The following is a 65,218-nucleotide window of genomic DNA, read 5'->3' as shown; positions in this document are numbered from 1 at the left end:
AAGATGTTCAAAGTTAATGCAGTCTATACAAGTATAGTAAGAGAAAATCCAGAAGAGAACATGTTAGTCTGCAACAGCAAGATAACAAAGTGTAAGGGTACTATAAGGGCCTACAATTTAGACCAGCCCCATAATCTTCCACTTATTAGGGTTATAGCAATTCCTAAAGTAATACAGTTCATACCTACAGTCACATACAAACCTAGCAGTACAGTTGCACCTCAGAGATATGAAAATGCAATCTGTAAGAGTTCCAGATGAATTCCTGCAACATGGACAGAAAAGAAGACAAGGTGGAGTGACCACAGGTCAGCGGTAAAGCACATGCAGAGTACTCTGAGCACAGTCCCTAAAAAGATCTGGGCAAAAAAAACCCCGCGTCAGATCTTTGAGAGAGAGTGTGACAGTGAGCGAATCAGAGCAAAGGGAGCTTGTGTGTGACAAGGGAGCTTGTGTGTAAGGGTGGCTTCCTATTTTCAGAAAGAAATTTGCTCTGGTCTGTAAAGAGTAACAACAGCAGCAGAAGTCCAGAAGCAGACTTTAAGGGTTATCCCTTATGTAGTTATGTAATTACTGAGCGTTTCAAGTCCATGAGACCGTCTTCCAAGTAATTGTGCATAGTACCGGGCTGCTTACTCACGTATATGTCTGGGGCACACTACAGAGAAAGTCAGTCCACCAATCCCCCAGAAAGCAGCCTCCCCGCCTTCTAGACACCCTCCTCCCGCCCGCTCCCAGGTCACGACCTCTGCCTCGCGGGGGGGGGGTAAGGATAAATCTCTTCCCGCTCGAACCCGCGTTTGAATCGCTGAGGCCCGCCCAGAAGTCCGTCTCTGAACGGCCAATCAGAAGGCGGGAGACGCCGGCTCCTGCCCGGAGCTGGCTTCCAATTGGTCAGAAGGAAAGGGGGGGTGGAGAGAGCTTGGCTGGTTATAATGTATCCAACTTGAGAGCGTAGATTAAAATAAAAAACAACAAATTGCGTCCAGGCACGTGGGGGCGGGGCCGAGCGAAGGGCTGGCTCTGCCTGTTAGGCTGCTGTTTAGTAGGTGGGGCGGGGTTAGGGTGGCTCAGTGCGTGCCGGCTGCTGCCTTGGACCGACCGGTGGCCGGCCTGCCGCTCTCCTTGGCTTGCCACGGCTCAGCGCAATCCCGCCCCCGGTGAGCCGAGCCCCCGACGGCATCGCCCTTGGCTCGGCATTCCAACAGCATCTACAGAGAGCTGTCCTGCCGCCTCTCGACAGATCCTCTTGGGTCTGTACGACCCTCCCCGGGGCAGAGGCGACCTGGGAGCAAGAGGGCAATCTACGCCGCAGAGAGGAGGAGGAGGAGGCGGTGTCGGCGACGACTAGGGTTGGCCGTGGGGCCGGCCAGCTGCTGTCCCGCTTGAGAAGTGCTGGGAATCGAGGTGGTGCAGTGGGAGCAGAGGTAAGCAACGAAATCGAGACCTCCTCGCCGTGGGAAACGAAGAAGAAGGGATCTTGGGAAGGCCGCCGCCATCGGCTGGGTAAAAGGACCGTGCCCCCGGCGGGCTTGTTGACAAGCGCCGGTTTTCTGTGGTGGTGGGGATTGCATTGGAAAGGGGGTATCGCAGGTTCTGCAGAGTGCGTTCTCCTCGCCACTGAGGTAGTGGCCGCCTTTAAACAGGATTTGAAGGCAAGTCACAGGGTGGGAGGCAGGGCTTCTAAGGGAGCTCGAGTCCCAGAGCCTCTCCCTACAAACGAAGGCTGGCGGCGGCTGATGTTCAGACAAGGGAGAACGCTGCGACGGCAGCAGCAACATAGGGATCCCTTCTCTGTTGGACGTCGACCGGCCGGCCTTGCCCTCGCTCGCCATCGCTCGCTTTTCTTCCCTTCAGATATCGGCGCGGGCATGCAGCCGGGGAGTGCCGGAGACCAGCTAACCGGGGCTGCCGCCCGGGGAGATATATCCGAAGTGCGGCGCCTTCTGCATCAGGAGCTGGTAGATCCTAACTCGCACAACCGCTTTGGCAAGACTGCGCTGCAGGTAGGCGAGGCAGCCCCTAAGTATCTTCTGCCTAGTTTCTCTTTTCCCTTGGCCTAGTCCTGGAGCCCACCTTCCTTCTCGCCCCCTATTAAGTCAGAGGGTCTAGAATATTAAGCTTCCCTGAAAAGATGAGAGCATCTTTGAATGATTGCAGAGAAGGTACCCCTATCACTGAGTAGCCTTGGCCCCCACTCCCAGGTATCTTAAGTTCTGGGTAGAAGGCTCTCTAGGCCAAAGGGCATGGCTTCTGCACAGGGTTGAGTCCCAGCACCTTTCTTGTTAGAAATTAGCCTCTTTGGCCACCCCATTCCTTGTCCAAAACTCACTGCTCCTTTGGCTCCTGGCAGCAGCTGTCCCTGTCATTTGGGGCCACACAACCCTCCTCTTTCCCTCTCCTCCATACCATCTTTCCACCTGTGTAGAGAAGCTCACCCAAAGCAGAGGAGCAAACAGCTGCTTTTTGTAAACAATTAGGCAGGCATAGAGCAAACAGGCTGTCCTCTTCCTGCTGGGGCCCAGCTAAGCAGGGTCAGTCAAGGGGCACAGAGCAGCGTGATTGCAACTAACTTGGAGGAAAGAAAGGAGAGGCCAACCCTGCCTTGGCTGTGTGACTACTGCCAGGCCCTGTCAGAGCTGAAGAAGTAAAAGTCAACCCCTTCACCCACTGAAATTTAGCCCTTTCTTGGTTGCCTAACAACTGTGTCCATACCAATTTCCACAATAGATTAAATAAAAACTACATGTAAGGTGCAAAATCAAAGAACTGGGGAATACGTGTTGTTCTGACTAGTACTCACAAACGTGATTATTTCCACTGGACTGTGCCTTGTCTGCTACTTTCTCTAAGCAGAGAATGGGTTTCAGTATTGCCTGTCTATCCTGCCACATGGTAGTTAGACTGTGAATGTCCCCTGCCTCATCCTCCTCTGATCTCTCATCTTTTCCCCCAGGTAATGATGTTTGGTAATGTCTTGGTGGCACAGGAGCTGCTGAAGCAAGGTGCTAACCCTAATATCCAGGATGAGTCAGGCACAGCGCCTGCCCACGACGCTGCCCGCACTGGCTTCCTTGACACCCTGAAAATCTTGGTGGAACACGGCACTGATGTCAATGTACCTGATGCTTCCGGCTCGCTGCCCCTCCACATTGCCATTAGGGAAGGTCACACTGAGGTGGTACACTTCCTGGTATCTCAGTCCAAGCTGCACCACCAAGACTCTGATGGGCGGACACCGCTGGAGCTAGCACAGTATCTGGGGCTTACACACATCCAGGGCATCCTTGAGAAGCACCTCTCTGCCCCAGCTTAACCAAAGGAGGCGGCCACCTTCCCCTGGCAAAGAGAGATGGATCAGCGCTGAGCCAGCTCCTCTCTGTATACTTAGGCCTCCTTCTCCAAAGACTCTCCCTTCATTCCCAGGGCCCTGGAACAAAGGCAGCTCCTCCTGCCCTACCTCAGTGTGTGTTTAATTATCTTTGCTGTTGTTGTTATTTATATGTATTTTATGAGTTCTCTTCTGTGTTTCTGATCTTCTCCTAATCCTGCCAGATCCCTGGGCTCCAAATGGCCCTTGTGCCATCCTACACTCAGCTTTGGCCAGTGTGCCTTAACTGTCTCTAATTACCATTTCCCACTTCTTGCCTTGGGCAGCTCCCAGCCACTGATGTAAGTATTTTCTGACAGCCTTCAGATGGGATGGGGTGTTTCTGATGCAAAGAGTATCCATGAAAGCATTGCTAGGCTGGGGCCTTTGCTTCTCCCCTCTTCCTCTCCCCCCCCCATACACAAGGAATCCCACCCTTTTGGGGAAACACTTGGTATTTTGCCTTCAGGGACATCTCTCTGTAACCCTTTTTTTCTCCATCTTTTTCTGTGGAGGGTTATATTGTAATTCTCCAGTGGGTTGCACTTATTTCTTTATGTGCCAGGAAAGCATGTCAAGGTGCATGAGCTGGTTACTCCAGCATCAGCAATAAAAGAACAAGGTGTTGGGGAAGGAAGGTAGCTCTGAACAGAAGATTTTGCTATGAGTAGTATTCCTTTTTCAGTGTTTGGCCCAACTTCCTTTGCCGAGTATGGGATCCAGCATCTAACTGCACAAGTTTCTATTCCCAAAAAGATCCCCATCCACCCTGCAATCTCTCCCTAATTTCTGTATGGTCTTCTCAGGGGATCTTATGGTCCCTTAACTATTAGTAACTTTCAACATCAGCCTTTTAATAGTTACCTTCTGTTATCTATGACTAAAATGTTTAAGGTTTGTTTTGGCAGCTTGTTCCCTGTAATAAATTTGTGGATCTGAGCTGTGTATATAGTAGATTTTAAAGTAGGGGAAATTTATTCTATTTATTGTGATTTACAAGGATTTGTTTTATGGAATGATTAATTTAATTATTAAAAACATTAAATCCATTTGTGACTTGTGATCCTGGGAAACTTTTTCCTGAGAGTGAAGACCTCCCCACTGAAAAATACTGATGTTGGTTGTGGGGCTATTGCTGAGCACTTGAACTCCAAAATCCTTTGAGCCAGGACCTGGCTAAGAACTGGGATAGGAAGGGCTTGCAGCATACCACAGCCCTACATTTAAATGCAAGGCCTCACTAACTTTTTCCTGAGCTGAAGGTCTGTTTGCATCAGGGCTGTGGAGTATGTATGCCAGACCTTCGACTCAGACTCCTCTATTTTTCTACTGTCCGACTCCAGCTCTGACTCCGACTCCTTCATAAATGGCAAATGTATATTAACTAGTAATAACACATTTACTGTAGTAAAATGGTAGCACAAGGCATTTCATCACCACCACGTGTATCCAGAGCTTGGAAAAGTTACTTTTTTGAACTACAACTCCCACGAGCCCAGTCCCTGGGGCTGATGAGAGTTGTAGTTTAAAAAAGTAACTTTTCCAAGCTCTGGATTCACGTGGTGGTGATGAAATGCCTTGTGCTACCATTTTACTACAGTAAATGTGTTATTACTAGTTAATATACATTTGCCATTTATGAAGGAGTCAGAGTTGGTACATTTCTACTGACTCCAACTCCACCCAAAATTGCTCCTGACTCCGACTCCACAGCCCTGGTTTGCATGCTGCATTTTTTGCCACAGGAACTGTCTCAAATGCTATAGGATTAACTCGTCCTGTGTAGGATTCATATGAACACTTACTAAAAATGTGGAATTCCAAACTGCTGCTAGGTTTATAATTCTTCATAATGGCATATGATCCTGTGTTAATAGGAAAGTAGTTTGCTCCTGGACAGAGCTTAATGGCTATGGGCCCTGGCAGCAGGCAATTGAGGCTCCTTAATTATTTCCTCCTTACGGTTGCATCTCCCTCTTCCTCCAAAGAGCCCAGGAGAGCATTCATGGCATGATACACTCTTTTCCTTCCTAACAACCCTGTGAGAAGGTTATGCTGAAAGTGAGTCCACCAAAGTCACTAAGCAGGGACTTGGAGGGTGTGAACTATTATGTAGCAGTCTATTTTGTGTTGTCTTTTTTCAACAGAGTAGTTAAAATAAATCTAAAATGCAAATAGGTCAAAACAGGCCAATGGAATGGGCTTTGCTTTCCTTCTTTTGCCTTCTGCCAGCTGCAGACTGGCTGGGCCCTGAAAACTGTAAGAAATATCAGTTAGCTTTTTCTCATTTTCTTCTAGGAACGATGGAAACATTTGGAAGGTAGGAGGCGATGAAGTGTACTAGGGTGGGGAACCTTTTTCAGCCTGAGGGCCACATTCCCTTATGGGCAACCTTTCAGGACCTGCATGTGGGTGGGTGGGCCAGAGGCAAAAAGTGGACAGGACAATGGATGTGACTTCTACCTTTGTACAGTAGGGTACATTCCAGCCAAGCAAAATGTAGAGGCTTCTACACACACACCACTCCAGGTAAGCAAGAGACATTATTCCAATTCAAGGACACGTTACAGCCAGGCAAAAGGACTGGAAGAGGGCACAGAGCAGAGTCAGTGAGGGGTGTTGCCAGGTGAGAATCCTGAGGGCCAGGCAGAAAGGCTTGGAGGGCTGCATTTGGCTCCCCAGACCTGAGGTTCCTTACCTCTTGAGTAGAACCTCAGTAAACCAGTAAGTTAGGGTTTCTTCATAACTTCTGAAATTTTGACTATCATTTAAATAGCCCCCTCTGCATAAGCAACACATTTCAGGCTGTTTCATCATCAGTTACTTGCTGACTCTCTTGAGTCACTTTAGTTAAGAAACAGAATCATAGAATAGTAGAGTTGGAAGGGGCCTATAAGGCCATCAAGTCCAACCCCCTGCTCAATGCAGGAATCCAAATCAAAGCATTCCCAACAGATGACTGTCCAGCTGCCTCTTGAATGCCTCCAGTGTTGGAGAGCCCACTACCTCTCAGGGCTGTGGAGTCGGAGTCGGGAGCAATTTTGGGTGGAGTCGGAGTCGGTAGAAATGTACAGACTCCAGCTTCAAAATAAATTTTGATTGACAATTTTTTTTAAATATACATTCAAAATATCAAAGAAGCTTCCCATGAAGTCAGCTGTATTTGAATATTTTACCATAACTCAAGATGGAAAACATTTTGTGTGTCAGTGTATGACACAGGACCCAGATGAAGACAAATGCTGTGATGCCAAGATCAGCGCATATTCAGGCAGTGATAAAAATGCTCCTACGAGAGCTTCCAATTTAAAAAGTCATTTACAGCGCTTTCCAGGGCTGTGAAGTTGGAAGCAGTTTTGGGTGGAGTAGGAGTTGGACAGTGGAAAAATAGAGGAGTTGGAGTCGAAGGTTTGGCGTACCGACTCCACAGCCCTGCTACCACTCTAGGTAATTGGTTCCATTGTATGGCTCTAACAGGAAGTTTTTCCTGATGTCAAGTCGAAATCTGGCTTCCTGCAACTTGAGCCCATTATTCCGTGTCCTGCACTCTGGGATGACCGAGATCCCAGCCCTCCTCTATGTGACAACTTTTCATGTACTTGAAGGTGACCAGTGCAACTTCATTCGCTGAATTATTCCTTCTGTTCACACAGCTACTCAACTTGGTGTTGATATGAGTTGAGGTTAGTTCCTGATGTTGTGTTTCACTAATTCCCCCCCCCCATGTGAACATGTACAGAAACCATAGACTGGACCAAGCTCAGGAGGCAGTTATCAAGGAAAATTAAATGTTAAATGAGACCTAAAACACAGCAGTGTCTTCCGCAGGGGGTCACTAAAGAAGCAAAGTTGTTACTATTGAACTTACTGTGGCAAAATGGGAAAAGAAATGGCAAGAAAGGCTTTGATGTACCTAACGGTAGAGTCAGGCTGATAGTTGCAAGAATTTCTTGATTCCTATACCCTGTCTCTGTGAAACAAAGGGGCTGGGTTAAAAAGTGAAAACTGCACTGGGTACCACCCAATTTCAGATTTGCTTCAGAGAGTATTGTAGCCGGCCTAGAAGCCCTCATTTCTCTATAATGGCAGTCCCTGGTCAGCATCTTGTGCAAATCTGGAAGGGGGAATTATGTTTCCCCACCTCTCACTGCTTGCTTCTCAGCTGCTTATCATAATGGTTGCTCACAGTTGTTCACGGAAGTCATACAAACAATTTCCTGTTTTCCCCTAATGGTTGGGAGGGAGGGGGAGACTTTACCCTTTCAATCTGTTCTACTTGTTTCATGTGTCTTAGTTCTGCTGCAGTGCTGAGACACCAGAAACAGTACTGTGAGAGAGGCTTTGTGTTGGGTAGGCAGCAGAGAAAGGAACCTGCCAGGTTGAACTTTATCGCCCAGAGTAATGTCCCAGCTGCTGGGTGTGGCACCCAGTGATATAGGGAAGGAAGGAAGCCAAGCATTTGGTAACACCAGTTGTCTGCCTTTTTGTCAAGCGGAGGTGGGGGGGGGGAGCGCTGGGTGGAACCCCAGACGTGAGCAAAGAGGAGGTAGCAGGAACTTTAAAAATGAAAGCACAAACAGCTGAGCTTGTTTTGCAACTTCAGAGCGTTTGACTCTCTGCCAAGTGCCCAGCATCTGCCAGGAAACCACCAGCAGCTGAAAGTGGGGATTACCAGCAATGAACATTGCCAAGCAGAAAAGCCACTGCTTCTTGTCTAATAGTTAGTTGATGTCCTGACTGCCCTACTGATAAACACTGGACTTGGCCAGAGTTCTAGTCTGTTCATCCATATGCTCTTCAGGTATGCAGTCAGGTTCATGTAATACAGATTAGATAACCTTTTCAAGATAATATCTTGCACCATTACTTCAGAGTAAGCCCCACTGAGCAAACAGTACCTTCCCACAAAAAAAATGCAAGCACTTTTATTGGTTCATTAAAAAAAAATTAAAAGCAACAATAGCTTGTATCTTTTATTGGAACCAAAATTGCATTCCTGTGCAAACTTACATGGATGTAATTTCCACTGAAGTAAGTCAGATTTACTAATTAGTAAACATGCACATTTTGCTACAAACATCACAAAATAGTGAGCAATCTCTGGAGTTCATCAAAACTTTTCAGGCTTGAAGCAAAAAAGAAGGAGGAAATTTTAATAATGCCTAGCAACTCCCCCCTCCCCCGTTTTTATTTTTTGCCTGGAAAAGAGCACTAATATACCATGTGTGTGGGTGAGAAGGTTTTTTAAGTGTTCCACCTCTGACAGGCTTGCTCTGGAGCCTATTAATCTCAGCAGACCAGCTGAGGAAGGAAGAGGCCAAACGATTTTACTTGTAGACCTTAATAGCTGTTTTGTTAGTCGCACTACATAAGATTTTCTGCACATCCGTATGTTAATATAATCGGCAACTAAGGATAGTATTTCATGTATCCGACGAAGGAGATTCTAGTCTAGCAATGCTTATGCCATAATTTAAGTGCCTGAAGCCTTCCTGTCGTTTTAACCAGTATAGTTAAGCAGGCCCACAGCCAGTTTAAAAGTTCCGGAGGGGGACCAAAAAAGAAGGAATATTCTGTAATAAAATTAATTATTTATTTCTTGTAAAAATATTAGGGGCAGAAAACTTTTAGGGGCGGGCGGCTATGGGCCTGTAGTTTCCCCACGGATTCCGTGGGGTGTACTTCTGGCTGGAAATATCGGTATAAATACAGCGCGATGCTACCTAGAACCTGCAACGGATTGACTCCTTGGTAGGACTGTCAAGAAGCATCAGTGTTTCCCAACCTTTTTTATTTTTTTGTTGCTGGACTACAGTTCCCTCCCATAATTCCTGATCATTGACCATGCTGGCTGGGGCTGATGGGAGCTGTAGTCCAGCAACAAAAAGATAAAAAGGTTTGGGAAGATGGGGGAAGAGAAGAATACGTATTTAAGCCGTACCCCCTCACTATCACGTGACGATTGACCCGGAAGTGAATCGTACCCACGTGAGGGAAGACAGAGAGGTGAAATCAATGCCTGCGCAGCAAGAACTGCGGATCAACGCGGCATTTGCTGCACGTTACGGACGGTACCGGCGGCGTGAGGAGCTGCAACGGCGTGAGTAGTGGAGAGAGTGACATGGCTCTGTCCTGTTCCGAGAGGCAGCTGAACTGAGGAGCCTCACTTTTTGTGATGCTAGTAATGGCTTGCCTTGTTTCTTCTTTTTCCTCTACAGTGCAAGATCGTTATGGAGATGCGGATGAAGATGAGGAGTCGAGTTCGGAATCGGAGTCAGGTGAGGAAAAGGAGGTGAGTCAGAGTTGGAATTTTGTTTTTGTTCTGAGTTGTGGGCTGACAGGGGAGTCCTGGTTCAATCTAATAGGTGAAGAAAAGCGTTTCTCGGTGTGCGTGTTGACTGTCGGATCCTCACCTGGAGGTAGCTATAGGTGTTTCCCATATATGTGATGTTAAGAGACAGTGGTTCATATGTAGCAAGATAGCGTTTCGCCTGTTTATTTGTGTGTTACTACATTGCCATAGTAGGCTGAAGCCTCAGCAGTCCCAGTTACTTTCTGGAGATAAGAGATCTTTGCTGACTGTGGATGTTTAGTTGGTTAGAAGGAGGCTTGGTGTTTTGTGTTTTTTTGTTCTTCCCTCTTGCCTAACAAGAATGCCAAATCCAATTTTACCTGCTTACTGTACCTTTGAGAGGGGGGTACTTACTGGAAAAGGCATGAAGATGTCTTGAATAACTATACTATTTCCCCCCCCCCAAGTTTCCTCCTAACTTGATCTCTTTTCTTGTGGCAGAAACTTGACTCGAAACTGGATCGTGCTTTTTACAACACACTGGCCTTGCTGAAAACCAAGGACCCCCAGATTTATCAGAAGGATGCCACATTTTACAGTGAAGAAGGTAACTGCAGCTCCTGTTAATGAATTTTTTACTTGAGGGCAACTGTTCCTGTTTGTGATACGAATGATTTTTAAGAAGATTATCTGTTCTTGGGAGGGTTCTGCCGGCAACTCCTTTTTCCTGGAATTGTTTGTTGGTCATCTATGATTGCTCTGTCCTCAGATTCTTCCTCAGACAGTGAGGGTGAGAAGCCACCCTCAAAGAAGAAAGAAAACCCCATGTTTCTGAAGGACTATGAGAGGAAGGTCATCCTGGAGAAGGCAGGGTAAGGCGTGAAAAATCAGGTTGTCTGCCATGTTAAACTCCCTACAGGTATCGCTTAACAATGTTCACTTAATAGCCATACTTAGGGTGAATTTATGTGATCTTTTCCATAATTTTTTCGCATCAACTTCCAACACACATATACATCTAACTCAGGATAGGACTTTGTGCATCTGATGAAGTGGACATTAATTCATGGAAGTTCATAACATCTGTAATTCATGTGTTAAGGCTATAAAGGTTCCACAAGACTTTGTTGATCTTAACACCTGTCTCTCTAAGATCATATTTCATTATTTCATAAGAGAGGTTAACTAAATTAAGTCATAGTAAATCAATGATGCTGTTCTTTGTGCAAACATGCTGTCAAGTATGTTAACTAAATTGGCCATATTTGTATACTTGAACTTAATTTGTGTGTTGTTTGACCATAGGTGTTCTTGTGTAGCATTTGGAATTTGTTGGTAGGGGAAAATAACGTTGAGGATCAGGGAAAAGTGTATACCAGACATTTATTCCACTTTAAACAGTCGCTTCACCCAAAGGATCCTGGGAAGAGTAGTTTGTGAAGATAGCTCAGAGTTCTTGGGAGACTCCTGTTCTCACAGAGCTACAACTGTCGGTTTGGTTTAACAATCAATCCCTCTTCCCAGAGCACTCTAGCAATTGTAGCTCTGTGAGCAGAATAGGGGTATCCTACAATTCTCAGCACCTTTCACAAACTATACTTCCCAGGGTTGTTTGGTGGAAACCATGACTACTTACTGGAATAAATGTCTGGTGTGAATGTGGTCTAGATATGTTGAAGGTGTTCCACTGAGTATGGGCATCTTAGCCTGTGAGTCATGAGAAAATCCACAGCTTATTTGTTGTTTTAAAGGCCCGTATTTTCAGTGCAACAGTGTCAAGAAAATATGAACTTGTGATATTCTACATTCTATTCTATGATTGAGGCTGCCAAGCTTCTGTAGGTTTGTTTAATGAATTTCTAGCTCACCTTTTTAGGGCATATGTTCTCTCAAGTCAGGTTTCAACAAATCAGTACGGTACAACATTAAAATTTCAGCATTTAAAATAGCAGTAAAAATAATTAACGTTGAAACAACAGTAGTAGATAAAACAGGTCTTAAATACAACAAACATGAAATACCTGAATACAGAAAAAGTCTTTAGGAATTTCTAAAGGCCAACTGAGAGAAGGCCACATTGATTTCCTTGGGAGAGCATTTCAGGGATATGGGGCCACCAAAGGGAAGATAATTGATTAGAACATTTCTGTTCCACCATTGTAGTCTAAATGCATTACTAGGGTTGCAAATTCATAAGAAACAGTGCAAAACAGTTAAAAGGCAGAGAGGGTCCCTCTGCTGTAGATTTTAGCATTTTTTGCCACGGTATTACTACAGCATCTGTTATTCAAGGAAATTGGGAATTGCTTATCTTCCAAGAAAAACATTTCATAAACTGGAAGGCTATCAGCATTCTGAAAGGATAGCTGTCTGCCAGGATCCTTTTGGTAGTTCAAATTTTCCTTTATAAAGGGTGCCATATGTATATTTCCCCACTTAGTTCTACACGTGTTGATATTTGCATTATGTTTCTGTGCACTTGGAAGTGCAGGTAATACTGAGTATGGCTCAACATTGTGTTTTGTTGGCATGCTGTGCTTATGGAAAGCTGAACTAAAACACAGGAAGGAGAGGAATGTTCCAAGATCATCTTCTGTAGTGCAACTCAGGGGGCAGGTGATACTTCCTGAAATTGCTAATATCTTCTTTGTCACTACTCGCATGGTAATGGCCAGACTGGGCCCAGGTTCTTGATAGTCTAAAGCAGACCTGAACTCTGAGACGGGCAACTTGAAAGACGTGGCAAAGTTACACGACACAGAGTGCAATTCAACATGACAACACTCCCCCTTTGGGGGAATGTCTGGGTCCTGGCTCACTGGACCAGCCAAAATGTGTAGACCTTTGCATTTCACCCAGAGCCATTTCTCCTAACAACTGTGCAGCACTCTTGTACTTTCAGCAAGACCATCCCATACTTTTCTCCCTCGGGTCATGTCCAGGGGAGGCTCCAGTCAGACGGAACAGCAGCCCTCCCTCTGTGCAAGGAAGTAGCTTAGCTATAGCTGCTATTCTTAGTATTTGCAATGCTGTAATTGGAGCTGAATTAATTTGATCTCACTTCTCTTCAGACGTTTCTCCTGTTGAGTGTCCAATAGTCTCTCAATACATCTCTGTATTTGACATCAAATGATGTTTTGATTTCAATATTTGAGGGTGATTGACATTGAAATGTCAAGTATTTGTAGACATTTATCTACATACCTCCCCATCTATCTTCACCACTGTAGCGAGTCCAGATTTTCTTATTTGTGCTTCGTCTCTATGGTGGCCTGGACTGGACAGAGTAGAAAGGCCCTACTATCTGGCAAATGCTTAGTAGGTTCACACCAGTCCAGCCTATAAAGTGAGTGCAAGCGCACCCTGTCTCTCTAGAATCTCCCAGTGTGGGCCTGATTGTGAGCACTTTGCCACATGTGAGATGACTGTGTTAGAGGTTCAGAAAAATGAGATAAAACTGTGGGTGTGGGTGTTTTCTCCACATACAAGTTTCCAGGGGAAGGGTAGAAGGATGGATCTGTCAACTCAGTAACTTTCTTTTTTTCTACAGTAAATATGAGGATGAAGAAAATGAGAGAGGAGAAACAATTAAAAATCAGAAGGTGAGGCTGAGAATCTGTGTGGATTTTGGGCAAGGGATCCCATCTGAGCTGGTCTTGGTGTGGGCTCCCTTCTACAGTTGTCGGTGAACTGCATTGTTTCATGGGAATTCTTGACTCATATGGCACACGGCATTAATCATCTCACTTTTGTCTTGTCCCCCGCCTGCTGCAATTTCCAAGAGTTATGTAGAAGAACAGAAGCAGCTTAAGGAGAGGTGAGCCAAGAACTGGGATGTTGAGGGTGGGGTAACTAGGAGGCAGACCTGGCAACATAATAAGTTTGTGGTCATTATCCCCCCCCCCAAAGTATTCCTCTTTTTGCAGTGATTAATTTCTAAAAAGGTGCACAAGGGATCCGCCCTTCCTGGAAGGCTTCCTCCCAAACACTACACTATGGTTATATACTGTGGTTATATAATGGGGAGAAAAATATACTCTGCGCATGCTTAGCAGCCCCTCTCTTTTTTTTACTTCAAAGTTCCCTGTACTGAGCATTGGAAATAGATTCTGAGGCCAAGACCTGGTTCCAAAGTAAGCCCACATTTTTCCCTTCTGAGCTGGGCTTTTTCTAAACACTTACAGCTGGAGTATCTCTGCAGGGTTTCCCCCGAGCACAGTGTGGTGGGCTGTCAGGGAAGCTTATGATACTGCTACACTGGCCCTGGTTTGTCATAGTCTTTGGGCCCTGTTCCATGTAGTGCTTTTTACCCTTTAAGCTTACAAGACCCCTAGCCTTGAATGAGTGCTTCTAAATCTCCCTTTGACCCCCCCCACAGCTTCCAGAAGTTTGTGGCCGACAGTGATGAAGATGAGGGTGAATGTGGCAGCTTGTCCTTCCTGCAGAAACGGACCAAAAGTAAAGAGGAGAAGGTGTGTGTGTGAGGAAGTGTTGAGTTCCAAGCTCTTTTAGTGCTCTTTCATCAAGCCAGGCGGGGCTCTCATGCATCTCTTCGGGTGGGTGGGCATCCTATCTTCTCTTCACAGTTCTCCAGATTACCTGGAGCCCAAGAGGTCTCTTGAGGTATCATGCTTGGAGATGGCATGTAATATAACTGCTTCCTTCCTGATAATGTGTGGTAGATGTTGTTATGCCTTAAGGTGGCCTTGGCAGTGCCTGGTTTTTGATGTCTTGAGTAAGTAAGGACAAATTCTATGTTACGGGGGCAGGAGATGAGGGACCTGAAGATGGGTATAAATATTTTAGTAATCACTTAACTTTGACATTTATTTTAATATTCAACTCAAGGTGCCTACCATTAGTCAGGGTCAGGGTGGTGTATGACATCTCTGTTCTCCCCTCAGGAGCACGAGGAGACAGACTACATCAGCTGGTTGAAAGGTCAAGAGATGCCACAAGCAGAGCAGGCGCTTCAGGACCTGGTAAGTAATGGGCTGGGGAACCACCTTTTGTGGATGACTCTGGCCATCAGCAAGGCAGTGGCAGGTGGCCAAATTTGCCTCTGTATGACCACTATTTGGTTCATGGCTTCTTCCTAATGAATTAAGACATAATTTTCTTAAAACCTCGGCAAGTTATGGCAACTCCCAGAAGTATGTGAGGCCTGCATAGTCTCTCCTAGGAAAGTCAGTGTGTTGGTCTGCGGTTTTCATTTGGGAACAGCAAGTAAGCCAAGGAAAGGGACCTGACCATTTACTGTCTCTTATCATGGCCCTTGGGCTGATCTAATTGCTGACCATTCCAGTAAAGTAACAGAGTGGAATTGCACATCTTGATGCAGAACGTTTCATGTCATGTTGACTCCCGAGTACTGCTAAATCCACATCTTGAGAGGTTCTCTGTTAGCCTGAGGTTAGGATGACACTTTTCTAAATAAGCAAATGTTTCTTCATGTTGGCGCCGGATAGAATGTGTCCATCTCTCCTATCTAAGTCTGTTAGGATGAAATTATAATTCAGGGTATTTTCTGCATCATTCCAGAAACCAACTTTGGGTGTAAACTTGATGCTGATCCTTGCTCATATCTTGAGTGTGGTGAATTTATTTCAGACTTCATCTGTTTCCCCAGGCGCCCCTTAGAGAATACTGGAATGATCCAAAACTGGATGAGGGTGAGCGGTTCTTGCGGGATTACATCTTAAACAGGCGATACAAAGAGGCAGATGATGGAAGGGAGGAAGAGGAGGAGGAGGAAGGGTGAGTGCTGACGGATGGATTTTTGAGGTACTTAAAGACTGAGTAAAACTTTCCCTGGTGGCTCTTTCCCCATCTACTGGTGGTGTGTCTTCCTGGACAAGAATTTATACAAGATCACTTAATGGAAGCAGGCCCTCCCTTAGCATGTGCGGGGCCCGGGGCAAAAGCATAGTTGCCCCCCCCCATGAGCACCACTTTAGTATTTTCTGTTTTTATCTCGATTTGCATACATTATAAATATCTAAAATAATAAATTATAGATAGATCTACGAAATTAAAATGAAATTATCACAACGTAAACAAAAAATGAATTAAGAAAAAAGGAGATGCAGTGGTACTTATGTTTTAGTTGTTGACACTCAAATGAACTAGCGGCACAATTATAATCAAATTCATGCCTCTGTTGTCTCGGCACTATTTTTTTTCTTAACGTGAACAGTACTAGTATAGTCATCTAGATACACTATTTTCATGCTACACTACAATTTTAAAATTGATGTATGACTGAGCCAGCTACCACCACCCAGGGCTCCATTTATTGATGTGAAGAAATCTTGCGTTTTCTAAAACCATAACAAACATTGAATTTACTTTAAAAACTGATACACTACTTACCAGATTACTGATAAATGCTGCTTACCAGATTCTCAAAACATCTAAGCCTATGGTTCAATGTTGCTTACCAGATTCTCAAAACATCTAAGTATTTTGAAATGGTATGAGTATTTACATGAAACACTGAAGTCAGTGGGGAATGAGCAAGAAATTCTGAGAACCAAGATTATCTTTAAAAGCTTGCTAAGTGCGTAGGCTTCCAAAATAAAAATGGCAGTAAACCAAAAATACTAAATTTGTATTGCATGCAGTGGATAATAACTACTTTCAACAACTCCCTGCATAACAGAATGGCAACTCTAGATGCATGTGCATTCTGTGGCTGTTACCTCCTAGGGGATATACCGTATATGAACAAGAAAAATAAAATAGACTTCAGGCTTGTGAGTTGAGTTCTACTAGGTTTTTTATGAGAGGAAGGGCTCATTTTAAAACACTAAATATAGGGGAGCAATGTATAGTTTAGAGCTATACAGGCGGGCCCCACTTATACGGCAGGTTCCGTTCTGGACTCCCGCCATAAAGCGGAAATCGCCGAAAAGCAGAACCCCATTGAGTATAATGGGGCGCGTTGCACAAAAATGCCGCAAAAGTGGCAAAATCAGCTTTAAAACGGGGAATGAAAGCCGCCGCATTAGTGGAACGCCGGGAAGTGAAGCCCTACTGTACACGCTCTTGATAGGAGAGGTTTCCTCGCTCCGTCATTTTCTAATGCAAAGCAGGCTTTCAGCATAGAGCTACGAAAAAGGCTAGAGTGGCAGATGTCAGTTTCAGCGTCCACAGAGAACCACGGCTGCGATCAACTTACAATTGAATACGGGCAGTTCAGGCTGTGCGGCTCATAGAGACAAGGATCAGAAAGTGCCGCTCACGATTTGACGCCCAAGGACAGCAATGCCACCTCCCTGGCCGCCTCTTTTGCACTACCTCACAGGATTCCTGCGCTCGCCCGCCTGCACGCCCGCCTGCACGCCCGCCTGCACGCCCGCCTGCACGCCCGCCTGCACGCCCGCCTGCACGCCCGCCTGCACGCCCGCCTGCACGCCCGCCTGCACGCCCGCCTGCACGCCCGCCTGCACGCCCGCCTGCACGCCCGCCTGCACGCCCGCCTGCACGCCCGCCTGCACGCCCGCCTGCACGCCCGCCTGCACGCCCGCCTGCACGCCCGCCTGCACGCCCGCTTTCTGATTCTCATCAGCATAGATGGAACTATGGCAAAAGAGGAGCTGTGTTGGCACGCTTGCCTGCATGAACTTGTGGGATATAAAACCTGTCAGATTCATTGGTAGAGGAGCAAGATTTGCTACTGCAGCTGTTTTTGGTTTTGTGCTTAGTTTTGGTCTTATTAAAAATAGAGTTCATATCATTTGTATATAAGACCAGTCATGAAGAGAAAGAGAATGATCACTTAAGTATAAGTAAGTATTTCAGAAGGAATGGAACTTTCAGCCCTCAATTTTTGTGGCAATAAATCTTTCCAAAAAGATCTCTGAGGATCTAGCAGCACTGTATCACCTCACTGCCTGTTTACAAATGTACTTTATAGCTGGCTGAAAACTGTAGTCCTGGAGCAAGGCTGTACCCACTCCTTATTAACTAACAGGATAACAACATCACGGGTTTGTTCCTCTAGCTACTGCTGTTAAACTGTACCCACACTGTCTTTCCTGTGTTTCTCACTATATCTGCTGTCACTTCACAGGCTGCAAAATCTTGATTTGATGCAGCAGGCCTTTAAAGATTAACAGGTTGTAGTTTTCTCACCTTAAAGGCCAGACAAGCTGTTTGGGTCATTAACGAGAGCAGATTATGAAAAAATATATCAGTGATGTCATAATCATGAAAGCCAGCAGGATGCATTTTCAGTTTTTCTAGTTTCCAGCCAGACTTTAAATTACGTCCAGGCTAACAACATAGTTACTTGTCCCATCATATTGTATCCATATCTGCAGTCTTCCCAGAGACTTTGCTTTAGCTCCTGTTGGTTGCACAAGAGAATGTATGGCTGTTGTGAGCAATTGGAGCCTGTTTTTGTGGGGTTATTGTCGGGGCAAGGACACAGGCTGAATGCAGATGGTACGGCCTCTGTCTCACTTTATTGTTGCAAGCTACTCTTGGAGATATTTGTCAGACAAATGGGATTTAAATATAATGCATTCTCTAGAAAATTATCAGGCCACAATTTTGATAAGATCACCATTGGAACTAGCACGTAGTCCAGGGATTGTGCTTGGATAGCGATGGAATTTCTTGGTCCACTTGCAGTTATGTGGTAGAAATAGAGTGACGTTCAGTACAGATTCCCATCTTTTAGAAAACGGGAATCCATTTGTGTGTTCTTGGTGTATGTTATAGACGCTGGGCTGTATTCAGCTAAGAGCTACCCATGAAATTAATGAACCTAAGTTAATCATGTCTAACTTCAATGGGTCTGCTCTGACTAGGTCAAACATTGACTATCACCCACTCTTTCCCTCTTGTGCTGGCTCTCTACAGGGTACCTGGGGCACAGCTGGCTGTGTCAGATTCATCTGATGAGGGCGAACTGTTCTTAAAGAAGCAAGAGGATTTCGAGCGCAAGTACAACTTCCGCTTTGAAGAACCTGAGGCCCAGTTGGTAAGAGCAATATTCTCTGCCCATGTGGGACTAGGAAGTTGGGTCCTCTATACTGGAATGACTCTGGGGCCGTTCTAGTATGAGTGCTGAGGAGAAATGTCTGGGCAAGATCTTGTGAGGAGACTAGGATTCTGAAGGGAATACCCTGGGGCTCTCCTCTCCCACGTTATCTGAAAAATGTGAAGTTGAAGGGGTGTCCTGTTCTTTTCTCCTACGGTACCACCAGGTGAAAACATATCCTCGTATCATTACAACTTCAGTGCGCCGGAAGGATGAGCGCCGGAAGGAGAAGCGCCAGGAGATTCATGAGCGCAAGAGGAAAGTGAGTTCCTTCTGGATATGAATAGAGGAGGGTCAGCTACATTGGCTTTTGCCTTGTATAGAACTGGGTGCCAGGTTGACCAGACAATAGCTTATCCCATAATACTGTGCTTTGTCCATTTTAAAAGGAGAGGGAACAAAAGCAGGAGGAGCTGAAGCAGCTGAAGAACCTGAAACGCCGGGAGATTCTGGAACGGTTGGAGAAGCTGTGTGAGATGACTGGTAGCGCAGCCAGCACCTTCCAAGAAGGGGACCTGGAAGGGGACTTTGACCCCACCCAGCATGACCAGCTCATGGCGGTGAGCACACATTCTGCACCACCGCTCAGGCCTCTGTCTGGCAGCCAGGTTCAAACTCCAAAATACTGGGGAAGTACAGTTGTTAAGGTCACATGTCATTTAGGCAATAATTGATATGGTGTGGTTTCCTATGCTGTCATCAATTCCAGCTTTGCCACTATCTTGGCATTCAATGGCTGTCAATGGCAGAGGGGTGCACCTGTGAAATGCCGTTGGGATCCTTCCCACAGGGCACTTGATGACAGAATGGCCCTACTGGTCAGGAGGGTATAGTCCAGCTAGAGAAGAAGCTTTTACTCAGTGCTTAACTTCTCTTGCCTAGTTCCTAATTGGTGGTTGTCTGTAGTTGGGTTGCCTGGTCTCAGTGCCCATCTGTCTCTTCCAGCATTTTAACATTCTTGGAAAGACCTTGTGCTCCCAAGGTGTGTTAAGGATGATATTCCATTGCTGAGAAGTTAGGCACATGTTGCGCTTTGCCCGAATGGGGTGTGTTTTGGTCCAAGTCTCACATTAGTCCCTTAAGAGGGCCTTTCCTTGATTGTCTCAGTGTGTTTTTTATCCTGAGCAGCAGCTAACTCTGGAAGTCTTACACTTCTCTGTTTCCTACAGAAATTCTTTGGGGATGAGTATTATGGAGTTGGTGAGGAAGAGAAACCACAATTTGATACAGAGGAAGGAATTGATGGTATGTTGAGATGCCTTAGAACAAGGGCAAGCTGGCAGCCATGTGAAAGGGGATATGAGTGTTTGAAGTGAGCATTAGAGCCCCTGACTCTAGAACAGCCTTCACCAGCCTGGTCCTGTGGGCTAATGGGAGTTGTACTCCAAAACATGGTGTACGAAACACCACATGGAGGTTGGGAAAGGCTGCTGCAGATTGGCACTAGCTTAGATGGATTTTTAAAAGGCAGTTTCATTTTTCTCAGTAAATATTGGTCACCATAGCTAAACAACTGGGAAATGCAGCAAAATGTTGCCATGTATTCTTAACCCCTAATTGCAGTCCTTCTGTTCAGGATTCCTGGCCACCGTGCTGTTCTCCTGCAGGTCACATTCACTGTACAAAATAATCCATTTTGACTTGATCCAGCAAAGTTCTTGTTAGTCTTCTGACCTCTCATCCTAGTAGATGGAAGACCTTTTGCCATACCTGGGAATGTTTTTGGCCAAGAGAATTGTCAGTGAAGAAAACATGGCTGGGGGGCATGGAAGAGGAAGCCAATCAAAGCACAGGAGTAAAGCCTGAAGTTTTTTGCAGAAGCTGCCTGTGCAGTCTGAATCCAGCTTGAAACTTCTTATTAAAATGAGAGTTAAGCTCCAGAAATCCTTAGGACATGTCCCTTTTTTCTTGCTTAAAGTTAGCTTCATGCCTTAGAAACCAGTGTGCCAAACAGGGGAACTCTGTTTATCCTAACTTTGGATGAGGGATTCTGAATCATTACTGAATGTCTCTTCCTGGGCTGAGTGAGCTTCAGAAAGCTAGACCAAAGGAACCATTACTTAGAAAACATAAAATGATTTATTTGTCTCCATCCCTAATCTAGATGAATGGAATTGGGACAAGTGGACAGGAAAGGATGGTTCTGAAGCAGAAGCTGAGATGGGGCTGCAGCAGGAGGAAGAGTATCAGCCACACTGCGAGGATCCTGACTTTGTGGTATATCTGGTTGTTTTCTTAACCAGGTGTCCCAGCTCTGGTAGTGGGTCTCTTGCCCCACTGTCACTCTTGCATTGTAGCCCTGGATTGGCAGAAACTGATGCTTGTGACAGCGAGGGTAAATATTCGGTGAAGTAAAGCTATAGTCTCTGGCCAGGCCTATGTCCAATGTGTGACCAGAATACCTCTCTGTGGATCTGAGGAGACTTTGCAGAAACGGTGACACCTAAAGGCATAAAGGATGGGGATGGGGGGGTGAGGCTGAAACTGTGGGAAAGGGGCAGGCTTTGTGCAGCTGCCATCATAACTTTTCATGAGGTGTCAGCAGGCTTTGCTGCCAAGTCTTCTTTTGGATGCAGCAATTGCATCCAGACTTTCTTCCACGTGAGCTGGAGATGTCTTAATGAAGAGAGATGAAACCTGAATTTCTCAGGAGCCTTTTGCAGACAAAGTGAGCCTTACTAGCATCCAACAGTAGTATACTCAAAGGGTGAAGTTGGCATTCTATATGCTAAAACAGATTGAGGACAAGAGATGCCCATGGGGGACCAGTGAGCCATGGACAGCAGCTCCTTGTTGGATGTCTGAAGAATTGGGACCAGGAGAGCAGGGAGGTTTTCTCTCCTCTCCTACCTGGCTTTGTTGTAGTCACATGAAATGACACTTATTTCTCCTGTCTGCACCCCTCCACCCCTTCAGATGGATGCAGATTATGATCCCTCTCAGCAGCCCGGCCCATCAAGAAAGAAGCGGAAGCTGGAGGTCCCCCTTCTAGGCAAGAAGAAGCGCAGGTCACATTTTGCAGAGGCCATCAGTCAGGAAAAAAAACCCTTTGACCCTGGTAAGGATGTCAGATGGGCTGGCATTTGGTGGCATCTTTTACCCAGAGAACTTTTCCCAGGTCAGGTGTTAATTGTATTTGATAATTGTTGGAGCTCCCCCGCCCTCCCGCTCCCTCCCCCGCCCTCCCGCTCCCTCCCCGATAGAGATTTCAGTGACAAATGGGACAGTTCTGACTGTGCATCCGCATCCAACAAGATGTAGTAGAGCCCGTATCAGCCCGTATTAAGAATGAAGGCGTGATGGTGTTGATACCTGTGTCCCTTCAGTACCCCAAATTCAAGCCAGCCCCATTGCTCTCCCTGTGGCCCAAGTGAGCTTCCTCATGCCATCTCCTGAGCATTAGAGCTCTTACCCAGCTGTACCGAAATGCACAAAAACTCTCAGACTTCAAGCAGCTTGGCTTTTGCTCTCAGAGGGAGCCCACCTCAACTACAGTCCCTTTCATGGTGTTTTGGGAAAGGATGACCATGTGCACGGAAGAGAACAGCCCAAAGCTGATAAGCCCAACTTGCTTTCCCATATTAACTATGCAGTGCTTGGTGCCCAGTTATGACAAATATAATAAACTACTTTACGTTAAAGGTGACTAGTGTAAAGTGTAGAAGAAGTTACCGCAACAATAAAACTAATCTTGGGCTTCTTGGTTTTGCATTATACACTTCAGCTAAAGGTACAAGCATAACTTAAAACACCTTAGTATGGGGCAGAAGTTGCTTTTATTTGTAACACCTGCATTGCACCTGAGCTAAGGTGTGGTTCCTCTAACGTTTTTAAAGTTAACCATTTTGGGGCATCAGATATATCTGGAGTACCTGTTACCGCACCACCTTGGAGGCGTGGTGAACCATCCTTTCATTTATCCCATAGAAAATGCTGCATAAAAATGGTACATGTCACAAAACATCAAGGGAAACTGAAGCTGCAACTGTAAAAAGGCTTCTACTCCACCTTTGCCCAAGCAGACATAGCAATTCTTTATCAAGCATGAAGCAGGTAGACTAGTCCCTTGCACTTTTGCTCAGTTAGTAAGGTGTTGGGAGTTAGATTGTGAGGAGCTTGGGTGTAAATCTCTGCTTGGTCACAGAACATGGTTCTGTCACTATCTTGCAGCCTGACCTAGTTCATAGGGTTATTGTAATGAAGGAGGGGGAGAGGACACCATGTAAGCTGCTGCAAGGTTGTTGGAGGAATGGCAGAACAAAAATGAAGGAATCTCCTCTTTCCTGTTGTGTCCGGATAACCTGGACTTGTTTTTCCAAATGTGGACACTTATAGATGGCGGCTTAGAGAGCAGTCATGTTTGACTGCCTTGGGCTTTGGACCCACCTTTAGCCCCAGCCAGCCTGTTTCTTTCACCGTGTCTTTGTTGCTCCTCTTTCTTTGTATCTCTTTCTCGATTTTTCCTTCTCTCTCCTGAAGTCAAGGTGTGGCCCACCAATGAACGGTGGCATTATGCACAGCCCCTGCCTCCCATGAGCGGCACTACAGCTGGTCCATTGGTTGTATTCACTGGGTCCAGCATCCTTCTGGCTGTTCCCTGCTCTTCCCGCCCCTTCCTCGTCTGTTGTCATATTCTTTAGTGCAATTTGCCATGATACTCTGGGCCGCTTCCTTGCCCCTTTTGGCAGCCACCATTGACGAGGTGGGGGAAGCTCATTGCATGATAGCCCCAGCTCACATTGGGAGTTGTACTTAAAAATACAGCTGTATCTATGGTATATGTGTGAAATTCACGAGGATGATTCTTTCTGTAGTGAATATGAAATCTGCCAGTTCTTGTACTGAACTTGTGGGAGTTAACTTTCCATGCTACCCTCACTTGAGGCTGTTCTGGGAATCAGTCCCCTGTGAGGTGGGGTAGGGTGGATGGATTATCTCTCTGCTACTTCTTCCCACCTCCCAGCTTGTCCTTTTTGCTGCGCATCTGGCCAGGAAGATCCTTGAGGAACCAGGGTAGTCCCTTGGCCAGAGGGAAGTGAGTTTTGCTATGGGCTCAGCTCCTGGCCTTGGGTAAGTCCCTGTTTCCTCTTCTCTTTAGCTGTGAACAAGAGAGTGAGAGCTTCAGGGGTCAAATTGTGTGGGCAGGATGTGGTCAGCTCAAGAGCTGGACCTATTTCAGCTTCCACTTAAGGTGAAAGTCTCCTTTTTCTTGTTGTTTGCAGAGACAAAGACATTTGAGCAGTACCTGGATGAGTTCTACCAGCTGGACTATGAGGATCTGATAGAGGACCTACCCTGCCGTTTCAAGTACCATACTGTAATCCCCTGCAGTTATGGGCTCTCGACCAAGGAGGTAGGTAACCTTTCCCTGCTGGAGAGCTGGGGTGGATATTTCTGGAGGATGGAGTGCCAGTTGGTGCAACGTTTACATAAGGAACCAGTGGTTCTTCCTTCTCTAGATTCTGGCAGCTGATGACAAGGAGCTGAACCGCTGGTGTTCTTTGCGGAAAACCTGCATGTACAGGTAAGGGGCAGGAAGATGCTCCTGGGCTCCTGGGAGGAAGGGTGGGATATCCATTAAATAAATAAATACTTGCAGTGGCTACGTTGGGAACTGGCCACAGCTTGGAATAAAATTGGGGGCCTTGCTGTGTCAAGGTGGAATGTGGCATGGGAACTGGGACTCCTGGGATCCAGCACAATTTTGTTTGCACTGAGCGTTGGGACTCACGCTCTAGGTTTTTCAAAGAATTCAAGATTCTTTGGCAATTGATAGTGGGCAGAGGGGCCTGCAAGTGTTGGAATGGGGGGGGGGTGTCCGAGCCATGGAGCAGCACACTGCAACTCTAACTTTAGGCAAAGAGAAGTCTTTTCAAGCCCGTTTTTTGGTTCTGAGCCTGCATTAGGTACTGCCCATTACTTGCCATGGTATTGTCTACAACAATATGGATTACCAACCAGTATAGTAGGCTTTTTTTGAATGTTTCATTTTTCAAAATGAAAACAGGATGGTTAGGTTCAGGCTGCTTCTCATGTGGGGAGCCCAACCTCTTGTATTTTTGTGAAATTGTTTCTTAAGGGTATAATGGTAGGACAGTTGTTCACTCTCTCCATTTGGGGTAATGATGTTTTCTGGGTTTTGTGTCACGGTACTTCAAGAGCTAGGCTTCATGTGTCCCCTTGGTTCTTCTTCCTCTTCCACCCCAAAAACTGAGTGATGTTGGAGTGGGAGGTGGGGAGAGGGTACGTCATGTGTGGCATCTGACCAGAGTATCCTCCATGCAGGTCAGAAAAGGAGGAGCTGCAGGACAAGGCAGCCTACGAGCAGAAAGGCCAAAATGCTTGGAAGAAGAAACACATTCTCAAATCCCTTCAGGCAGAGTATGCATTCCGGGAGTTGGTGGGCTGTTTGGGAATAAGTCTAGCAGTCTGGGCAGCGTTTTGGAGGCCTCAAAATCTTTGGCTCAGGGTCTCGAATGAATCCCAAAGGAATCTCATTTAATTATCTGGAATAAACCATAACCCTGCACCACCATTACACTGCTGCTCAAATCTTTATTAACCTTGTCAGCTAGCCTGCCTGCTTATATTCCGCTGGCAGAGAGCAAGCGCCCCAGGGCATCAGTGCCTTTTGTTGAATGGTGTATGTAAAGCAATCTGGGAGACTCAAGTGAGTCAAAAGCAAATGGTATAGTGGGAGTTAATTGAAGACAAAAAGCCAATTAGAAGTATTTGGAGAGGGTTGTTCCTGAATCCAGATAGGATGATGAGATGAGCACCCTGCCATCTGGAGCAGTATTCTCTCTTCACTTGAACCACACTCAGGAATACTTGAGTCTCCCTCGGCTCCTCCTGCTTGGCTACTAATGCCATCTTGCTTGCCACTTCTGGCCCTCTTTTATGCAGCTACTGGATCTAATCCACTTGCCCTTTAATAGTTCTAGAGAGGGACTTGAAGGCCCTTGGCATGGAAGGAAGTAATGAAGTTTGTTCTTCCCTGTCCTCTGAAATTTGACTTCTGGTTCTGAGCTGAAATTCTTGGGTGTTCTCTCCATTCTTTTTCATTCCTCTTTCACTCTGCAGTGTGATAGTAACCCCACAAGATCTGCATTATATTTATTTAACTGCCTTTTCTCCTTTCAGGGTGGAAGAGGTAGAAGATGCAAAGAAACCTTCAGGCAAGAAAGGAAAGAACAGAGAGAAGGCAACATGTCAGGGCCTGCCTTCTAAAGAGCTGCACCTGCCCAGAACTGGATGCGAGGAGGAAGGGCTGCTGCTTCGCAAGGGAGACACCAGAATGAAACAAGTTCCAACCATCAGCAAGGAACTGGAGATTGCTTCCCCAGAGGGCCTTATTTCTGCCCACGCCAGTGTCCAGAGACCAAAGAAGAGAAGCAGGAAGGGGCTGGTTCTGGGCACCAAGGTGCGGGTGGGGGGCTTGGAGTTCAGCCGCCAGCGGCTCCAAGCCTACGGCCTCAATCCCAAGCGTCTGCACTATCGCCAACTGCTCCGTGAGAAAAGGCGGAGGAAGCCTAAGGAGGGCTCCAGACAGACTCAGCAGGGCCGGGCAAGCCAAGCCTCTTGTCTTCAGAGCAACCCTACTTTGACACCATCTCCTTCCGTGGAGGTGTGATCTGTTTGATTGCTAGAAGTGATGGTGGGGCTCTAGCCTGGTTCCTACGCCCCAAAGCTCAGTGCCTCTGGGCTCCGCAGTGGGATGATCAGGTTGATTTGTTTTGTAGAATGATTCAAATACACACTGTATTGAATCCCTTTGTTCCTCTTCACTTTTTGTGTTGGTTTGAGTGCATGTTGCTTTTCTGCTATGCCTTTAAGCCTGGGCCCATTACGGTGGCTGCTTCCACATCACTTCTTGTTTGCTCACTCCTTACACAGCATCCAGACAGAATTGTTGTCATCTCATTGCATTCCACTGTTTTCTGTGCTGGCCTCCCATGGCTTTTCCAGACTTGATTCGCAATAAAGTGCATTTGTAGCGCCAGCCATGTCCTGCGTGGATTGGCAAGATGCTTATTGAAGCTTCCCAGGGCTCCTGTGACTCTCTATTTCTTGCTTAGATGTCCTCCTCCTTTGACTGCTTCCCGATGAACATGGGTAGGTGATTAGTGGGGAATTGCTCGTCTACCCCTTATCAGTTATCAGTGTCCATGTCTGCAGGGGTGGGGGACGCTTCCTTTTTTTTTTACCTTTTTTATAAATGGCACTCTTTTAAAGATAAAATAAAAAGTGAGAGGAAATTGGTCATGAAAACCGACACCCCGGCTGAAGAAACTGATACTGGCACTGAGGCAATTGAGAGGCTGCCACAAATTAGCCACCTGTGCTCATTGGGAAGCAATAACACAGTTGTTATTAACACCATTGAGGCTTATTGGAGAGTTAAAATTACAGAAGGCTCTTGGTCATGAGGGAATGGCAGTACTGGATGATATGCTGCCTTAGATACCATTGTGGAGCCTTTATTTTAATTATGCTTCCATCTCATGATAGAAAATAAATCCCTTGACTGTGCTAAAGGGAAGCAAGCAGTATTACTGGGGGTCAATATGGTTCTGGGGTAATGCAGACTGACAAAATGCTTTCATGCTAGCATTGCAGCCTTCCTGAGCGGAACCTCTATGCTTTGCACTGCCTCCTTGGGCATGCAAGTATATACTCTCTCCCTTTCTTTTACATAGTTGGTGCTCAGCTGTATCCAATTGCAAGTTGCAAGCGACTGTTCACTATATAGTCCTGCAAGCAGAAGAGGCAGGCTTTTATAGCTTATTCCAAAATCGTTCAAAGAGGCTGTGCTCAAAATAAGATGCATATAGGTTGGCTTTGTGAAGGAAGTGGGCGAGGGGAGAGTTAGATCCTCTGCCCTGCACTTCTAGACACTGGAGCATTTGCCTGTGCATTTGCACACACACACAGCTGCAAAAGAAAGGGTGCAATCCAAATTCTGTTCAACCTCTTGTTACCTGGACTGCATGAAATTGCAGGAGGTGAGAGATCCCCACCCATTTCCTAACAGATAATAGGAGGCAGGCCTATCCTGCTGGCTTCTTTAGCGTTGTGACCTTGAGGGAACTTGTTAAGGTAGCTTGATGCTGGCATTAAAAATTGCCTTTGGATCTGTAATCCTGAAGTGGGTGTATTGCTTTGTGATCTAAAGTGTGCCCATCTCCACAGTGGAAGGCCAGTGTAGAGTGCAGGGAAGGACATGCCATGTAGATGGTACCAGTGTTACCTAAACATGGACCTCTTTGCTTCTTGCAATTCCATGGGCAGCATATGATATCAGAGGTCTGCCTTCCATTTCTTTCTCCTGACCACATTCTTAAGCTATGTGTTAGGCCACTAGTCTTTGTAACATCTGTGCAGTTGGAAATGTGTAGAGTGAATGACTGATCAGCTTCTGAAAAGTGTTTAGAATAACATCTCCCATCCTCCCAGGTAGTTGGTCATGCTGGCTAGGGTTGATGGGAGCTGAGTTCAGCGACATCTGGAGGGCCACATGTTCCCTGCCCCTGGTTTAGAGAATCTCACCACTACAGTAATTTCTAACTCTTGCAGACCTGCAGGATGACTTGCTGGACCCATCTCTCTAGGAGTGGAGTCTTGTTCCTGGAACTGCCCTATGTGCCTTCCAGATACTGTCACTTGTAACCTTTCCCACCTGCAAAGACTTCTTTGCCATCCTGCTGCTGTTTCCCCCTTGCAATTCACTCTGCATTTTATCCAAAACTTTGGGACAAACTGATGGATTTAGTGAATAGGTTTTGGGTACTGCTTATTACAAGTCAGGCAAACAGTAGAATACCATAGCTGCTTATGAAAGAGGGTCAGACCAGTGTCTTTTCCTCTGCATTTTGGTTCCCCTGCTTGAAAAGCCTCAGTCCCTTGTGTCCAACAGCTGCTCTCTTGAGGCCATGAGACTGGTGCTTCAGATCTTCCATCTGCTTGTTTGGCTACTGTATCTCATAATAGTCTGGAAGTTCTGAGCTGCGTTAGGGAGGTGAGATGAGGTAAGACATCCACTGCCAAAGTGCCACCCAGTGAAAAGCTTGACTTAGGAACTGAGCTGTGGCGGGGGGGGAGCATCTACCTCAGGCTCCCACGTTCCAAAGCAGGTGTTGCCCCAGCTAACTGCTGCTCTGAAGATGAATTGCTTCTGCCCTTCAGCTGCTATCTGGAAGCACCGCTCCTTGCTCCTGGGTGCCATCTTACTACTTTTGCTGCTGCTGCTCAGACAGCTGGGCAAACAGTGAGTATTGACTGGGGGAGAAGCTTTGCAGAGAGAACCTTGTCTTAGTACCAGGGTGATCCCAACTTTATAAGGCCACTACTCAACTTGATTTCAGAAAGCCGGGTGCATAGCCAATGTAAGAGAGAGGTGTCTTTGAGCAGGTGCAGAGAGCCAGCCTCTCTCTAGAATAACTGCAGGCAATGCCCTTGAATCTGGGCCCAGAGGGAAGAGTTACCAGCCTACAAGGAACATCTTCCATCTTGGGTTAGAAATTAAGACCTAGATAGAACTTGGTTTCTGTATTGAGGTCTCACCCTTTGTAGCTGGCCACTTTGCAAAGCTGCCTTTCAGTTTTGGGTTTGTTGGTTTAATTTTTTATATGCTGGCTTAGTTACAGGCTTGCTGTGCAGGATCTGGTACTCTGTACCTTTTCATTCTTTTTAAGTGTCCAGATAGTCTATTTCTGGTGCATGTGGAAAGCAGAGGGTTGTTGGGCCCATAGGGACGTAAAATGCTCTTCTTAGGGGGCATAGCCAAGGTATCCAGTATTTCTATGCTATCCTTCACTCACATCTTCCTTGAGCAATATTGTTCCTATTCAAAAAGTCCCAAAATAGTGAAAGAAAGGTGTGGCTGGCAGCTACCATAATGAGTGTGACAAGTCTTGTGCTGTCTGTGCTGCTTTCTCTGTGCCTGGATAGAACCACATGAGGCAATATTGGAAGTTCAGGGATCACAGGTAGCTTCCCCTCTGAGCCCCTATTATTATTATCTTTATTTATACCCTGCCCTTTTTCCAGACTGGAACTCAAGGCAGCTTCCAGATAAAAGTAAATACATTCTTTAGAGACATTGTTTTGTTCATTCCCCATACCTCAGAAGTTACTAGAAAACTATTTGGGGTTGTGTGTATTTAGCTCCATATCTATCCCTGGACTTAAAATTTCTGCCTACGGAGGAGAACAGTAAAAGCTTGCTGCCAGGAGCAATTTCTTCATGTAAAGTTACTTCCTGATTTGCCCAGCTTGTAGCCACCTAGTAGATCAGTGGTGGGAAACAGGTGGTCTTCAAGGTATTGTTGGACTCTAACTGCCATTGGCCCCAGCCAGCATGGCCAAGGGGCAGGGATGCTGGGAGTTGTCCAGCAATATTTGGAAGGCCCACAGGCTTCCCATACCCACGTAACCCTTCTGCCTTAGTTTTCCTTAACCAAGAAGTTAGATTTGTTATTTAACATATACAAACGATATAAAGGTGCCATTAAAGAGCAAAGTGTTTCCAGCTTACTATGTGCTCTCTATGACATAAGTGATAGGTGTGTTTAGTCATACGGGATCCAACAAAATGGAGCAATTAGAAATAAAATTGCCCCTGACTGACGGCCCCTTATAAGAGAACAGATATGGCTGTTGTGGGAAAACCTGTCTTCACCTGAAACCAACAGGACAAAGTGATCTAGGAAGGCAGCATGAGAGTGAAGGGCCCTTGAGAGGTCTCAGGTGAGTTACCTATCAAAGGACAAAATTAAAGCTCCTCCCTATTTGAACATGCTAATTGCTGCCGCAACTCTGGCCAGCACCACTATTTGCAGGCAGGCAGAGAAATGGAGGCAGGAGAGAGAGAAATCCACCTGCCAGGAAATTAAAGCCCAATACATATATAATAAAGTTAAACATGTGGTTCATGCAAGCCCATAGGCAAAATCTAAATAGGAGCAAACTTGGGGGCTGGGCCTGAGGCAGGCAAGTGCAAATGGGGAGAGAAAAGAAAAAAGTTAATGCAAAGGGAGGAGGGCAAAGTTAGGGGGAGGAAAGACGCGCTAAGCTGTGGGGGGGCGGTTTGGTGGGTCAAAAGAAGGCAGCAAATAGGAAGAGGCGGGGCATGGGAAAGAGTGAAGAGGAACCGCCCCTTGGGATGAGGGGGCAGAGGGGGGGTGGAGTAAAGTGGGCTGTATGTCTGGTCTAGGCATTTTCTTCTCTCTCCCTCCCTCCTCCGAATGACCTGTGGTAGCAACGGCAACGAGATCCCAAAACAAACGCACGTGGTCTCACTCCTTTCCTTCCCCTTACTCCTCCGCCTGTCCCCTTACACTCAAAGGAGGGGGGAAAGGAGCAGAGGGCGAGCCCGAGGGTGGGACCCTCTTCAGCCACGGCAGCTTCTGTCTCGCTCTTTCTGAGGCTCCCCTCCTTCCGTCTCCCTTACACACCCCCGTCATCACCCCCTGCAGCTTGTTCTGGTAACAGCCTGTGTGGGGTTTCAGGAAAATGCACGGGGAGAGGGAAGTGTGCTGCTGCGGCGGCGGCGTGCCTCTTGTGCATTGCTGGAGTCTGGTGCGAAGGGATTGTGAGGAGGCCAACGCCCCCCCCCCCGCTCCTACTCACACCTTTGCCACGGAGTACATGTTCCTGCCATGCCTGCATTCTCTTGGTGGTGCAGCTGCCACCGCCAGTTCACGCAGCGTGCAAAGGCCGGGGCTACCCTTCTCCACAGGGGGTTAAGGAGCTGGGACCCAGGAAGAGCAATCACCAGCTGCTGACCGGGGGTCAAGTGAGGAGCCGGGAATGAAGCTTGCTTGCACCTGCTCAGTTTTTCAGTTGGCTTGAAGCCTTTTGAAATAATAATAATTTAAAAAGTTCTCTTGATTGTTGACCCACCCAGAGATGACTTCTCAACCCCACAGGTTGGGGACCACTGAACTAGTGCACTAGTGCATTAGCTAGCTGGCTATTCTGAAACACATATGTGTGGGTTTGCACCACCATCTACATCATGTGTAGAGGAGGGCTTCCAAACTCTTTGTTGCTTGCATTCACCACTTTGAACCCATGAGAAGGCCCCATACATCACTAATCTCTTAGTATAGGAAAAGTGATACCAATCTCAGTGTGGGAGTAAATATCCATTGGTGATCCCTTAAGTAATTTACACTAAAGTTGATGATGCCAGGCACACTCAGAAATATCACCATTGGCCTGAAAGCAGAGGTCTGTGCCTGAACTTTGACTGGGTGGGCAAAAGAGAAGGGCCTATGGTCTGGCTGGCAGTATTAACTGGGCTATCTTAAAGCTAGAAAGAAGATTCACTAATAGGCAAAAAAACTTGCGGTTTAAGAATGCACCTATTGCCAACAGGTATTTCAAAAAGCAGGGAAATTGGGCAGCTATAGTGAATGCACCAGCAGAGCAGGAGACCTGACCTCTCTGAGATATTGGACTGCCCTACAAATTTGTCAAAATGCAAACACAATTTGGGTTGGTCTTTCACAGTCCCATCCACTTCCTGTGTAGCTTGGAAGAATTTGGTAACGTGTGCCTCTGAGTATGATTTAAACTAAACTGTCCCTGGCCACACCCACACTAGACCTTTATTTCACTTTAGACAGTCATGGCTTCTCCCAAAGAATCCTGGGAAGTGTAGTTAGTGAAGGGTGCTGAGAGTTGCTAGGAGATGCCCTATTCCCCTCACAGAGCTACAATCCACAGAAGAGGGACTGACTTTGGCCACTAGATGGTTGACGTTCGACCTGTCCTAGATGGGGTTACACTCCCCCTAAAGGAACAGGTACGTAGTTTGGGGGTCTTATTAGATCCGCTCCTGTCACTTGAGGCTCAGGTAGCCTCGGTGGCACGGAATGCATTCTACCAGCTCCGGCTGGTAGCCCAACTACGACCCTATCTGAGCAAGGAGCATCTTGCCTCAGTTATCCATGCTATGGTAACCTCTAGATTGGACTACTGTAATGCACTCTACGTGGGGCTACCTATGAAGACGGTTCGGAAACTTCAGCTAGTGCAAAATGCTGCGGCCAGAGTTCTCACTGGGACAAAGAAATTTGACCATATAACACCTGTCCTGGCGCAGCTGCACTGGCTACCAATATGTTTCCGGGCCAGATTCAAAGTGTTGGTTCTTACCTATAAAGCCCTAAACGGCATCGGACCGCAATACCTGATGGAGCGCCTCTCTCGCTATGTACCTACCCGTTCACTACGCTCGACGTCGAAGGCCCTTCTCCGGGTCCCAACCCATAAAGAGGCCCGGAGATCAACAACTAGATCTAGGGCCTTCTCGGTGGTGGCCCCCGAACTATGGAATGCCCTCCCAGACGAGATACACCTGGCACCTTCTCTGTTATCTTTTCGGCGCCAGGTAAAAACTTACCTTTTCGCCCAGGCTTTTTAAATTTTGTAAATTTTTAAATATTTTAATTTAACATTCTAAACTTAATATGATCTTAATTTATAAATCTCAATGGCAATTTTATTAATGTTTTATAATTGTACTATATATATATATATTTTTCCACACTTGCTCATATTTTAATTGTGATTTTATTTGTTGTACACCGCCCTGAGAGCTTTCTGCTATAGGGCGGTCTAGAAATTTAAAAAATAAAATAAATAAATAAATAGAGCTCTCTCAGGGGAATAAGAGTCTTCTAACAACTCTCAGCACCCTTCACAAACTACACTTTCCAGGATTCTTTGAGAGAAGCTATGATGGTTTAAAATAGAGCAAATATCAGGCATGGGTGTGGCCACCAGATTAGCCAAGCGAAACAGCTGTGGGTCTGGCTTTTAGAATACTGACAGTTGGTTCTTACTGACCATGCCAGACGTTATAATAGACTTCAATGCTAAATTTCTTAAATTAATTAAGAATCAGCCAGGCATTTTTTAAACGTTTAAACTGCAGAAGAGTATGGGGCAAGGTCAGTAACAGGATTACAGGTACTCTTTGAACATGGCTGAATTTTAATAAATTTCAACAGGTTATGAGAACAAAAAAATCCAAAATGTCTGGGTTTTTTTCTCTCTGTTTTGTGTATCACCATGAAAATGTAGAGGGTTGTTAAGCAAGCCTTTCTGAGTTAAGGACTATAAGTTTTGCAAGGGTTTGTTTTGAAATGAGCTCATGGGAAGCATCAGAATGGTATGGGGGGTATTTTCAATTTAACATTGTGGAATGCAAAGAATCCATGCTGACTATAGTATATTCTTGTGGCTGTATAATATTTGCTTATTCTGCTAGCAGCAACTTATGTGTACCTTTCTGACCGCAAGAGGGAAGTATGGGCAACTGATGTTATTGTTGCTAGAAAAATATTGTATTCTAGTTTATCAAAAGTTTAATTTATATTTTCTATTAAAAGGGAAACACGAGGTGGGAAGAGGGATTTGACTCTGGAGTAGAACTTGTAAAGTGAGTAGATATGTTAGGTATGTGTGAGCCAGCCATTACTCTGTACAGAATTTATATTTTCCTATATCATGCTGGAATAGATAATCTAGTAAAATGTGCTAACAGAAGCTCTGTAGTTGATTATAGATTTTGAACACTTTGATAGGCTAAAAACCTTTAAATTATCTGCCTCTCAGTGGGAAGCCCTGGATGGAAAGGCTACAACCTGCTTCAAGTTTTATATGTGGAAAAAGACAAACCAAAAGTGTGTGTGGTGAACTTTTTTTTTTTTTTTGCATACTGCTTTTTTCTCAACAAATAAAAAGTGACTGACTGCATTTGTTGTTTTACTATTTGCATGTTTTGGGTGTCAGAATAGAAATGAAGCAGAACAGGATCTTTCCCAATAAGATATTACAAAGTTGTAATTGCGTGGGGGGGTGGGGAATCAAAGGCCCATGATGCATACTAGGGATTAGTTTGTGAACTTTTAGCACAGCCTCTTACTCAGGCATTTCCCACAAACTAGCAGATCTTTCACACATGATGTTAATTGTCTAGAAGCCTAAACTATTTTCTCTCTAACCCCATCATGACCCTGGCATCTCTAATATGTATAAAAATGCACTTGGACATTCAGGCATCACTGATTAAGCTGGTATGAAATTGTCCCTTAGTAAGTGTGCTTTGCTGCCTCACAAGCAGCCTCCCAGGCACTGATCCGATGTATATCTTTGAAGTGATTACACAAATGATTACAAAGTATTCTCCACAATAAGTTCCACCACCCCAAGCTGTGCAAAGTAACTGCTTTTGTGGCCTCTTGCAGAGAAGTACGGTGGATCAGCCCTGGGGATGAGCTATTGAGCCTGCAAAGGAAGAGCACTCCCACCGGCTTGGCATGAGCTAGGAAATATGCCCTTGGAAGAGTAGGGAGGCCTCAATGTTGTCTTTCTGAAGACCCACAAAACAGGCAGTAGTACAGTGCAAAACATCCTCTTCCGGGCTGGTGAGCGGCGCAACCTGAGTGTGGTCTTCCCACTCTACTCCTACCAGTTTGCTTACCCAGCTTGCTTATCCAGGGTCTTTGTGGAGGCGCTCCCAGCTGCGGCTGCTCATTTCAACCTGCTCTGTAGCCACAGAGGCTGGCTGTTGGAGAAATACGGGCCACCATGCCCTCACACAGCATCTTCATCACCATTTTGCATCACCCAGTGCAGACTTTTCAATCTGTCTTCCACTACTACCACAACGTGGTGGCTGGTTTCAGGCACTGGCCAACCACTCCAGGCCGCTGCTTTCCTCGAAGGGTCAACTCAGTGCTATGATGCTAAGGATGTAGGCAGTGGGCTGGCCAAAAACCCCGTGGTGTTTGATCTGGCCCTGAATGCAAGCCACGAAGCCCCTGAGCAGCCAATGGGTCAGGGAGCTGGAAGGGCTTAATCAGACTTTTCAGCTGGTGGTGATTGCAGAGTATTTTGATGAGTCACTGCTCCTGGCATGGGATCGGTTAGGGCTAGACATGGAAGAACTGGTGTATGTCAGGCTAAATGTCCATCACAAAGATGGGGAGGTTCTGCCTAAGGGGCTGGCGCAGCATAAGGTTGAACATTATGGCTACAGGCGCATGAAGAGTTAGATGCTGTCTGAGCTCTGCTGAGGGAGACTGGGGCCAGATGCCTGGCAGGGAAGCCTGTGGGATCGGAGGAAATGGCTGATGAGCTACAACCTTGGCAGACAGGTAGTACCACCATTCTGGGCTACATCCTCAAGGAGAACCTTACTTATGCTCAGTACAGTGGCTGCTTTCAGATGGTCTTACTGGAACTGCAGTACCATGCTTACCTTTATTACAGACAACAGGGAAAGGACATAGTGGCATTCCTGGCTATTACATTGGGGGATCATTTGTTTATTTATTTATTACATTTATATACCGCCCCATAGCCAAAGCTCTCTAGGCGGTTTACGTGAGCTCAATCCTGCTCTCTTCTAGACACCTCCACCACTTGTGCTCAGCCAACTTACCCATTTATTTGTTGGCAAAAGAATGTGAAAGATTATCCCAAATAAAACCAATTAACATACTCCATTTCAGTCTAGGGCCCTGCCAGCATTTGGGATGAAAACTGCTTCGGTTACCGTTTGACAGCATACCCTGAATGAAAGACAAGGAAAGCATCATTGTTTGTTCTAGTTTCGAGTCATGTTTGCTACTATCAAGCATGGTATCCTTCCACCCCCATCCCTGCTGTGGGGGAAGGTTTCATGCAGAAGGTAGCGTCCCGTAGGAATTGTCCTGTTAAGTTTCTATCCCTACTTGAAGCTAGTGGTAGAAATCCCTTGCTACATGCAAAGCAGCAGTTTGTATGGAAATAAAATTCTTGAACTACCAGTCACCTTTCTTCTGTGTATGTGGATGTGGCCAATTTTCTAGCTCCCATATGTGGAGTGAGATTTGTGAAAATGCAGAGGCTAAGCTCTTTCTTACATTTATGGTGGGATTGTAATAAAGTGCGACAATTCTGGAGTGATTTTTCAAATTGCTAGTAAAGTTCTTAAAGCTACAACTATCCCAGATACGGCCTTGCCACTTCTTTTCTTTAAAGGGGGTTCCATTGTTCCTAAAACTCAGATGTCTCTCCTGTCCAGATTCCTACTTGCAGTAAGGCTTGAAATTGCCAAAAATTAGCAATGGTCAGAACATTTATCAATAAAAAAATGGTTTACCAGACTTTGGCAACTTGCACTAGATGAAAAATTAAGCTGGGGGGGGGGAAGACATCCTCCAATAAATTTACTCCAGTGTATCCCTTTTTTTAAATCCCATTTTATGTTAAGCTATCTAAGATGGGGCAGAAGCGAGGCCACCCTCATCATTAACTTCCTTTTGGTGGGATGTGTACCCTGCTTTTTAATTCTATTATTCTGCTTTCTGGTATTCTTTCTATTTTACATATAAAGCTTTTGCTGCTGAATGTACTCTTTTTGTATTTTATATAGAATGACATGTTTATTGTACTTTAATTGTTGTTTTACTTGTTTGTTGTTACATTTACTAGAAATCTCAATAAAACACTATTCACAATATATATGTATAAATAGGCAGAAGTTAAATGCTTAATAAAATAAAGACTTGTTAAAAATAAAGAAAATGCCGAGGCTAAATTTGCTGTAGGTTCAGGAACAAAATACAGTACCTGGTTAGTGTTGTTTTCAGTCAGTAGAAGTTTGCAGTGATGTAGCAAATGTCAAGAGTTAACACACCATTCCCATTTTATAAATCATATCTACAATGGGGGGCTGATGTATGGGTGGGGGAAGGGACTGAAGTTGCTTAAGGGTAATTAGCAAATTCATGGTTGAGATTAAGTTAGACCCCACATCCTTCCACTCACTCTTACAACATCCCCCATACTAGAAACAATGTAACTCTTATAAGGGGGGGATAGTGTCCCTCCAGACATTGTTGGACTCCCCCCCACATGCTGCCTAGAGTAAGAGGGAGTCGGGAGTCCAACAACAGCTGTACAAATTGTATTTAAAGCAGCATATGAGGCACACTGACATAGCCATCTGCCATCTCTAGCTAAGAACGCTTTAACTTAGATTCTCTAGTAAGCACTAGGAAAGGTTATCTTGTTCATCAACACAGGTTAACTAGAAAAATCTGAAGCTCTAAGGCAGGGGTGGGGAACCTGTGGCCCTTCAGAGGTTGCTGAATAATAACTCCCATCAAGCAATGGCCAGGAATGATGGCACTTGTAGTTAGCAACCTCTGGAAGGCCAAAGGTTCCCCATACTTGTTCCAACATTTAAGAAGAGAATAATGAAAGTCACCCAGTCTACATAATGGCTCACCCACATTCCAGTCTGTGATGTACTGTGTTTAGCTAGCTCAGTTGTGGCAGTTTCCTTCATCTCTTTGCCTTCCCAAGCCTAGTTTGAAAAGGAAAGGATCATTATGACAACTCCAAAGGGATTGGTTTGCCAACCTGCGGGATTTTCCAAGGACAATCAAGTGTATTCAGGAAGATGGGCAAAGTTTCCTGGTAAGGGCTCCACTTCCATGAATGGCAGTTCAGAGTACAGCAAGTAGCATAGAGGGGCAGGCATTTTTGCCTGGTAGGCTTTAACCACAAACTGTAACCACCCTAAAATGGGGATGAGTAACCACAGAACTTTTTTCTTTCATACGTGGTATGGCTCATAAGCTGCTTTGTAGGCATTTCTGCCTTGGCCATGGTCTTCCGTAGGTTGGCTTTTTAAGGGAGGGGGTGCTGTTTGCAGGCTTCCCATAGGCACCTAGTTGGCCACTACAAGAACAAGATGCTGGCCTAGATGCCCTTTGGTCTGAACCAGCAAGGTTTTTTGTTTGTAAATGAGGTCCTGATTAGTAGTAGGACCCTCTCAGCTGAATGTTTTTATGAAAAGGCCCCAGGCAGCTACACAGTAAGACTATACCTCTTTGGAGCTTTTATTAAATGAAACAAATCTGAAGGAGTGTTGCATTGCCTCTGAAGGGGAAAAGTCTGGGTTGCCAACACAGTCATCCACACAGCACACTTGGCTGATCACAAACAAACCTGAGTTAAGAAAAGCAGCACCTTTGTCAACGGTTTTCTTCCCCTCACTTGTGAGCTGCCTTGGCTCTTGCCGTGTATGGCTGTTTTAGTGCTCAATATCATTTGCCCATGTTCATGGACTTATTCCAGTGTCATGACTTTCTTCTAGCAGCAGACTAAGGATGAGGAGTCCCCAGGACAGTTCAGTTATAGCCTCTTGCATGAGGAGCTCTGATGCAACAGGCTAGAGCAGCAGAAGACAGTCACTGCAGGTGTGACACAGGGACCCTCTTTCCTGAACCAAAAGAACCGTAGGCCTCCATATAAATAAAAATAAGTAAGTCAGGAGTGTTGGAATCGGCAACCCTGCAATCATAAGACAACAAATTCCTCTGTGGTGGACTTTTTTGCCCTGCCCCGCTTGCCAGGATGCTGGCCTTGCACTGTTTGCTGGGAGAGATGGGAACAGAGCTCTTCCAAGCCATAGTCCTGAGTGCAGCCCTCCACAACTGAGAACATGGGATATTTCTCTTTGGCGGCAGCAGAGTTCAGGACCTGCAATAGACAAAAAAAAAAAAAGGATAATTTGCACAATCAGATCACTTAGCACACAGTCCATTTGATCAGATCTTTATGCTGGTACAAAAAGATACAGTTGGTTGTGTCACCGTTTCACGGCAGTCAGGGAGAGGCACATTCCTAAGTACAGAGAAGAATTACAGGGATGCTACTGTTCATGGCAGGACTTCTGCGGGGGGAGGGGGGTAAATAGCATAATTCACTATCAGCTTTCAAGTTACCTGTAAAAAAACCCACAATGCCAGTGAACAGGGACTTTTCCTATATACTTCATCATTGCCTTTACAATCACCTCAACCAGAGCTTGGTCCTCCTTTCCCAAATCTTCACCGTCAACATTTGCAGAATTTAGAATTCTACAAACACAACCCCCCTCCCAGCAAACCCTAGCAGTGCAGAGTTTTGTCCAATCCACACACTGATTCAAAATTTGCTCCCTTGGCAAAGGACCAGGGCTGTGGAGTCGGAGTCGTGGAGTCAGAGTCAGGAGCAATTTTGGGTGGAGTCGGAGTCGGAAGAAATGTACCGACTCTGACTCCTTCATAAATGGTAAATGTATATTAACTAGTAATAACAAATTTACTGTAGTAAAATAGTAGCACAAGGCATTTCGTCATCACCATGTGAATCCAGAGCTTGGAAAAGTTACTTTTTAAACTACAACTCCCATCAGCCCCAGGGATGAGTCAGAGACGAAGGTCTGGCGTACCGACTCCACAGCCCTGCAAAGGACAGCCCATGGAGCTGCCTCAAAACCAAACAATCTCTCACCTGAGTCAATTCCAAGCACAGTCCCTCAAACTCTCTCCTGTGACTGACATAGAAGCCAATAGTGCAGCTGGGATCCACCTTGCTGAAGGCTGTTTTCCGGGGTGAGTTACAGTGGAAGGACTGGAAAAAGAGAACACAGCAAAGGGTGATAACAGATCTGTCTCACATCAAGGCTATTTAATATTAAAAAAAAATACAAAATACCAGTTAAAATTAGCCCTAAAATCAGAAAAGCTTATTTAAAATGCCTGCTGATATAAAACAAAAATGTCTTCATCAAGTGCTTGAAGTTCCACAGAATTGGGTCCACCATACTGAATGCATGGCTCCTGATGGATGCAAGCCATGCATCTGAGCCATGTGGGACTAGACTACCAGTGTGCTGCCCCACTTTGCTCCCCCCTTCATGAAGTCTGGGATCAGTTAGGCTCAACAATGCTTAAGGACAGGTATGACTAGGCTTCACATGCCTTAGAATGTCCATCTCTCCTTTCAACTGCACCTCTCCTTTGCAAAGGCTTTTCTCACCTTTGCTGAGAGGGCAAGACACGTGGTGTGGTCAAGATCACATAAGAGTCTTGACAAAGGTGGGACTTCTCCCACACAACAGAAATTGTGGTGAAATTGAATCTAGACAATATAGAAACAGTAAGCTAGAGCCTTTACTCTTCTAGTTCTAAAAAAAAAGATGTTTTCAGACAGGGCACCACAGCATATTGATTTGTTTTTATTAACATCTCAAAATACATTTTATACATTACAAAATCAAATCTTAACCATACACACAAATTAGCCAAATACAATACAAAACCCTCAACATTCACACAGACCCATATTTAATAGCTCTCAATAGTATAGTGTGGCTTTAAAAAGGCACTTAACTCTAACACCAACAACTTATAAAACCAACAATTTTTATTTGCTTTAAATGTAATCTCTTTTCTCCCTGTTTTCATATTAATACAATTTCTTAAATGAAGATCTTTCTATTTTTCCCCATACTAAAAGAATAAAAATAAAGAAAGCATCTTTCAATCCCATTCTCCTATATATTTGGTTAATTATATTTATACAAGAGATAAAAATCTATTCTGGAGTTAGTATGATGTATTTCTGGGGAGGAGGTATGTCCCCTCTCTGTGTTGGGTGCGGGACTGAAATAGCTACCCCCAAGTAGTAAGAGAACAAGATGCTGGACTAGATGGGCCACTGGCCTGATCCAGCAGGCTCTTCTTATGTTCTTATCTCAACAGCGTCTAACTGAGAACTAGTTATTTGCTTTCTTGGTCTCTTTCCTTGGTCACACTTCAATGAGTGAGGCCTCTGTGTGAGAGCAATGACTTTGCAGTTTCTTAGTCACTCCTTATGAACAGAAAGCTTTGAATGTACGGGTAGCTGAAGTACTTATTTCTTATAAAGGTTGGACTGGAAGGCATACAGTGATTTTGCATCCTTCTTCCAATCAATTCTGGAATATTCTTACTGGAAATGATCTTGGATATCTTAGTTATCTTCATAATTCAAAAGATCCTCAAATTAATATAGTTACAAGGAGCCAAGCCTTTAAAATTGAACAAGAGTGCAGTAATGAAGATTTGCTGCTAGATGGTGCTATGTTCCAAGAATGTAATGCTTCAGCTACAAGCCCGCCAACTGATGCGAAGAATGTGTTGCTTTAACAGAAGGAGGGGGAGATGTGGGCACTGAGGACTGGGTGGGGGGAGTGGAAGAGCTCCGGCTTGACTCTGCTGTTACCCACGCATTTAACAGGCTCTTCTGGATCTCCTTATCAAAGACAGTGAGGCTGAGGTTTTACTGGGACAATAGACTTTTATATCAGGAATTTGTTCCGCAAGGGAGTTCCATGGATTGGGAGCCTATGAAACAGCTAGTCGTCCCAAGGGCTTATCATGATTGGAGCATGATGTCATTACTGTGGGTCATCACGGAATCAAGTGCACCTTGTCCAAAGTTACAAGATGTTTTTACTGGCCTATGGTATCTAAGTCAGTAAAATATTATTGCCAGACTTGTGATGTACGCCAGATGGTGGGTTACCCAAGAGATCATCCAAAAACCCCTTTGCAATTTTCTTAGATTGTGGCAGAACCATTCTCTAAGGTGACAGTGGACATTTTGGGTCCTTTTTCTTCAACACAGTCCTGGAAACACTTTATCCTGACTTGTGTGGACTACGCCACTCGCTTTGCAGAAGCGGTTCCTTTGTCTAGTATTACTGCCACAAGCATTGCCAAGGCTTTGTTGGAACTGTTCTCTCACTGGGGTTACCCTAGGACTATTCTCTCAGATCAAGGCCCTGGTTTTGTGACCAAACTGACCCAGAAGCTATGGGAGATTGCTGGCATTGAACATCTTACATCTGTTGCTGCTTGTCACCAGACAAATGGACTGTGTAAGAGACTGAATTTGACTATCGATAGAATGCTGAAAGCCTGTGTGTTGAAACATCCAGCTAACTGGGACGTAGCCTTTCCTTTCCTCATGGTCGCGTATAGAGACTCAGTTCAAACCAGTTTGGGCTACATCCAAACCCACTGGGTTTTGGGAGGGACCTGGTTGGACCTTTGTCATTGCTAAAGACTGAATGGGAGGGGGAAATGGAATCTACCCGTTCCAGTTGTTACTTATCTGCAGAATCTACAGAACATTCTGAGGGATGTGTTGGAAGCAGCCCATGAGAATTTGGGAGAGGCGCAACAGCAACAAAAGGCCTTGTATGACTCTTATGCTAAGGTTAGGCAGTTTGCTGCGAGAATGGAGGTTCTGGTTCTAAAAGCCCTGCCGCCCCATAAGTTATCTGTGGCCTGGGAGGGTCCACTTCTGGTCAAGGCCCAAATAAATGACAAACTATTTGTTGGCCTATCCTAACTCTAACAAGAAGCCCAGAGTGTATCATATTAACATGATAAAGAAGTATTGGTCCAGGAAGAATTTGGTTTTGTCCTGCACTACCGTGAAAGAGAATGCAGAGGATTTTGTGGACTTAGTAGCTGAAAGTCATCAGGAAGGGGGAATCTCTGAGGCCTTCCTGCCTGTCACATGAGCAGTGTACTTAACTGCTTTGACAGAGTTCCAGGCCTTGTTTTCCAGTAGGCCTGGCAGGACTCATTTAGCCACTCATTCTGTTATCACTGGGGACCATCCACCTATCCAGTCTCAGCCTTATCATGTTACTGGACCGCATGCAGAGGTGGTGGAAAGAGAGATCCAAGCTATGCTGGAGCTTGGAGTTGGGTCATCAAGCCGTCAACCAGTCTCTGGTCTTCCCCTATTGTGTTGGTGGCTAAGAAAGAAGCTAATGAGGTTTGTTTTTGTGTTGATTACAGAAAGCTCAACCAGATTACTCACGTGGATCCCTATTTTCTTCCTAGAATGGATCATTTGACTGAACGTCTAGGAGCTGCGAAGTACATCACTACTTTGGACCTGACCAAAGGTTATTGGCAGGTACCTTTGGATGACGATGCTGCTTTGAAATCTGCTTTTTTGACTCATCTGGGACTGTATCAGTTCACAGTTTTGCCATTCGGCTCGAGGAATGGGCCTAGTTCCTTCATGAGACTCATTAACTCTGTGTTGAATGGGTTGGGGGAATTTGCCTGTGCTTATCTTGATGACATTGCCATTTTTAGCTCAGACTGGGATTCACATGTTAAACATTTGCAAACTGTGTTTTAGAGATTTAAGGATGCTGGACTGACAGTTAAAGTTCAAAAGTGTCAATTTAAGGTTTGGGGAAGTGGTTTACTTTGGACACCAAGTGGGGGGTAGAAGCATGAAACCTCTTGATGCTAAAATTGAGGCTATTCAGAATTAGCCTGTGCCTCGCAACAAGAAGCAAGTCCAATCTTTTTGGGTCCTGGCTGGGTATTATCAAAGGTTTCCCCCTCGTTTTAGTAGTGTGGCCACATCCCTAACTGATCTTTTTAAAAAGCATCAGCCTAATCAAGTTCAGTGGTCTGACAAGTGTTAACAGGCTTTTGATGCTTTAAAAACTGTTAATTATCCAATTTTGAAAGCACCTGATTTTTCTGCCCGTTTTGTTGTTCAGATTGATTATTCAAAATTTGGCATTGGAGCTGCTTTACTCCAATATGATGCTGGGGGAGATTTGCACCCTGTTGCTTATCTCAGCAAGAAATTTTACCATGGAAAAAAGATTTGGCTACTATTGAGAAGGAATGTCTAGCAATCTATTAGGCTTTACACAGATTGTGCCCTTACTTGTGGGGGTCGACATTTCCACCTACAGACTGACCTACAGACCTTTGTGTTGGCTTTCTAAGATGAAAAACTCCAATCAGAAATTGTTGAGATTGAGTTAGGCCTTGCAAGATTTTGATTTTGCTGTGATTCATATCAAGGGAAGGGACAATGTTGCTGACAGCTTGTTTTGTGCCTATGCTCCAGATGCTCCAGTGGTTGTGACCTGCAAGGTGTGTGCCATGTTTGTTTTCTTGCCTGAGAACAACATGGCATACACCTGCAACAAGTGCAAGCTCGTAGCACTGTTGGAAGAAAAGGTGAGAGGCCTGGAACAGCGGGTGGCCACACTGAGAACTATAACAGAAGATGAAGAGTTCTTAGACAGAATGCTGGAACAACAGCAGCAAAGAGATGTGGAGGTGGAGGAGAAACAGCATGTGGTAGCAGAAGAGGAGACTGCTTTGGAGAGCAATAACGAAGTAGAGGAAACTCCGTGGGAAAGGGTGACAGGAGCAGAAGAACTAGAAGACACCCTTCGCCAGTGGAGCTATGGAACCGCTTTCAACTACTTGAGGAGGAGACTGGAGGACAGCCTGTGGAGAAGAATTACAGGAGACCCCATGCAACAACGAGCAAGAGGCTGAAGCTCAATCAAACAGGAACAATGAAACCACGCCCCACAACAAGAAGAGTACTAGTAGTGGGAGACTCCCTACTGCGTGGGATCGAAACCCAAGTATGCCGAGAAGATCCGTGGACTCTCTAGGTATGCTGTCTACCAGAACGGAAAGGTTGCCATCACTCATCAAGCCCACCGACAGGTATCCTTTTCTCCTCATCCATGTGGGAACAAATGACACTGCCAAAAGGAGCTATGAAGAAATCACATCAGACTTTGAAGCTCTGGGAAGGAAATTCAAGGACTTTGGGGCCCAGATAGTTTTTTCATCCATCCTTCCAGTACTTAGAAGAGGAGTAGAAAGCGAAAGAAAAATACTCCATGTGAATGAATGGCTACGAAGGTGGTGCAGACGTGAGAGATTTGGATTCTGGGACCATGGGCTATGGTTCCTGGAAGACGGACTGCTGGCAACTGATGGGTTGTATCTCACAAGGACTGGGAAGAATGTGTTTGGCCACAGCATGGAGAAGTTCATCAGGAGGGCTTTAAACTGAATCCTAAAGGGGAGGGAGACGTAAGCTTGGTGGTAACGACTGATGAAGGCTTACGCACAGTAGCAGGACCAAAAAGTTTGGCTCTAACAGGGCCCAGTAACAGCCCTCAGAAAAATGTAGTAAGGAAGCCAAGCCATAAATCACATGGTCTTTGATGTCTGTATACTAATGCGCAGAGCATGGGAAACACGCAGGACGAACTTGAACTCTTAATACAGGAGGACAATTACGACTTGATAGGTATAACTGAAACTTGGTGGGATGACTCCCATGACTGGAATACAGCAATTGAAGGATATAACTTGTTCAAGAAGAACAGAAGGAATAAAAAGCGAAGTGGAGTTGCGCTATATGTTAAAATATATATCCCTGCACAGAAATACAGGAAGATGAGCTTGGTAGCTCCACTGAGAGTATCGATTAAAATAAATGGGGCAAGGAATAAAAGGAACATGGTGGTTGGAGTCTACTATCAACCTCCCAATCAAGGAAGAAGACGAGGATGAAACTGTTGAAAAGCAGACTGCCAATGTTTCAAGGAGACATGATGTAGTAGTAACAGGGGACTTCAATTACCCCAATATCTGTTGGGGGACAAATTCTGCCAAACACGGCCCCTCCAAGAAATTTCTGACTTGTGTTGGAGATAACTTTCTCCTACAGAAAGTGGAGGAAGCAACTATCAATCAATCCATTTTATTACGGTCATAGACCCATATACATAAGACAAGTATTTCATATATTAAAACAGGGATACAAGGAGAATCAAAAGGATAAAACATCAGACTATTGTAGTCTATATTACAATAAAACATAAAATACTTCAAATGTCCTAAACATCAGGGGGAGAACAACCCCTACGAATTCGTTGAGCAATAAAAAGGAATTTAGCTACAGACAACGTAATATCTCTGTTAAAGCCAGATAGCAAAAAGGTAAGAACCTGTTATCTGATTTATGAGGAAATTTGTTTATTATTGGGGTAATGAATTTTTTACGTTCCTCTCTATATAGAACACAATCGAAAATAACATGAAAAAGAGTTTCAATCGCATCAGCTTTACATGGGCAAATCCGGTTAGCAAAAGGGATCCCCAGAAATCTTCCATCCAGTAGAGCCGAGGCTAGACAATTAAATCTAGCCTTAGTATAAACTGTACGATATTTTGGGATGGTGAGAAAATCCAAATAGGGGGAGTAACTCAGCAGATCATAATGTAGGTCAAAATAAATCGGAGAACAGGTGGAGGAGGCTGCAGAGATTGCAAGTTGATAGTCTATATCTCTAAGCCGAGTTCGAATAAGATGTTTTATTGAATTTGGTTCTTGAGATGTTAAATATTCGGGGGATAGACCTATGCTTGTAAGATGGGAGCTAAAAAATTTTGCCCAGTGTGAATTATATGTGTCTTCCCATAAAAAAGAATAACTGGGGGTGTTTTCATATGACACTTTACACCAGTAGTTGAAAGCAATAGACCATGCATGTGATTGTAGCGAAATTAAGCCAGATTCTAATCTAAGGGATTATCCTGATATCTGTTGGGAGACAAATCCTGCCAAACATGGCCCCTCCAAGAAATTTCTGACTTGTGTTGGAGATAACTTTCTCCTACAGAAAGTGCAGGAAGCAACCAGAGGATCAGCCATCCTGGACTTGATTCTAACCAAGAGATGATTTAGTGGATGAAGTGGCAGTTATGGGAACTCTGGGGAAAAGTGACCACACCATACTTGAATTCTTGATTTTAACAGAAACGAAAGCTGAGAGTAGCCATACGCGGACCCTGGACTTCAGGAAAGCTGATTTTAATAAACTCAGAACAATTGTAAATACAGTTCCATGGCAAGCCACCCTAATGAGAAAAGGAGTCGAAGATGGGTGGGAGTTTCTAAAAAAGGAAATTCTAAAAGCGCAATGGCAAGCAATTCCAACAAGGAAAAAAGGGGGGAAACAGCAGAAGAAGCCAATGTGGCTTCACAAAAAGCTTAGAGATGTCCTGAAAACAAAAAAGGAAACATACAGGAAGTGCAAAGTAGGCCAGGCCACAAAGGAAGAGTACAGGAAGGTATCACAGAATTGCTGAGATGGTGTCAGGAAAGCTAAAGGAATTGCCGGGATGGTGTCAGGAACGCTAAAGCTGAGAATGATCTGAGGCTAGTGAGGGATGCTAAAAGCAACAAAAAAGCTTTCTTCAGGTACGTCCATAGTAAAAGACAGAGAAAAGAAATGGTGGCACAGCTACTCAATGAGGATGGCAAAATGATAACAGATGACAATGAAAAGGCAGAAGTGCTCAATTCCTACTTTGGCTTTGTCTTCTCCCAAAAAAGGGCCTATGACCCTCCTGGGAAACATGAAATAGAAGGGTCAGGATTGGACCTTGAGACTGATAGACAAATGGTCAAGGAATACCTAATAACTTTGAATGAGTTCAAAGTGGCAGGGCCCGATAAACTTCATATTGAAGGAACTGGCTGAAGAACTCTCAGAACCGCTATCTATTATCTTTGCGAAATCATGGAGGACTGGTGAAGTGCAGGATGACTGGAGGAGAGCTAATGTTGTCCCTATCTTCAAAAAGGGCATGAAGGAGGAACCGGGGAACTACAGACCAGTCAGCCTAACATTAATCCCTGGAAAAATTCTGGAATCAATTATAAATTGGTCAGTCTGTAAGCACCTTGAAAGCAATGAAGTGATTACTAGGCGCCAACATGGATTTATGAAGAACAAATCCTGCCAAACTAATCTTATCTCATTTTTTGATCGCGTAACCTCCCTTGTAGACTGTGGGAATGCTGTGGACATAATATATCTCGACTTCAGCAAAGCTTTTAACAAAGTGCCCCATCATATTCTGAATAGCAAGCTAGCTAAATGTGGGCTGGATTGAACTATTAGATGGATCCACAGTTGGCTCCAGAATCATACTCAAAGAGTACTTATCAACGGTTCCTTCACAAACTGGGCGGAAGTAACAAGTGGGGTACCACAGGGCTTGGCCCAGTCCTCTTTAACATTTTTATGAACGACTTGGATGAGGAGGTACAAAGCATGCTTATCAAATTTGCAGATGATACAAACTTGGGGGGTATAGCTAATACTGTGGAAGACAGAAACAAAATTCAAAGGGACCTTGATAGGCTGGAGCGTTGGGCTGAAAACAACAGAATGACATTCAACAGGGATAAATGCAAAGTTCTACACTTAGGAAAAAGAAATCAAATGCACAGTTATAACATGGGGGATACTTGGCTCAGCAGTACAACATGTGAGAAGGATCTTGGAATTGTCGTTGATCACAAGCTGAATATGAGCCAACAGTGTGATGTGGCTGCAAAAAAGGCAAATGCTATATTAGGCTTCATTAACAGAAGTATAGTTTCCAAATCATGTGAAATACTAGTTCCCCTCTATTCAGCACTGGTTAGGCCGCATCTTGAATACTGCGTCCAGTTCTGGTCTCCGCACTTCAGGAAGGATGTAGACAAACTGGAACAGGTTCAGAGGAGGGCAACAAAGATGATCAGGGGATTGGAAACAAAGCCCTATGAGGAGAGACTGAAAGAACTGGGCATGTTTAGCCTGGAGAAGAGAAGACTGAGGGGAGATATGATAGCACTCTTCTAGTACATGAAAGGTTGTCACACAGAGGAGGACCAGGATCTCTTCTTGATCGTCCCAGAGTGCAGGACACGGAATAATGGGCTCAAGTTGCAGGAAGCCAGATTTCGACTAGACATCAGGAAAAACTTCCTAACTGTTAGAGCCATACGACAATGGAACCAATTACCTAGAGAGGTAGTGGGCTCTCCGACACTGGAGGCATTCAAGAGGCAGCTGGACAGCCATCTGTCGGGACTGCTTTGATTTGGATTCCTGCATTGCGCAGGGGGTTGGACTTGATGGCCTTATAGGCCCCTTCCAAGTCTACTATTCTATGATTCTACGATTGATTTTTTGGTTCTGCTGACATATGCCTGGATTTTGGAATCTGATTTTTATGGTTTTGTGATTTTAATTTTGGTTTTTGGACTTTTTGATGTTTGGATTTTTATGGTTTTGTGACCCATGATTGACTTTGAACGTGATTTTGGATAGCCCATTGTTATTCTTTTTATTCCTTTTTATTCATTTTTTAAGTAGTTTTGACTACTATCTTCTTTGGATATTTTATAAGGTCATTTTGCTTGTAAGATTTTTTCCTCTTAAGATTTTTCTTTTAAACTTTTGGAATGTAGCTTTTTAGTAAAGCATAAGTTAGAAGTAGCTTGTCACACTTGGGGCATGGATTTAAATATTTCATTTTAGAAAAGTATTTTAAGCTGTCTTTTTTATTTCGTTTTGTCAGCCTATTTTTTCCTCTTTGGGGCCAGTGATTAAACAGAGGTGTTTAATCTCTGGTGTCATCTTTTTGAAGGGGGACATATCAAGAAAGTCTGAATTTAAATGACTCTTGCTAAAGAATTGTGGGATTTCATCTTCTCTAAACTGAGGCTTCTATGTGAGAGCAATGGCTTTATAGTTTCATTTCACAGCTGAAGCTAATTAGCAAGGCCTGAGCAAGAACACCTGTTTATCAGCTAGAAGCCTGGTACTCAAGGCCAGTCGGCCTGGGAAGGTTTGGGGAATACCTGACTGTTGGGTGCGTAAATTTGAACAGCGTTGCATCATGAGAAAGCCTCCTGATCGGCTAATTAATTCTGGACTGTTACTAAGGGTTTTTCTATAATAGGATTGGAACTTTAGCCTTTGTTTCCATGGATTCCATCTTGCCATAGGTAGTTACCTGTGTGGGTTCAGTTTCCATGTGCTACTCAAACCATGCATCTCCGAGGAGATGTGGGACTATACAGCTAATACCTCTTCTGTAAGTATAGATTAGGTTAGTTAGTTTTGTTATTTTGTTTTGTGATTGAACTCTCTGTATTTTACCTTGCCCCTTTGGGTGTGGGTTTTAAGGAACCATTTTGCTGCTATTAATTGTGCACTTTGATTTAATAAAGCTACTTCTATTTACCAGTGTGTGTTCATTTCAGGAGGAGTTTGGCTCTGAATCTGGTACCTTCGCTACTGACCAGAGACTACCATGTATTCGGTTATTTGCCTAAGGCTACAAGGCAAGGAGTGCTCTTTTGGCTCTTGTCTTTTGGAATCCTTGGCAGACTTAATTCTGGTGCTCTGGGTTTCCCCTTGACTCAGAGTAGTTGACCAGTTTAAGGGGTGGTGGCAGTCTACCTACCTTGGAGGGTTGTTGTTGGTTTACTCAGCCCTGGTAAGGGAAGTACTGGCTTGTACTTTGCCAGGATCAATTGCCCTGGGTGGGGATTGAGTCCTGGGACGAAGTAGGTCCAGTTTAGGACAGGTTCATGACACCATCCCCCCTCAAAAGCTTATCCTAAGGGTCAGGGGGAGCTCAGGAGATGTGAGGAATTGGAGGAAATCAACTGGAGAATTTCTCTTGCACAAATACTATCCTATCTCTCAAAGCATCTTATAAAAATGTATCTGGTTAACATCTGGAGCATAAAGACACAACTGATTCCCCTCTATTTGTCTCTCCTCTATGAATAGAATTCTTATTTTAGTATCAAAATTGATCTTGTGATAAATATTAAGACACCTTTAGTTTTTTACTCCACTGATGAAAATAAGCCTTACCCAATTTTGTTTCTTCTGTAAGTTTCATAGATAAATGTAACATCAGCTCTTTCTTTAACTAAGTACTTAATTTATCACATTTCTCTTAAAATTCTTTTCTCACATTTATATTTTAGCAATTTAAACTGTAAACTTTCCACACCAGATGCAAGGTTAACTATTTTATCACAGAGGTGCACAAGGTGCAAGAACACATAGCATCAACACATCTACTGGGTTCCATGCAGTCTTGGACTTCTGAGAGACGCTGGCAGATGCTTACCTCCAGGGGAAAGTTCTCCTTGGTGGTGTCCACAAAGGATTGGCAGTAGTGGGGGTCCAGGAATAGGAGCGAGTCATCTGGGAGGCAAGAGAAGTAGAAAGCAGGGGTCAATGATGGATCCTGTCTTGCACTGTGTGAGCAAATGGGTGGGTGTGTATGAGAGAGGCTCATGTTTCATTTGAAGCTACTGTAGTCCTAAAAAGCGAGGAAACCATGCATCAGCTAACCAAAATTCTGTCCCCCTGGCTGTTTTTTATTTTTCAAGAAACAAAGGAGTTCTTGCTGCTGGAAGCAGATTCCACCTACAGGATTACTGATGTGAAAATTAATCTGGAAAGGCTGATTTAAGATTTAAAGCAGAAATCTAGAGACTTTCTTTGTATTTTAATTTTGCTCTGTTTTCCAGTCATTACTTAACATACATGCTGCTAACTCCCACTCACCCTCACAGCTACATTCAAAACAATACTTAGTTTCAGTGGGGCTGTCTGAACTGAGGTGGGGCATCTGCTTTGCAAATTCTGATGACGGTATCTGACAAGACTGGACCCTGGAGGGAAGATCCCAAACGGCCCAGAGAGCCAAGGAAAGTGGACTCTTTATTTCAAGAGATGTCTGCTCAGTCTCCTCGGTGCTCTCCTTTCAGAAGCAGTTGAAGATTTCTCTTTCACAGGGATTTCAATTTCTTATTTTGCTTGCTCCTGTTCTGCTGTGCTAAATTTTGCAACTGGTTTTATTAGGAGTGTTTTTATCATTGATGTGTTTTATTGTTGGTTATTTATAACTCCTTTAAACTGTGCACCACTAAAATGTTTACAAGTGGAAATATATAATAAACAAACAAAAATCAGAATCTGGTAAGCCCACTTGCAACTGTGCTGATGATTAATGAGAGGAAGGGAGCTCCCCAATACTGGTTTCAAGAACTACCTAAGGCTGCAAAGACAGCTGAGTAGCAGGATAATGGCCCTATACCACAAGCGGCAGCTTACAACCCATCACTGAGTTTTGCAGAATCTGACAGCAGGCATAGAATACTGAGAATATGGGTTTATATTCATTACAAAATAAGGTTTCTAGCCCTTAAGAGGCATGTTGCAGAGGCATATTTGAAGAAATGTTTCATAATAAAAACTGCAATGTTCTCAATGTTACCTTAAATTTTGCTATTATAATGCTAAACTTGAATAAAAATGTATGCAATTACAGACGTTACTGGATGTCATGCTAACAGTCATAGAATCATAGAATAGTAGAGCTGGAAGGGGCCTATAAGCCCATCAAGTCCAACCCCTGCTCAGTCTGTGTGATGTGGCTTATTGGTGATTCAGTTTGGCATTTAAAAGCAAAGCAACATGGAATAACCTAACACTTGCTAGAGGAGAGGGGAAACCAGATATTTTTGGGCTTCAGCAATGAGGCTTGTTACCTTGATATCCAACAAAGTAGAGTGAGTGCCTCGGTTTCCCTCCAATGATCCCAATGCAGAAATCCAGCCTCAGAAGCTCCTGCATGAGAATGGATTTTAATCATACCACCTTTGACTGGCTCCACCTCCAAATGGTTGCCCAAGAATAGAAGGAAACCACAGTCCAGATAGGGAATGATCTAGAAATACCTACCTCCACCTACCACTTTGAGCATTAGAATACACTGTGCAAGTCAGGAGCAATACAATTGGTAACTGAACTTGGATGGGCAGACAAGTAGCCAGCCACATTTAATTCACTGCTCTTCTTGACATGCTGTATTTCATGAGAGTCAGCTACTCTGCCTTGGCTACACAATTGGGCAATTATTACACAGCAAAGGAATCTCATCACCACCACCCCATTCCTTGCTAAGAATATGCACAGTCCTCCTTATAGAGCTGTTAAATTCTTATTCTACCCCATCATAAAGTGAAAAAGGCTCTATCTCGCTCCCTCTGTTTCTGCTCTTGGCTTGGGAAAAGAATGTGGCATCAGCACAGATCCCAACAACGATGTGAGCCCTTGAGTCCCACCAACTCACAACCATTCCCAAGTCACCTTAACACAGTCCACATAGGCAGGGTTAAAAGTCTCTCCACCTAGCCGCATGGGCACCAGGATGATGACTGCTTTCCACTCTGCATCGGGGTCCCACGCAGTCCTGTCTTTCCTCCTGTTGGCCAGGTTTGCCACATCCCCTTTGTACACTACGGAAGTCAGCAGAGCAGGGAATTCAGGTGTAAGCCCTGGGGACTGCAGCCCAGCTGCCTCAACTGTGACGTCCCCAGGTGCTTCACCCTGTTCACCCCTCTCTTCAGCTCCTTTTACCTGTGCAGTCCTGAGACACATACACCACCAGGTTGCCCGCTTCTGAACAGCAGTCCACTGCTTTCCTGCAGGGGCAAGATGGTGTACTTCAGTTGGACAAAACTTTGCCTCCCACCCCACTCTCCAGCCCAGCCTCATCCCCATAAGACCACTACCCGTGTATTCATGACAAGCAGAGGAAGCTACAGATTTCTAGCTTCCATGGTCAGAAAAAAGCAGAGTAGCAGAACAGCCAGTCTGTCAACTTTAGGGCTCCTTTGCTTTTGATGCTTGCCAAAATCCCCTTGTCCACTGAAAACATACTGCGAACAGCTCAGAAGCCAAAGACGGCTGGGGAGGAGCCCTCTGTGTTCCACCCACTGGCTGAACACCAGATCAACTCACCTGTAAGAAGGAAGCAGAAGACAGCAAAGACCCACAATAGTTCCTTTTGCTGAAACATCTGAGTCAGGACCGCCTCTGCTCCCCCGACAGTGTAGAAATACACATTTTAACATTCTAATGGGACATATGCTCTCCTTTGATTGCAAATTTTTAAGGGCATAGAAGCAACTATTTCACTGAAAATTTCAGTGAACCACGATGCAGACCAGTACGATAATGTGTACTACTTGTACAACAGTGGTGAGGAACCTCCAGCCTATGCACCTCATTTGACCCACCAGGCCATTTTGGGGAAGCCCACACCCACCTGTCAGTCATCCAATGTCATATGATTCAGGCACAGAGATCTGTTCTCTCCAGCCTTAGCATTGAGGCACTTAGTGCTCAGATCAGAGAAGCTTCTGCCTGCTCTTTAAAAGGCAGTCTCACAGCTCCAAGATCAGAGATTAGCCTCTACCCACTCCCATGGCTCAAACTTTGATCACCTGACATCATATGAAGTCAAATGATTCCCACCTATCAAAATGGCTGGCAGAGGGTAAGCCACTTCTGGATGCTGTAGATTGCAGAACTTGGCAGTGCAAAGGGTTTCCAAAAACTTAAGATTAAAAATTCTTGTCTGAACACTTCAGCTGCCTCATACACAAGAGCAGCCATGCAATAATTTACCAAGCACATAGCAAATGAGCTTTATAATAAATCAAAAAAGGTTCCCCAATCAGAACCGGAAGGTCACTCTGCCCCATTGCCCAATGATTCCTGGTGGGAATGTGCTGAAAAACCAAAAAGGGCCTTCTCTCTTTCCTGGAACACAAATCACTTCCTCCGACTTAACGCCTCTCACCTGATAATGTGGGCAACAATAGAAGGCCCATACCAGTCCCCTGCTCTCTTCCCGGAACTGTGCCCCAGATCAACCAGACGATGAATCCCAAAGGGTGCTTGAGGCTGATCCGCAAACCATGAGATAATCTTCCGGTGATAACGCTCCTTCTCCAGTTCATCAGGGCAGCAGGTGCACCGAGGAGCCCGCAGCTCCCAGGGGCCCCTGCTCCTATCAGTAGGGATGGGTGGGACTGGGCGCAGGCTGGCTGCGCTGGGGCAGGACGGAGAGGTGGCTTTCAGGGGCTCCATCTGTGCCAAACTGGTGGTGTAAAGGGCATCTGACCAAGTCCAGTCTGAAAAGTGGAATACAAAACCAAAATGCAGGGGAAAGAATAGCAGGCCCTCTAACCTTGTAGTAGACGTGTGTGGGGAGCCTTGGACACCATTCATTCTCATCATCCGCACACATACTGGAACATCCCAAATGTGAGGCCACCACACCTGCCCAAGTTTGCTAATAATTATGACCTATGCTTTGATTGGGATTGTGGTAGAATCTGGTGCCTCAACCTTTTGTTTTGCAAAATGGAATCAACTCACAATGCTTCCATAGAGCTATTTGCCCTGCAAAAAACTTCTGCTGTTCAGTTCTCCTCCGCTTGTTGATCTGTGGGTGATGGTAGGTGCGATGGGAAAAGAGACTGCTGAGACTAGATGGTCTTCAGGACCTTCCATGTATGATTCTGGGGCACATTGCAGATACCTGCATGCAAGCTTTAAGATTGGGGGGGGGGAGAGAGACAAAGGGATTCCCTCTTGATATGCCTCAAACACAGCTATGCCTCTCACCTCTGCCAAGGAAATGGACAACAAGACCCTGAGCAAGCAACATCTGCCCACTACGCAGCATGCAGCCCCAGCCACAGTCAGTGGTCCACATGGTGCCCTCCAGCTGCTGAAATTCCCGTCGATAGGTCAGCCAGACACGGGATGCAAAGTCCTTCTGGAAGTGCTCTACATCTTCTGCAAGGCAGAATTGATCCCAGTAAGGCAGAGGCCCACCCTGTAGCAGGCCACAAACATGCCTGGAGGCAAACCTTTGCTCTACACACATCCAACTGAAGCATGCATTATAAACCACCAAGCCATATTTGCAAGGAGACCAGCTAGCATAGAGGTGGGGAACCTCCACGGTGGGCCTAATGAAGCCCGGTCCCAATTTGGTCTGTGAGGCCGCCTTCCCCAAACCGTGCCCACCTGTCCCATACCTGACATCTCTGCCAGGGCACAATAATTTCATTTATTTATTTCACAACATTTATATACTGCTTGATTGTAATAAAACCTCTAAGCAGTTTATAAAAAAAAATAAATATTAAAATTATCAATAAAAGATAGTTAAAAACAGGTAACACATGTGAAAGGTCAGAAACAATAAGCAAAAAAACCAGTAAAGCACATGTCAGCATTCTATTTGCCTGGATAGGCTCGCCTAAAGAAAAATGTTTCAGCAGAAGCCGAAAAAAGTACAGCCAAGGTGCCTGCCTGATGTCAGTGTAGATGCTGCCACTAAATGAACAATTTCTTACAAGTGTTGAACTAATATTATATGGCTCTTTTAACAGTGCCAATTCGGCAGACTGAAGCAGTCAAGTGGGCATATGAACTGGTCTCAAGCTGTTACAGGTTTTATATACTAATAGAAACACCTTGAATTTGGCTCGGTAACAAATCGGCAGCCAGCACAGTTCTCTCAGTTGATATATTATATACTGACAGGGTCTCACTCCTGTCAGCAACTGTGCTGCAGCATTCTGCACTAACTGCAATTTCCAGATTAAGTGCAAGGGTAGCCCCATGTAATAATCTAGTCTGGATGTCCCCAGTGCCTGAACTACCATGGTCAAGGTCTCCCAGGCCAGGAACGGTCGTAGTTGTTGTAATAAGTGTAGCTGGTAAAAGCAGTAAGGCTATAGTTGTGAAGTGCTCTCCCAATTGTACACTGGCTAGGGAGGCTGGCTGCACTACCAAGTTCCCTATGGGCCACTCTGCAGCCAGTCAATCCCAGCAGAAAAGTGGAGCTTGAAGTAAAGCTTGTAAAGAACCCATGAGCTCCTGCTGGGAGGAAGGGCGGGATATAAATCAAATAATGTTGTTAGGTGCCTTCAAGTTGACTATGACTTATGGCGACCCTATGAATCAGTGACCTCCAAGAGCATCTGTCGTGAACCACCCTGTTCAGATCTTGCAAGTTCAGGTCTGTGGCTTCCTTTACGGAATCAATCCATCTCTTGTTTGGCCTTCCTCTTTTTTCTACTCCCTTCTATTTTTCCAGCATTATTTCTTTTCTAGTGAATCGTGTCTTCTCATTATGTGTCCAAAGTATGATAACCTCAGTTTCATCATTTTAGCTTCTAATGATAGTTCTGGTTTGTTTTGTTCTAACACCCAATTATTGGTCTTTTTCGCAGTCCATGGTATGCGCAAAGCACTCATCCAACACCACTTTTCAAATGAGTTGATTGTTCTCTTATTCGCTTTTTTCACTGTCCAACTTTCACATCCATATAAAAATAAAGAGGCCTGACAATCATCAGAACTTCCAAGCACCCATCACCTGATGTCACTGTGACATTGGGTGATTGCCAGGTGGGCCGCCCCACCTGCCTGTCAAATTTGGCTCATGAGGAGTAGGGGAGATAAGGATCTGGCCTAGTGGACAGATAAAATTCCCCACCCTTGCTCTAGCTGTACTGCCAAGATAATCCTCCTCCACTGGTTAGGACAAATGAATAAGAATCAGAACAAATCTATACTTCTTAAACAGTTAGGAAAGAAATGGCAGGTATGAATTAGTAATCCCTTCTTGCCCCCCACCCCCATGCAGAGTAAGAAAAGGGAGAGAGAGAAAGGCAACAAAGGGCCAGCATAAAACGACTGCTATCCCTTGTTCTTCAAAGTCACCCGCTCCTGTTTGTGCTCCTAGATTTTGCACTGCTAGAGGATTGACAACCTCCATCAGAAATGGCACCATCAGGGATACATCCATTGCCATTGACGGAGGGATTTCACATCAAATCCATAAAGTCTTGTAGGGGACTGGGGCGGGCAGAGGTTGCATGAAGGACCTCACAATACCATTACAAAACTAAGACGAACCTGAGTTCTGAGAATCCCCTCCCTACTCCCTCCAAGCCACCAAGGCCACTCACCCTCTCGTTCAAAGTGGTAGATGTGTCCAAAGAGGTGGATTGGGGAAAGCTTGCTGAAATTGGTTTTGGTCTTTACCGTCCAACCTAGAGAAAGAAAGGAGTAAGAATGGTCTCTTACAAACCATGCGGCATCCTAGACTGGGCCTCCACTACCGTCTTATGGGTTGGTATGGAGATGCAAGTTCTACCTAGCTTCCAAAACAGCATTCTTCCTCCCGCATAAACTCCCCATCCCACCTAGATTGCATGGACATCTGCAGAGGTGATACATTTCTCTGCATATTTCTCTTTAAGATGTTGCCTTCCATGGAACATACCAACCAATAAACATCCAGCAATGCACCAGAAGTCATCCCTTAAATTTCATTTTCTGCAGGTTGTTCTCTCATAGCTAACTCATTGCTAAACAAGATACACCTTCGTCTTCACTTGTGTGAATGTATGACTGTAGTGGGGAGTATATCTCTGAGAACAGCCCTTTCCCATCTCTGGTTTATGGCTTATTTCTGGTTTATGGCTTATTTCTGGTTTATGGCTCGTTTGTTCTCAGGGCAATGAAAGGAAAGAGAAAACTTTGTTTCTAGCCCTAGGGCAAGGGATTGGGGCCTGAATCTCCCCAGGCTAAGAACCCTCAGAGCAAGAGTACTCAAACTTTCTCCTAGCTTGAACAGGGGTACTGGTCAAGACAAACACACAGAGAGACCCATCAAGCAAAAACAAAAAGGTCAGCTGCCTCAGTTCATGATCTGACAGAGAGCCTAAGAAGACTTTATGACCAGTGATATCTGGACAAATGGTAGGAAAACAAAGAAGTCAATTAGCAGGGAAGAGGGAGGCAATCCCCCTGGTACTCAACTCAAGTGGATGGTGAGTTCAGCCAAGACATGCTCAAAAAGGTGGTCTACACCAGCCACCCTCAATCTAGTGCCCTGGGGTGTTTTGGACAACAACTCCCATCAGCCCCAGCCAGCATGGATGATGGGAGATGCAGCTCAACAACAACACCTTGTCCTCTGCACCCTGTAACAGTCTGCACCTCCTTCAGATGCTGACAGAAGTCCGGAATGGAGAAGGCACAAAGGAACAGGCGGGCAGCTCTATGAGGAAGGCACTCTTCCAGGGTGTGTGTGTGGGGAAATCAGTGGTAAAACAAAGTGAAGTAAAAAAAAATTTTTTTTAATAAACAAAGACTCACTTATATAGGGGGTTGGACTTGATGGCCTTAGGCCCCTTCCAAATCTATGATTCCATATGTTCTTTTTTTTAAAAAAAATTCAAATTTAACACAAAAATGCCCAAGACTACATTCTGTTAAAATTAATTCCATGACCTACAACACATGAAGAAAGGCTTATTTTTCCAATGCAAGAGAAAGACACTATGTGGAAAAACACCTGAGTTTTGAATAACTCAAAAAATGAAACAATGACAAATTATGAATATTTATGACAGTGAAACAACCAGCAAATACATTTGGTTTGCATCTCATAGAGAAACACTGTTCTTCTAATTACCAGGCCTGAAAATGTCTGGGCATGTTACTATGCCTGTTTACACAGATGTTTCACTGTGCTCAATGGAACATGATCCCAGCTAAGTGTACATAAGACTGCAGTCTTAGGACTTACTCCCTGGGAGTAAGTCCCACTGAGCCCAATAGAGCTTACTTCTGAGTCGACATGTACTGGACTGCAGACTTAGTTGTCAAGTTAGTGATGCTAAATAGCAAATGTACAGAGCAAGCCAAACAGATTCATTTTTCGTACATACCCTTTCCTTGTCTCTGAGGAGATACAATTAAGCAGAGAAATCTGAATGCTCTGCAAAAACATTTTTTGCAAAAGCCCACCTGCCAGTCACAGTAGATGGGACACAGTAGATGGGACACCTTAGGTACATCTGGCAGCCTCACTTTACAGTTTTTGATTAATGACATACCTTTGTATCTTGGCCTTTTGACACCTAAGATGTATATTTGTATGAACTACCCTATTTTTGTTATGTGACTTTAGGTTTATTTTAACCATTTTTAAAGATGTATTTTAAAACTGTTGTGACCTGTGGGTGAAGGGTGAGTAATAATTTTAAACAATAGTATTTCAGCTTTGAAGAATAGCTATGCTAGTCTGCACCATACAGACCAAATATGCTGGGACAACTTGAATAAACCCAAGACTGGGGCACACAGGTGCTATTTGCATGCACATCCAGCAGCATGGGCACCACTTCAGTGTGGTGCAATATTACATTGGAAGGGTAAAGGGTAACATGACTAAAAGTGGGTAGAGCGAATCACAAGGGTCTTTCCCATGAAGCTGGCATCCTGCAATTCCCACGCAACTACCCTAAGTAACTCACCATATTTCACATTGTTCCAAACAGAGAAGAGTTTGCTTTTGATCTTGTCCACTTCGTCAGGTTCGTTTTGTTGACTGCGTGCGGCACCCCCTCCGGGGAAGAGCCCAGAATACTTCCCCTCTTGGCTGTTGGACCTGGGATTAAACAGTTGCCTTTCATCTGAATGGTGCAGCTCATCCTGGCTTAAGTACTGCACTGAGGTGGGTGACACGGAATTCATTTAACAACTGAAGCTAGTGCAGGCTGAGGGGCTGGGATGAAACCTCCACATGCATCACCAGGGAAGCAGAACTGCAGAATCATGAAAGACAAGGGTGAGAATCTCACTAACCAGGCAATTAAGGAAGCCCAAGACCAAAAACATTTCTAAATACAAATAAATACATTTGTAAACAAGACTTATGTAACACACACCCATTCTGCCTAAATAACTCAGGCCTCTTAACCCTGCACCCTCCATGCTACATGGGAAGTTCTAAGGAAAAAAGAATGTGTTTAAGGGATGCTAAACTGGAAAAACCAAATAGGGGAGGGGGAGAGGCATTCATCCAAACTCTGCACCTTTTTCAGGCAATGGCTCTCAATCCCTGGCATATCCAGTTAAAAGGATCTCATACAGCCGGGCCTGGCAAGACCATGCAGAAGGCAGTTTCATTGATTCACAAAGAAAAGCTTACAGCTTCCTAGCAACCTCAGAGAATGTGCAGTTGTGGCAGTTGGAACCATCTTCATCTCCCCAGCTGAACCTTGCAATACAACAGTACCACACCACACCACAGTCAGCATCAGTAACAGCTAATTTAGACAAGGCTGGGATAAAAGAAGAGGAAAGCATCATATTTCAAGCAAGCCATTGTCAAACTAACATGCTACAGAGAACCATGCCGAATCTAGGCAAGTCAACCTGATGGAGCTACAAAAGCCAGATGGTATGAACAAAGGTGGGAGACACTGAACTGTTTTGCCTTAGTGAAGAGGCTAACAAAGAAGTGTGGAGAAACAGAACTGTTTTCAAGTACGTCTCAAATAGTAAAATGCCGGGGAAGGCAAAACGGAGCAGTTGTTTGTTGCAAAGAGCTAGAGAGGAAACCAGTAAAGTCCTGGGGATACCTACATTTTCCTCTGGGAAATCATGCTGAAGCGGGGAGGGTGATTAAGCTAACTCCATGCCCCACCCCGGAAAGAGGCTGCTCCGACTGGATCTACTCCGAATGACAACTTCCCCAGCTGTGAAACAGCAGTAGAAGCTCCTGCCACGAGGCGCAAAAGAGGTTCCCTTTCTCGTACGCATCAGTCAATGATGACGCATTGCCTGAGAGACCCTCGCTTCCTTCCACCTACCAAGTTAGTCCTAGCAACACACCACGCCCCCACGCCCAGCCCCCCAACCAACCAATACCAATTCCGTCACCACCAACAGAAAACGTTCCACTCCCTCCTTCCTGTAGCAACATCCGGCCAAGGTAACCCCTCCCTGCCTCCCTCCCTCTTATCCAACCTGGGGGGGCATGGGACGAGATGGGCCCTTCTCGGTGCGAGTCGCCGCCGCTGTTCAGCCCGCCATGACTGCAGAAAGCCCCACCACCAGCAGCGACCGCAATAACGCGACCTCCGTCTTAGATCGCGGAAGCAACTCAACCCAACTCTGGGCGGAAGTGTTTTTTTGCCTCAGATCATTGCCGGAAGTTCCGTCAGCAATCCGTGACCGCCGTAGAAATAGAGAATGAAAGTGATGTACAAATACACACTCGCTTGCACGGTTTGATTTGGCATCTCTCTTTTTTGCATGAGAGGACTGTGGCGTACATAGTTCTTATTTCGGACAGAGATTAATGGCCAAGGAGGAACGGCCAGGAGAGGTCTGCTCCTACTCCCCTCCTATTCTGTTTTATGTTTTTACATTTTGCAATATTATTTTATATAATATGAAACTTAGCAATCTGATTAATATATCTCTGACTCCCCCTTTATCCCCCCCTTATCCCATCTCCTAAAATCCCCCTTCCTTTCCCTTACCTCGCTCCTCCCAACAAGGAACTGTCACATCATGAAATCCACTTAAGTGGAGTTGGAACTTGACTGTTCGTTTCACCTGGTGCAGAGTATTTAAGAAACGGCCACCAGTCTCCTTCAAATTCAAAAGCCTCGTTTCTTCTTCTTTCCTCCAGACAAACACTGTTTGAGAGTCAGCTTTTCTAATAAGGCGAATTCCCAACGTTTAGGATACTACCAGCATAATGTGAGTCCATGCAGAGTTTTCCAACAATGTTCTATCACCGATTGGGCAGTAAACAGCATAAATTCTATTAGGTTTTCATAATGTAAGGCTTGGCTTCTCCTACAAACATGTTTAATAAAGCTAATTCTGCTGTAACCTGTACCCATTGTCCTGTAATTTTTCTAATTTCATTTGTTATGGAATTCCAAAAACCACATACATTCTCATATCCTCACCACATATGCATATATGAAGGTATTCTACCACACCTCCTCCATCATACAGGGGAATGATTCTTTGTAATGTGTGACAAGCAGAGGGGAATCAGATACCATTTTTTGAATAATTTTCAGAGCAGTCTCTCTAATGGACACTGTTTTATAAGGGAATTGTATCCACATTTCCCCCCAAGATCAATAATCAATCTGACATTCCAGATCAGTTTCCCAAAATACTATGAGGTTCATTTTGGTATCCATATCTTTGTTTAATAAAAAGGTTTATAGTTTAGATCCTAATCCTTATTCTTCTCCTATACTATTTAAAACCAGTTGTTATCTCGCTGTAAGTTGTCTTCTGTTATAATAAAGTTCTTCCCAATAAATGAGCTTATCTGGTACCAGAACAACCAGGAGATTCCCATGTCCTTCAGTGTTATGGGCCGAGTGTCAGCTTCCTTCTTTACTGCTCCTGAACCTAAGATACTTTACAGTTCTAGGCTTTTTTGACTGATAGATAAAGGATTCTATTTTATTGTGACATCGTCACAGGCAAAGTTTAGGTACTTGAGTTGGCAAAACATAAAATAAGTCAATTTCAGAAGAGTTTTTTTTAAGAGCAGTTTTACTAGAGAGTGAGTTTCAGTTTACCCCATCTTATAATATCTTTCTGTATTTATTTCCACATTGGGGAAAAATGTATTTAAAGGACTCATTTGGATTTTTTTGATATTTTGACTCTCAAATATAGAAAATAAGAATGGACTAATGGGACTTCTAATATATGTGAAATTGTCAATTGGTCAGCTGGTGCAATATAATAGCAGAGTAGGTCTGATTTTTTAAAATGTATTGACAAACTTGTAACCTCTTTAAAATTTGTCAGTTCATCCCTAATTAGGGTTGCCAGGTCAAAAGGGTTTAAGTGCCCTTAGGTCAGGCCAGTCACCAGAAAGTCATTGTAGGAAGAAAGGAGCCTAGTGTTGTGGAGATGTTAGATGGGAGCACTCAAGTAAAGATGGATGCCCCCGAAGGCTGCAATTCTAAGTCCCTAAGGGACTAAGCCCTATAGAACTCAACAGGACTTACTTCTGAGTAGATATTGTTAGGATTGTGCTGTTGGTAGGGTTGCCAGGTTCCTGGCCTGAGACTGATCCTGTATCTTTAGGAGAAGAGAAAATCAGCCAAGTGCAGGCGTTCTTGCAACCTGTAATGAGACATCTTTAAAAGTTGTGCAGGGGGAAGGGAGAATCCCACCTTGTGGTTTTTCTCATTACAGTGTTGCAAGAACACCTGCACTTGGCTGACTTTCTCTTCTCCTAAAGATACAGGATCAGTCTCAGGCCAGGAACCTGGCAACCCTAGCTGTTGGTAAGGCTTGACTAGGGATCCTCTGCAAAGATATCCATATCAAAGCAGGGTTGGCAACCCCCTGCCTGGAATGCCCTGTCTGCTTTTTAATGTGGCTGCGCCAAACTTCTTTACAGACTTAACCCTTCACTGCAGAGAGAGGTTTGAGAAATGAGTAAGAGTTAAGAAGGTTCTCTACTCTTTCCTGACTACTCTGTGGACTTCTATAAACTCACTTTGACAGCCAACTCAGTTCCAGTGAGTAATAATTGATAGAGAACACACATGGCTTGGTCCACCTTCACAGGCAGTAGATTGGGAACAACAGCAATAGAGGCCTCACTTCCTAGTATGTGAATTCTCTTTTACCACTATTGGGCAAGAAACAAACCATCATGCAAATAACAAGGTGCATCATCAGTGGGTTTAAGGGGGTTGAGCTGATTACATGGAACCACTGTTGTTGCTTCTATGGATGTAAGGAAGTGAGGTCAGAGGTAAATGAAATGCAAATAGAAAAAGGAAAACAAATGACAGTGATGATTTCCTAAATGCAATACCATACCAACCACAACAAGATTCCTATGAGTGAGGCAGAAAACTCAGCATCCCACAACCAGTCAGGGTTCCTCACCAAAACCCCAAACCAGGTCAGGTCAGAAGCATCCCAAACTCTGAGATTGCAGGGGTGGGCCCTAGTGATGTCACACGGGCAAGCCCTAGTGATGTCATTAAGCATGATACATTAAGCATCAACTACAATTGCTTGGAGCAGCCCTCTATAGATGACTTGCCTATTTGGCCCCCTGTCTCAACTAAAGAGATAATCTCCCTTATAGAAAAGCTGAAACTCATAGGGAGGCCCGGAGGGTGGTGACAAGATCTAGGGCCTTCTCAGTGGTGGCCCCCGAACTATGGAATAGTCTCCCTGAGGAAGTGCGCCTGGCGCCGACTCTGCTTTCTTTTC

The 65,218-nt window shown here is 44.8% G+C and overlaps 3 protein-coding genes and 1 pseudogene across 7 annotated transcripts; 3 read left to right on the top strand and 1 right to left on the bottom strand.

The window, feature by feature from the left end:
* Window positions 1–953: 953 nt before the first annotated feature.
* On the top strand, window positions 954–4,422 carry CDKN2D (cyclin dependent kinase inhibitor 2D). Its single transcript, XM_061630108.1, has 3 exons — window positions 954–1,427; window positions 1,858–2,006; window positions 2,957–4,422. The coding sequence occupies exons 2-3, from the start codon at window positions 1,872–1,874 to the stop codon at window positions 3,314–3,316; spliced, it is 495 nt and encodes a 164-aa protein (XP_061486092.1). The 5' UTR covers window positions 954–1,427; window positions 1,858–1,871; the 3' UTR covers window positions 3,317–4,422.
* A 4,821-nt stretch (window positions 4,423–9,243) lies between these two features.
* On the top strand, window positions 9,244–26,610 carry KRI1 (KRI1 homolog). 2 transcript variants are annotated; one of them, XM_061582880.1, is made up of 19 exons: window positions 9,244–9,470; window positions 9,589–9,662; window positions 10,164–10,269; window positions 10,432–10,534; window positions 13,213–13,264; window positions 13,445–13,479; window positions 14,041–14,134; window positions 14,567–14,644; window positions 15,292–15,419; window positions 18,531–18,651; window positions 18,878–18,973; window positions 19,101–19,271; window positions 19,881–19,956; window positions 20,816–20,928; window positions 21,628–21,769; window positions 23,934–24,064; window positions 24,171–24,235; window positions 24,997–25,092; window positions 25,855–26,610. In XM_061582880.1, the coding sequence occupies exons 1-19, from the start codon at window positions 9,386–9,388 to the stop codon at window positions 26,342–26,344; spliced, it is 2,256 nt and encodes a 751-aa protein (XP_061438864.1). In that variant the 5' UTR covers window positions 9,244–9,385; the 3' UTR covers window positions 26,345–26,610. The 2 variants fall into 2 exon arrangements, with proteins under 2 accessions (XP_061438864.1, XP_061438873.1); XM_061582889.1 differs by having other exon boundaries at window positions 9,386–9,470; window positions 9,589–9,648.
* A 997-nt stretch (window positions 26,611–27,607) lies between these two features.
* Window positions 27,608–38,941, top strand: LOC133376999 (galactosylceramide sulfotransferase-like; annotated as a pseudogene).
* On the bottom strand, window positions 38,603–62,125 carry ATG4D (autophagy related 4D cysteine peptidase). Of its 4 annotated transcripts, none has more exons than XM_061582851.1 (12): window positions 61,964–62,125; window positions 60,466–60,756; window positions 58,108–58,191; window positions 55,745–55,918; window positions 54,915–55,248; window positions 54,071–54,145; window positions 53,687–53,751; window positions 53,417–53,565; window positions 52,816–52,894; window positions 51,387–51,463; window positions 40,057–40,176; window positions 38,603–39,261 (listed from the first exon to the last, which is right to left on the bottom strand). In XM_061582851.1, the coding sequence occupies exons 2-12, from the start codon at window positions 60,683–60,685 to the stop codon at window positions 39,079–39,081; spliced, it is 1,560 nt and encodes a 519-aa protein (XP_061438835.1). In that variant the 5' UTR covers window positions 60,686–60,756; window positions 61,964–62,125; the 3' UTR covers window positions 38,603–39,078. The 4 variants fall into 4 exon arrangements, with proteins under 4 accessions (XP_061438835.1, XP_061438834.1, XP_061438852.1 ...); XM_061582850.1 differs by lacking the exon at window positions 61,964–62,125 and adding an exon at window positions 61,580–61,818; XM_061582868.1 differs by lacking the exons at window positions 55,745–55,918; window positions 61,964–62,125 and adding an exon at window positions 61,580–61,819.
* Window positions 62,126–65,218: the final 3,093 nt, after the last annotated feature.

Source organism: Rhineura floridana, chromosome 1 (genome assembly GCF_030035675.1).
Source record: "Rhineura floridana isolate rRhiFlo1 chromosome 1, rRhiFlo1.hap2, whole genome shotgun sequence".
Taxonomy (NCBI): Eukaryota; Metazoa; Chordata; class Lepidosauria; order Squamata; family Rhineuridae; genus Rhineura; species Rhineura floridana.
The sequence above is the reverse complement of the archived record's forward strand: the minus strand, read 5'-3'. Positions and strand labels throughout refer to the sequence as shown.

Excerpts from the sequence above, each read along its gene's own strand:
- CDKN2D (XM_061630108.1), top strand. The coding sequence starts at position 1,872 with ATGCAGCCGGGGAGTGCCGGAGACCAGCTAACCGGGGCTGCCGCCCGG. Across the intron at positions 2,007-2,956 it reads TTGGCAAGACTGCGCTGCAG|GTAATGATGTTTGGTAATGT; the intron begins GTAGGCGAGGCA and ends CTTTTCCCCCAG.
- KRI1 (XM_061582880.1), top strand. The coding sequence starts at position 9,386 with ATGCCTGCGCAGCAAGAACTGCGGATCAACGCGGCATTTGCTGCACGT. Across the intron at positions 9,663-10,163 it reads AGTCAGGTGAGGAAAAGGAG|AAACTTGACTCGAAACTGGA; the intron begins GTGAGTCAGAGT and ends TTCTTGTGGCAG. Across the intron at positions 19,957-20,815 it reads TACAGAGGAAGGAATTGATG|ATGAATGGAATTGGGACAAG; the intron begins GTATGTTGAGAT and ends TCCCTAATCTAG.
- ATG4D (XM_061582851.1), bottom strand. The coding sequence starts at position 60,685 with ATGAATTCCGTGTCACCCACCTCAGTGCAGTACTTAAGCCAGGATGAG. Across the intron at positions 53,752-54,070 it reads CTTCTGCTTCCTTCTTACAG|GAAAGCAGTGGACTGCTGTT; the intron begins GTGAGTTGATCT and ends TTGCCCCTGCAG. Across the intron at positions 51,464-52,815 it reads CTACTTTGTTGGATATCAAG|ATGACTCGCTCCTATTCCTG; the intron begins GTAACAAGCCTC and ends CTTGCCTCCCAG.